This window comes from Martes martes, assembly GCF_963455335.1.
Source record: "Martes martes genome assembly, chromosome: 4".
Classification (NCBI taxonomy): Eukaryota; Metazoa; Chordata; class Mammalia; order Carnivora; family Mustelidae; genus Martes; species Martes martes.
Genome location: NC_137891.1, coordinates 85,461,665 through 85,532,850, shown reverse-complemented (window position 1 = coordinate 85,532,850; position 71,186 = coordinate 85,461,665). Strand labels below are relative to the sequence as shown.

Sequence of the window (71,186 nt, the reverse complement as noted above, 5' to 3'; positions counted from 1 at the left end):
TTGCTTATCCTGTTCTTCAACTCTGACTGCCAGCACCACATCCTCCTCAGTTCTGCTTTCCTCACGCAGTGCTACCTGTTTCTCAGTGTCTGGGTTACCATTGTGACTTCTTTCCACAGACTCTCTGAGAGGGTCTCCTTGATTCTGGGAATCCCCTTGCACAGGCAGGTCATTTGTCTCTGAGTTGTTATCACCATCCTCTGGAGTCAGGCTGTTGGGAATTTCAGAAGAACTCTCATTATTCTGTGTGACTGTAGGCTTGGGATCCTCTTCCTGGTAACCATCATCGTCCGTGACTGGCTTGTCATGAGTCTTGTTGACCCTCTTATTTTCCTCTCCAGACTGGTTCTTGAGTGGTGCTAATTCCTGTGTTCTTTCTCTTGCTCCTGGTGTCCCTTCTGCTGCAGGGAAATTTTTGCTGCTCATAAGTGCTGTTGCTGTGCTTTCCTCAGCATGTCTTGCCTCTTCTTCTGGGGTGACTGTTTTTTCAATTTCAGGATGGTTCTGATCTCCTCCTTCTGAGCTTGACTCTTGTGTTTTAGAACCTGCTTCAGCATCCCTTTTTTTTGATGACTTTTGGAGTTCCTGATACTTTCCATCCTGTGGTTGGTCTTCCAGGGTTAGTAGCTGAATTTCTATCTCATTTTCTTCCTGTTCTGCTGTTCCATGGACCTCAGGGCCTCTCCTCTCTTTCCTTATAGTCCTAACATCAGGTGTTTCTGAAACATTTCTGTTATCACCTTGGATAGGCAGGTCCTTTGTTTCTTGTTCTTTTTCTTGTGCTGGTGATTCTTGGGTTTCAGATTCTCTGCCATCATCCCCAAGTTCGGCTGGATTCTTTGTCTCAGGTGGTGTCCTGTCGGCATCCTCTCCTTGTCCTTGGATCTCGGATGTTCTATCATCATCCTCACGATCAGTTGGTTTCTCTGTCTGCAGTGGTTTCTGGGCAGCAGCTTGTTTTGGCAGGTCAGCAGGCTCTGAATTGGGCTCATAATTTCCTGGCAGTGATAGTTCTTGTGTTTTAGAATGTTCCTTAACACCCTTTTCTGTTGTAACATCCTGATCTTTGGAAGGCCTCTGTGTTGTTTTTTCTGGTGGAGAACTTTGTGTTCTTAGGTTCTCTTCCTGTTCTCCACATTGATCCCTTGTCTTAGTGATACTTTGCTCCCCGACTAGTTTATCTCCCTCCATGGGACTCTTCTTATCCTGTTCCTCCTGCTTTGTGGGACTGTCAGTCTGTTCTGATTCTGCTATTGTCTTATTTGTCTCAAGTTGAGCCCCATTGTCTCCTGTTGCTGACACATCTTGGGCCACCTCCTGGCTCTGTTGATCTCCTTCCAGGTGTTGGTTCTTAGGGTCATTGTGCCAAGGTTCTTCTACTGGCAGTTTGCAAGTCTTGGTGTTTTCAACCCCATTGTGTCCAACTGCTCCCCTTTCTGTAGGGTTGAACTGAGCTGATGATGTCATTCCTGAAGGAGGTACAGCTCTGTCTTGAGTTGGTGGAGTTCGCTCTGTCCACTGGCCAGTGCAACTGGTCACCTGAAGATCCATATCATCAGGTTTCTCCTCTAGATTAGACACTTGTCTTGGTTCTGATTTTAGTAATGATTGTATATCAAGATAGGAGAGGTTCAATAAGCTGAAGATTGCAAGAACAAATTCATCAAAACTGATGGTGCCACTGCTGTCAGTATCCAGAAGGTTCAAGTTTCTTTCCACAGCATGAATGGCACGTGGCTGCATGAAAACACAGTGAGAAATCAGCCTATTTATATGTGGTTAAGCACCCTGAGTGTTTGCATATATCCCAAGAATCCTCTTTTTTTTTTTTTTAAATCTTATTCCTCAGGAACTAGTGAAATTTCCCAAATAGGAAGAAATTGTTGATTCTAGATGCCATTTTTCATCAGAGAGCTATGCTAAGAAGGAGTTTTTATATCACTGTGAGTTGCATTTCGATATATACTGGCTCATGACTCCTCTCAGAACCTACTTTGCTGAAGAATAGCTCCAGTGAGGAAAACCTTTTTCTCCTTTGTAAGACTGATTAAGCAATTGCACAGAGCTGAGACTGAAGAAAGTTGTTCAAGAATAGTGAGTGCCAAGAGTTGATAGCCAAATGTAAAACAGGCAGGGATCACCTATGCCCATCTTGCATAGATTATGGAGAAAGGGTAAGTGGGGGAGAATTTCCACAACTCTCTGAACACCTTACCTGAAGGATGTCCCCAAACTCGCCCTGGATGAGCAGTTTCAGCTCTGTGCAGGTTAGTGTTGCCTTGTCACCATCCTCCTGGGCATACTTGTGGAATGTCTTGATTACGCAGAGGACATCTTTCAGGAGCTGAGCCATCTTTCCCAACTCAGTAGACTGTGAGAAAGAATAAACAAATCTTGTTTCCTAGGAAGAGTCCTTCAGGAAGGAGATACCTAAGTCATCCTTTTTCTGTCTTTCTCCCAGTTCCACTGCCATCATCTGTTCTGTTCTGTCTATCTATCTCTATTAAGATATTGTATCTGCATTACAGTGATTTAGTTTTGTACCAGAGAATGTCGGTGAGATCAGATCTGGCACAGGTGGGTATAGAAGCAACACTTTGTCCCATCCTGTGGAAAACAGTGACACTCGTTTCTTCAGAGAAAGCTTTATTGCAAAAGGAATTGGAAAAAGAGCACAAATGTAAGTACTAAAATGCACAAATGATGTCAACAGAATGGGACCAATCCTTCCAGCCTTAACTGAGAGTGTCTACCTGTTTTTTCCTACCTTGGGTCAGTCTAACTCCTCTTCTTAAGAAAGTACAATTTTTACAGTTAGTAAAGCTTCTGGAGAAAAGAGAAGTAATGCCAAGAAAATCAATCCCTATATATGCAGGCTGAAGCAACATGTTTTTATTATTTATTTATTTTTAAAGATTTTATTTATTTATTTGACAGAAAGATCACAAATAGGCAGAGAGGCAGGCAGAGAGAGAGGGGGAAGCAGGCTCCCTGTTGAGCAGAGAGCCTGATGTGGGGCTCAGTTCGAGGACCCTGAGATCATGACCTGAGCCAAAGGCAGAGGCTTAATCCACTAAGCCACCCAGGCACCCCTGAAGCAACATGTTTTTACCAAGAAGACATGGTTCAGTGAACCCACTGGTAAAACAAATAGAATCTTGACCCCTCAGTCATTACCCATTATTTAAATGACTCTGTATTTTCATTTTAGAATAGCTCTGAGTCCCATGTCTTGTTAAATAGTATTCATGGCTATGTCATATAGTTTATTATTTTTTTAAAAAGATTTTATTTATTTATTTGACAGAGAGAGCAAGAGAGCACAAGCAGGCAGAACAGCAGAGGGAGAGGGAAAAGCAGGCTCCCCACTGAGCAGGGGCTTGATCCAAGGACCTTGGGATCATGACCTGAGCCGAAGGCATTTGCTTAACCAACTGAGCCACCCAGGTGTCCCAGTTTATATTTTTTAAAAAAGACAATGATTAAAGAAGTTCCAAAGCAAAGAATGTATCTGGGGGGCCGGAGCTCCCAGTTTAGTGGAATTAATTGTGGTCAAATTAGACTTGGGGTATGTCCCCTCTGGAATCCTTACACAATCTCACATATAAGCAGAGCAGCAACCGAGATCCCAAGTATGCTCAAGCATATGGTCTATGAGACTTACCTTGTTCACGAATGAGAGCAAGTAGAATAAAATGGGCAGCGGGCTGTGAGCTGACAGCAGGTACTGAAACCTTTTATTGAGTCCCTAATTGCACAGTTAGGAAGGAGACACCCTCCAGGTCTAATGCCCTGATTCATCACAAGCAAACCCAGTCTCCTCTCTTTGTCTACTCTCAGCTTCTCTTATTTTTGTTTCCTTTTTTAGGCAGCTTCAGTTAAGTCTTGGTTTCAGACTCATCCAAAGGAAGGAGAGGGGATATTTTTCTTCATTTGCTGACTTGCAGGTTATAGTTTTGAATGATCTTTGGGGTGGTGTTGGCTTTTTTTTTTTTTTTCAACCTAAGGACACAATTACATTTCTGTTTGACAAATCATAGGGCTGGCAGAGACCTCAGAAGTCATCTGATTCCTTCCTCTGCCCACAGGATGGACTGTATTTGACCCAGCTGGACAGATGGGTGTCAATCATGTGTTTAAAAATAGAGGTGCCATTGAGCCATGTGACAAGAGTGGAGATACCAGTTGATTCAGGTGTTTCAATGCTCTGCTCTCCTTGCCCAGAGGCAGAGTTAGAAAAAAAAAAAATTCTTGCTGGGTGTGAACTTTGCTTACCTAGAATGTGCTATTTTTTTTTTTTTTTAAAGTGATTGATATCTGCTCTTTAAAGGTGCTTTTGTAATTCAAGGAGTGTAGAAACAGGTATCCATATTCTGGTGTTCTTTATGTAAAGGGGAGAGGGAGGCCTAGAAATTACCAATTTGAGGGCAGGTAGGAGAGAGCCTGAGATGCTGAACTAGTAAATGTTTTTATTGCCATCTAGATCTCTGTCCTTTTTTGCAGAGAATATTTAATTAACCAGAGAATTAGATTAGTTGTTTTATTAGATATTAAAAAGAGAACAGGTTTGCGACGACGTGGATGGAACTAGAGGGTAATATGCTTAGCGAAATAAGTCAATCGGAGAAAGACAACTATCATATGATCTCTTTGATATGAGGAAGTGGAGATGCAATGTGGGGGGGTTGGGGGGAGGTAGGAAAAGAAAAAATGAAAGAAGATGGGATTGGGAGGGAGACAAACCATAAAAGACTCAATCTCAAAAAACAGACTGAGGGTTGCTGGGGGGAGGGGGGACGGGAGAGGGTGGTGGGGATATGGTCACTGGGGAGGGTATGTGTTGTGATGAGTGCTGTGAAATGTGTAAACCTGGCGATTCACAGACGTGTACCCCTGGGGATAAAAATACATTATATGTTTATTAAAATAAATAAATTAATTTTTAAAAAAAGGAAAAATGTTCCATGCTCATGGATTGGAAGAACAAATATTGTGAAAATGTCTATTCTACCTAAAGCAATCTACACATTTAATGCAATCCCTATCAAAATCCTATCCATTTTTTTAAAGAAATAGAACAAATAATCCTAAAATTTATATGGAACCAGAAAAGACCTGGAATAGCCAAAGGAATATTGAAAAAGAAAGCCAAAGTTGGTGGCATCACAATTTCAGACTTCAAGCTCTACTACAAAGCTGTCATCATCAAGACAGTATGGTACTGGCACAAAAACAGACATATAGACCAATGGAACAGAATAGAGAGCCCAGAAATAGACCCTCAACTCTATGGTCAACTAATCTTCGACAAAGCAGGAAGGAATGTCCGATGGAAAAAGGACAGCCTCTTCAACAAATGGTGCTGGGAAAATTGGACAGCCACATGCAGAAAAATGAAATTGGACTATTTCCTTACACCACACACGAAAATAGACTCAAAATGGATGAAGGACCTCAATGTGAGAAAGGAATCCATCAAAATCCTTGAGGAGAATGCAGGCAGCAACCTCTTTGACCTCAACCGCAGCAACTTCTTCCTAGGAACACCACCAAAGGCAACAGAAGCAAGGGCAAAAATGAACTATTGGGATTTCATCAAGATCAAAAGCTTTTGCACAGCAAAGGAAACAGTTAACAAAACCAAAAGACAACTGACAGAATGGGAGAAGATATTTGCAAAAGACATATCAGATAAAGGGCTAGTATCCAAAATCTATAAAAAGCTTAGCTTAGCTTAGCAACTCAATACCCAAAGAACAAATAATCCAATCAAGAAATGGGCAGAGGACATGAACAGACATTTCTGCAAAGAAGACATCCAGATGGCCAATAGACACATGAAAAAATGCTCCACATCACTTGGCATCAGGGAAATACAAATCAAAACCACAATGAGATACCACCTCACACCAGTCAGAATGGCTAAAATTAACAAGTCAAGAAATGACAGATGCTCGTGAGGATACGGAGAGAGGGGAACCCTCCTACACCGTTGGTGGGAATGCAAGCTGGTGCAACCACTCTGGAAAACAGTGTGGAGGTTCCTCAAAAAACTGAAAATAGAGCTACCCTATGAGCCAGCGATTGCACTACTGGGTATATATCCTAAAGATACAAACGTGGTGCTCCAAAGGGGCATGTGCACCCGAATGTTTATAGCAGCAATGTGCACAATAGCCAAACTATGGAAAGAACCTAGATGTCCATCAACAGATGAATGGATAAAGATGATGTGGTATATACACACAATGGAATACTATGCAGCTATCAAAAGAAATGAAATCTTGCCATTTGCGACGATGTGGATGGAACTAGAGGGCATTATGCTTAGCGAAATAAGTCAATCGGAGAAAGACAACTATCATATGATCTCCCTGATATGAGGAAGTGGAGATGCAATGTGGGGGGGTTGGGGGGGTAAGAAAAGAAAAAATGAAAGAAGATGGGATTGGGAGGAAGACAAACCATAAAAGACTCAATCTCAAAAAACAGACTGAGGGTTGCTGGGGAGAGGGGGGACGGGAGAGGGTGGTGGGGATATGGTCATTGGGGAGGGTATGGGCTATGATGAGTGCTGTGAAATGTGTAAACCTGGCGATTCACAGACCTGTACCCCTGGGGATAAAAATACATTATATGTTTATTAAAATAAATAAATAAGAAAAAAGAGAACAGGGTAAGTTTTAAAACATTTTTGCCTGCTTATAAAAGCATGTAAGAAATAGACCCATGAAAACAACTATTAAAGGCAAAGACCAAGAGCATGGAGGCATGCAGAGGGGGGTAATTTTACAAGACTGAGGCTAAGGGCAACATCGATATTGAGCAAAACCTTGTTCTGATCTTCCTGATAATCAAAACAAGTACAAGTACAGTGGAACTGAGTGTTGGGGTGGGGGTGGGGAATCTATGTTGATAGTTCCCACCTGTAAAAAATTTTCTCATTACTGTCCTAAAATGCAGAAGCCTCCTCCTGAGAATTGGGATTGGCATGTGAAGGTCATCTTAATTCTGATCAGTCAAAATCTCCTGAGTACCTACTATTTCCCAGCCACTATGCCAGGCACTGGGGTGTTTAAAGTTGAGCAAATTCTGTCTCCCTGTTTTGGAGGTTACAGGACAGTTTCATGAGAAATGGCTGAAGGAAACTGAGTATTTTCAAGGTTGGAGTGGAAAGAAAGACGTAGGGAAAACATAACAGATGTTTTCAAATGTTTGAAGGGTTTTCAGGGAATAAGGAATGGGATCGGAAGAGAAAGGAGCTTACATTCATTGAACACTTAAGACAGGTCAGGTACTTCACATGGGCGGTCTTACTTAATCTTCATAGACCTTTTAGGTAGTTATTATCCTCTCTTAGTAAATAAAGAAGTTAAGGCTCTTACTGGGCACTGTGGCCATGTGCCTAGTAAATGGAAAGCCTGGATTTAGAATTGAAATGCCTCAAGAATATCTCTGAGCTCATGGTATCTCTATTATGTTGAATTCCTTATTCTGTGTAATGCCAGAGAATAGAGCTAGAATCTATGTGATTGACAATTTCTAAAAAGAAGTCTTAAGTTTTTATTAAGAACTCTTTAAGGAACAGTGTTGTCTGTCACTGATGTAGACTGTTCTTAAGGTAACCAGATCCCTGTTCCTGGAACTGTCAAATAGAGGCTGAATCACAATCCATTGGCTAGGTTATGGGGGAGTACTGCCACAGCATGTGGCAAGGCTGGAACGGCTTAGAGGGAAGAACATTGAATTCTTTCAATCCTAAATGTCTATGTTTTTAGGTTATATTTTCTATTTAGAAGGTCAGGGTTGTACCTTGAACAATTAAAGCTCTGGCTCCCCAGCCCTTTTACAGGCATTCTTATTTTTTTCAGCACTTAAGACCATTTATTAATACCCATACTTCTGGGTGGGTGTTGACTTAAGGGATGGCAGAAGCAGGAGAGAGATGGGAAGAGACGATAAGAATGATTTTTTGTTTAAAAAAAAATGCTTTAGACTACTATGCAATAAACTACAAACAATTCTATTACCAAAGAAAAGACCCGGGCTGCCCTTTCTTCTTTTAAAAAGATTATCTCTAATAGTCCTTCCAAGATGCCCTGTCCCTTCTAATTTTGCATAGCGATAATGAAGAAAGGGAGAGAGACAGAGTCAAAAGAAATTGATTAATAAAGAACTATGTCTGGGGTGCCTGGGTGGCTCATTCTGTTAAGCCCTGGACTCTTCACTTGATCTTAGCCAAAAGACTGAGAAACAATAGTGCTGAACTCTTGATTTTACGCTGGTAGTGATCTCAGGGTCCTGGAATGCAGCCTCAGCTTAGCTGGAGTCTGCTTGAGAGTCTCTCTCTGCCCCTCCCCCTCACATGCATGCTATCTCTCTGTCTCTCTTAAACGAATGAATACATACCTATATACACAAATAAATAGAAACATAAAACTATGTTTAAGAGCTTCTTACTTTCAAAGGTCACAATTGAAGTCTTCCATGAAGCTTCAAATAAAACCGATATGATGTCTACTTTGGAAGAGATGGTTAATAAAGCAACTTTAAAAAAGATTTATGTATTTGTGTGAGAGAGAGAGCTATGTGTGAGTGGGGCAGGGGCAGAGAAGGAGTGAGAGAGAGAAGCCAACTCTGCACTGAGTGTGGAGCCCAGATATGGAGTTAGTTCTCATGACCAGAGATCATGATCTGAGCTGAAATTAAATCCTACACTTAACTGAGGGAGCCACACAGGTGCCCTGCTAATAAAGCAATTTATTATTATTATTATTTTTTAAAGATTTTATTTAATTGACAGAGAGAGACACAGAGAGAGAAGGAACACAAGCAGGGGGAATGGGAGAGGGAGAAGCAGATTTCCTGCTGAGCAGGGAGACTGATGTGGGCCTCAGTCCCAGGACCCTGGGATCATGACCTGAGCCAAAGGCAGATGGTTAATGAATGAGCCACCCAGGTGCCCAATAAAGCAATTTTTAATGATTCTCTTTAATACTGGAATATGTGGCAAGCAAAAAAGACTTTAGTTTATATTTATAATTTCATTATCTTTTTTTCTTATTGTAAAAGTGTTCAAGATGATGGTGGACTGAGAAAATGTATATCCTTATGTCTCTCTGGGAATCTTCTAAAATAAAAATATACAGGAAGAAAAAAATAAACCAAAATTATAAGCAGAACTGGAGATTACAGCTTAGATTTAGGAAATTTATGGACGTTGAAAAGTGGATGATTGAATGTTCATAGAACATTTCAATTAAAACAGATGGAGAAAGGCACAGTGCCAAATGTGTTATGAAGGAGGGGCAAAGGTGAAGGTGGGTCCAGCCATCAAAACCTGGAGAAGTTCTGGACTCAGAATTAGCAGGTACAATGGAGGTGGGAGTAGGAAGTGAGGCTTTAAATAGGGAAAGTAATTGAGAGTTTATGTGAGGAACTTCTGTCTCAGTGGCCATACCCATATCCCTCCTCCACTTTAGAGCATGGAACATAGACATTTGAGCATATACTGCCTAACCTTCTTAGCAAAACCCCAAATGGCTCTTCCCTAAAGATATTGAACAAAATTCCTAGAAATGGTTAAGTGTAAACTCCTTGAGGGCAGGATTCCGTATCTTATTTTCCATATTATCCTCAGAAGCTGTATGAGTATCTGGACTACAGTAGGTGCTCTGTCATATTTGTTGACCAATAGATGGACTGAAAGCTAAGGCATCTTGTATAGATATTAATACTCTAGGAAAACCCTTTCCATATGAAATTAGTGGGGTGTGGGGAAAGGGCAGGTCTGCATCCTGACAGCCATTTCTCTGAAAATTGACAGGTTTCTCATCCAGCCTGCTGCAAGTTCCCATCTAGGTAAGAGAATTGGTGTGAAAACAGACCTATTTATTCAAATCAGAAGAAACTCAGATCTTTTAATTGATATAAAGGGGAAACTAAGAATATTTAGGCATATCAGTAAATCAGCAGCATGGAAAAAAAAAAAAAAAAAACAAGATAAACTGAACCCAGAGGAAATACATATAGCTCAGGAAGCAGAAGAGAAATTAAAAAAAAAAAAAACCAAAAACAAAACCCTCAAATATACTCCAAAGAGATTAATTGTGGCAACACCAGAGAAAAAAATCAGAGAATAAAATAGTATTTTTAGATTAAATTAAATAAAAAATGAAGTGAAATAAATAAATGAAATAAAAAAAGAACAATAGAATTAAAAAAGAAAACTTGGGGGGGGGCAAGATGGTGGAGAAGTAGGAGGTGCTGTTTCAACTGGTCCCCTAAAGTGAGCTGATTATCTACCAAAGCACTTTGATCATCCATGAAATCAGCCTGAGGTTAGAATTATACACTTCTGGATCTCTACTGGGGCAAAAGACTCCAGTGGACAGGTAAAGAAGAGTGGGAACATCAGACTGATATTGGAAGATAAACAAAAGAGGGAGGGAGCCACCAGAAGAGACCAATTGGGAAGTAATATCCCAAGACGAGAGTGTCTTGTGATTGGGGACCAGCATTAACTTGGAGTCTGGTTAAAAGCACTCAAAAAGAGCAAAAGATCTTAAGGGGAAATTGGTGGAATCGGGCAGTTAGGGACACGGGCTTAGGCCCATGGACCCAGGACAGCCACAGCTGGCACTGTGCCAGAGAGAGTGCAGCGAAGAAGCCGGGTCTTGGTCCCTGAGCCACTGGGGCCCCCGTGAGAGGTGGTGGCATGTGAGAGAGTCTGATGTGGATGCCAGCTGGCACTCTCTAGAACCACAGTCTGTTGCACTCTGCACTTGCGCTGTGTGACTGGGGTCTGAGTCGCCCTCCATGCCCTCCCTGAGAGAGGTCTGTGAGGGTGCTAGTCGGTGCTCTCTAGGACCGGTGAGAATCTGAACACTCCCAACCCTTGCCAGCCAGCGTGAAAATCTCAGCATGCTCTCTCCAGTTGGGACCTCTCCAGGGGTCTGGACCTGCCCAGACAGCTGTGGCAGAGGCAGCCAAGGAAGCCATCTCTCTGGACTAGTGCCTCTCGTGGTTTTGGTAGCAGCAGGGCACAAGCGGGAGCTCCTGCTACCCCTGAGACTGTGGCTGGGGTCATGCTCTGGGAGGTGACAGAGGAGGAGTTTATGTGCTCTGGAGCACCCAGAAGGGAACAGACTGAGGCTTCTCTCTGAGACAGAGGTCTGGGTGCAGTTTGCTTTCCTCTAAACCTCTGAAGAACTGAAGAACTCTTAGCCAAAAGCTGCCAAGGGGAGGAAAAAGAAAAGGAAAAAAAACAAAACCAAAAACAAACAACCCTCCAGAGAACAAAAAAGAAAAGAAACAAACAAACAAACAAAAAAGCCTCCAGAGAACAAAAGCCTGAAAAACCCGTTTCCTCAGAGCCCAGCCCTTTGATAGGGGGCAAGACTGCCTGAAAATCCACTGGGCAGGCCCCTCCTCCAGAAAGCCAGCCAAAACAAAATAAAACAAAACAAAACAAGAGGACAACCACCACAAGGTCCACATAAAACTGTAAAACCACAATATCAGGGGGAAAGAAGATATTAAGCTCCCGGTATTGCCCTAAAGCCTGTATACTTCATAGATACAACTTTTATTTTTAATTTGTTCCCACTATTCTTGTTCTTTTTGATTTTTTTGATAAGTTTTTAACCTATTTACCATCATAACGAGAGGTTCAGTACAACAAATTCCATAATAACCTTTTAACTTGAACTTTTTTGATACATATACCTGTGTTTTTCATTTGCTTTTCTATTTTTTAAAATATTCATATGGAGATAAACTTCAAGGTAATCCTATTTTTCCAGTCAATACTACCCCTATATATAAACCAGTTTTAATCCCCCTTTATCTAGGGAAAGTTGAGTCCTTTAACAAAGATATCAAGATACACCCAGAAAGACTCAAAATAACCTTCCTTGCCCACACTGAGAATTTACAACCACCCTCCCATCTTTTTCTTCTGTCAGTGTTTCTGTGTATTTGTTTTTGTTCTGATAGTATATAAATCTTATACTTATGGTTCATTTTGGCTGGGTTCATCTTCTTCTTCTTCTTTTTTTCTCTTGTCATTTACTTTTGTCGGTCTTTTTGTTTGTCTGTTTTTGTTTGTATACTTTAAATATCTTACCTTTGGGGCCCATTTGGGCTGGGTCTTCTCTTTTCTTTTTTTCCTGTTTCTCTATTTCTTTTTTTCTTTTTTCTTTCTTTTTGATGGGGACTCCCAATTGCTCAGAAGCATTCCAGGGTGCACCTTGCCTGGACCACGGTTGATATATTCAGCTACACATCCCCTCAGCCATCTCTCACCAAAATGACTAGGAGGAGGAATGCCCAACAGAGGAAAAATTCAGAGACTGTGCCCTCTCCATCGGAGCTATTGGATGTGGACATAAACAGTAGGTCCGAAAGGGAATTCAGGCTAACAATTATCCAGGCAATGGCTAGGATGGAGAAATCCATTAATGACAAAATGGAATTGATTAGGGCAGAAGTGAAAGCCTCCAGGGAAGATGCTAACAATGCTATCAATGAGTTCCAATCTAATCTAAATTCTCTAACAGCTAGGGTAAATGAGGCAGAAGATAGAATTAGTGATCTAGAGGACAAACTGATAGAGAAAAAGGATCAGGAGGAGGCCTGGAATAAATAGCTTAGAAGCCATGAAAACAGAATTAGGGAAATAAATGATGCCATGAAACGTTCCAATGTCTGAATTATTGGAATCCCTGAGGTGGGCGGAGAAAGAAGAAGACTAGCATTCGTGTCCTAGAGGCAGAAAGTTCTCCCCCCAAGATCATAAATCTAGAAAGACCTTGAGACACCTGATTGTGAAAATGATGAATCATAATTTTGGGCAGGAGCTTTTGAAAGCAGCTAGGGGGAAGAGATTCCTTATGTACAGAGGAAGGCCCATCAGAATAACATCAGACCTGTCCACAGAAACCTGGCAAGCCAGAAAGGGCTGGCAAGATGTATTCAGGGCACTAAATGAAAAGAGCATGCAGCCAAGAATACTTAATCCAGCAAGACTGACATTCAAAATGGATGGAGAGATAAAGACCTTCCAGGACCAGCAAGGTTTAAAAGAGTATGTGACCATCAAGATGGCACTATAAGAAATATTAAGGGGGGTTCTATAAAAGAGGAAAAAACCCAAGAATATCATTGAACAGAAATTTACAGAGACAATCTATAGAAACAAGGACTTCACAGGTAACATGATGTCAATAAAAACGTATCTCTCAAAAATGATTCTCAATGTGAATGGCCTAAATGCTCCCATAAAATGGCACAGGGTTGCAGATTGGATAAAACGACAGGACCCATCCATATTCATCTACAAGAGACCCATTTTGAACCTAAGGATACATCCAGGCTGAAAGTGAAGGGATGGAGAAGCATCTTTCATACCAATGGGCCTCAAAAGAAGGCTGGGGTAGTGATTCTCATATCAGATAAATTAGATTTTAAACTAAAGGCTGTAGTCAGAGATACAGAAGGACACTACATCATTCTTAAAGGGACTATCCACCAAGAAGATCTAACAATTGTAAATATTGTAAATATGGGAGCAGCCAACTACATAAGACAATGGTTAATCAAGATAAAGAGTCATATTGCTATGAATCCGTTAATAGTAGGGGATCTTAACATGCCACTCTCAGTAATAGATCATCCAAGCAGAAAATTAATAAAGAAACAAGAGCATTGAATGACACATTGGACCAGATGGACCTCATAGATATATACAGAACATTCCATAAAACAACAGAATACTCGTTCTTCTCGAGTGCACATGGAACTTTCTCCAGAGTAGACCACATACTGGGTCACAAATCAGGACTCAACTGATACCAAAATATTGAGATTATTCCCTTCATATTCTCAGATCACAGTGCTTTGAAACTGGAGCTCAACCACAAGAAAAAGTTCGGAAGGAATTCAAACACCTGGAAGCTAAAGACTACCTTGTTCAAGAATGCTTGGATCAACCAGGAAATCAAAGAAGAACTTAAACAATTAAGGGAAACCAATGAGAATGAAGACACTTAGGTCCAAAACCTGTGGGATACAGCAAAGGCGGTTCAAAGGGGGAAATACATAGCCATCCAAGCCTCCCTCAAAAAAATTGAAAAATCCAAAATAACCAGCTGTCTTTACACCTTAAAGAACTAGAGAATCAACAACGAATTAAGTCAATCGCACACACAAGAAGGGAAATAATCAAGATGAGAGCAGAGATCAATGAGATAGAAACTAGAGATACAGTAGAATGCATCAACGAAACTAGAAGCTGGTTCTTTGAAAGAATCAATAAGATCAATAAACCATTGGCCAAACTAATAAAAAAAAAAGACAGTAGACCCAAATTAATAAAATTATGAATGAAAAGGGAGAGATCACAACTAACACCAAGGAAATAGAAACAATCATCAGAAATTATTATCAACAGTTACATGCCAATAAGTTAAGCAACCTAGATGAAATGGATGCATTCCTGGAAACTATAAACTTCCAAAATGGAATCAGGAAGAAATTGACAACCTGAATAGACCGATATCTAGTAATGAGATTGAAGCAGTGATCAAAAGCCTCCCAAAAAACAAGAGCTCAGGACCTGACAGATTCCCTGGGGAATTCTACCAAACTTTCAAAGAAAAAATAATATCTATTCTCCTGAAGCTGTTTCAAAAAATTGAAGAAGAAGGAAAACTTCCAGACTCTTTTTATGAAGCCAGCATTACCCTAATCCCCAAACCAGACAAAGACCCTACAAAAAAGTAGAATTTCAGACCAATATCCCTGATGAATATGGATGCCAAGATTCTCAACAAAATCCTAGCTAATAGCGTCCAACAGTACATTAAAAAGATTATCCACCAAAACCAGGTGGGATTTATCCCTGGGTTGCAAGGGTGGTTCAACATTTGCAAATCAATCAATGTGATAGAACAAATCAATAAGAGAAGAGAGAAGAACCACATGGTCCTCTCAATTGATGCAGAAAAATCATTTGACAAGATACAGCATCTGTTCCTTATTAAAAGGATTCTAAGTGTAGGGATAGAGGGAACTTCCTCAACTTCATAAAATCTATCTATGAAAAACCCACAGTGAATATCATCCTCAATGGGGAAAAGCTGACAGTCTTCCCCTTGAGATCAGGAACACGACAAGGATGCTAGCTCTCACCACTGTTGTTCAACATAGTAATAGAAGTCCTAGCAATAGCAATCAGACAACAAAGAGAAATAAAGGTATTCAAATTGGCAATGAAGAAGTCAAATTCTTCTCAGATGACATGATACTTTATATGGAGAACCCAAAAGACTCCACCTCCAAACTACTAGAACTCATACAGCAATTCAGTAATGTGGCAGGATACAAAATCAATGTACAGAAATCAGTAGCTTTCTTATACACTAACAATGAAAATATAGAAAGGGAAATTAGAGAATCGATTCCATTTACTATAGCACCAAGAACCATAAGATACCTGGGAATAAACCTAACCAAAGAGGTAAAGGATCTATACTTGAGGAACTATAGAACACTCATGAAAGAAATTGAAGAAGACACAAAAAGATGGAACAGCTTTCCATGCTCACGGATCAGAAGAATCAACATTGTTAAAATGTCTATACTGCCCAGAGCAATCTATACTTCCAATGCCATCCTGATCAGAATTCCACTGGCATTTTTCAAAGTGCTGGAACAAACAACCCTAAAATTTGTATGGAACCAGAAAAGACCCTGAATTGCTAAGAAAATATTAAGAAAGAAAAACAAACCTGGGGGCATCACGTTGCCTGATTTCAAGCTTTACTACAAAGCTGTTATCACCAAGACAGCATGGTACTGGCAAAAAAACAGACACAGAGACCAGTCAACAGAGTAGAGAGCCCAGATATGGACCCGCAACTCTGGTCAACTAATCTTTGACAAAGTAGGAAAAATATCCAGTGGAAAAGAGAAAGTCTCTTCAATAAATGGTGCTGGGGAAGTTGGACAGCTATGTGTAGAAGAATGAAACTCAACCATTCTCTTACACCATACACAAAGATAACTCAAAATGGATATAAGACCTCACCATGAGGCAGGAATCCTTCAAAATCCTAGAGGAGAACATAGGCAGTAACCCCTTTGAGATCAGCCACAGCAACATCTTTCAAGACACGTCTCCAAAGGCAAAGGAAACAAAAGCAAAAATGAACTTTGGGGACTTCATCAAGGTCAAAAGCTTTTGCATAGCAAAGGAAACAGTCAACAAAACAAAGAGTTAACCCATGGATGGCACTACAGACAAAGGGCTGATAACCAAGATTTATAAAGCACTCCTCAACTCAACACTCAAAAAACAGATAATCATATGAAAAAATGGGCAGAAGACATGAACAGACAGTTCTCCAGAGAAGACATAGAAATGGCTAACAGACACATGAAAAAATATTCATCATTACTAGCCATCAAGGAGATTCAAATCAAAACCACCTTGACATACCATCGTACACCAGTGAGAATGGCCAAAATTAACAAGACAGTAAACATCATGTGTTGGAGAGGATGTAGAGAAAGGGGAATTCTCTTATACTGTTGGTGGGAATGCAAGTTGGTGCAGCCACTTTGGAAAATAGTGTGGGGATTCCTTAAGAAATTAAAAATAGAGCTTCCCTATGACCCTGAAAATACACTACTGGGTATTTACCCCAAAGATACAGATGTAGTGAAAAGAAGACCAATGTTCATAGCAGCAATGGCCACAGTCGTCGAACTGTGGAAAGAACCAAGATGCCCTTCAACGGACAAATGGATAAGGAAGATGTGGTCCATATATAATATGGAGTTTTATGCCTCCCTCAGAACGGATGAATAACCAACTTTTGTATCAACATGGATGGGACTGGAAGAGATTATGCTGAGTGAAATAAGTCAAGCAGAGAGAGTCAGTTATCATGGGTTTTGCTTATTTGTGGAGCATGAGAAATAACATGGAGGACATTAGGAGAAGGAAAGGAAAAGTGAATTGGGGAAAATCGGGGGGGAAGAAGAACCATGAAACTGTGGAATCTGAGAAACACACTGAAGGTTTTGGAAGAGAGGGTGGTGGGAGGTTGGGTGATCCTGGTGGTGGGTATTAAGGAGGGCACGTATTGCATGGAGCACTGGGTGTGGTACATAAACAATGAATCTTGGAACACTGAAAAAGTAAAATAAAATAAAATAAAATAAGGTAGGTTTAGCGTCTTCTCCCTCAATGAATAAACTTGGGATAATAGGAAACCACTCTGGAGAAGAATTTGGGAGATAAATGGAAGGAACTTCAGATCTGATTGGCTAGAAAGGCAGGATCTTTGAAGTTAGAAGTAGGCTCTGATAGTCACCATCAGTTAATTCTTTTTCCTGCTTCTTCTTAGCTCAGGGTAGAAGCTGGGGTGAGGCATTATTTGCGTTGCTTTTAGAGTTTCAGTTGAACAAACTGAATGTTTGAATTAATTTTTTTTTCAGTCCTTGGAATAACCTTGGTGATAGGTATTTCAGCCTCATAGTTCATAATACGAAATGAGGCCCAGAAGGCCTGTGACTTGCACAAGGATACACAGATAGTAAAGTGATGGTATGGGTGAGAAGGACTATTTCATTACTGTATGCATAGTGCCTTAGAATGCCTTGCACATAGCAAGGACTCAATAAATATTTGCTGAATGAATGACTGAATGACTGAATGAATGAATCCCAGACTTCTGATTCCTTGTAGCAGTCTTTCCACTGCACCATAGAAACTATGGCAGATTTAGTAAAGTGTCTTTGAGTAACCAGGATCTGCTTGTAAAATGTCAAAGGATAAATAAGATCGTCACATTATAATACAGATATTTCCCAGCATAACCTCACCTTGCGTGGTGTATTAGTTTGCCAGAGTAATCATACAAAGTGTCATGGATTGGGTGGTTCAACCAACATAAATTAATTTTCTTACAGTTCTGGATGTTAGAAGTGTAAGATCAAGATGTTGAAAGGGTTGGTTTCTTCTGAGGGCCATGAGAGAAGGATCTGTTCCAGGGATCTCTGTCTTTGGCTTGTAGATGGCCATTTTCTTCGTGTGTCTTTATATCATCTTCCCTCCCTCCATGTCTGTGTCCAAATTTCCTCTTCTTATAAGGACACCATTTGTATGGCATAATAACCTTTTTAAATTTAATTACCTATTTAAATACTACATCTCCAAATATGACTACATTTTAATGTGCTGAGGGTTAGGACTTCAACATATGAACCTCTAGGGGGAACATAATTCAGCCCATAAGATGGAGACCAGCTTTTCCATCACAGATTATATGTATTAAACTCTCAACCCCATTCCCCAGTAGGAGCCAGTTTATGTTACTAGAGCTCCCAGTTTATAGGTAAGCAGCCAGTTGCCCAACAGCTTCAAGTTTCTGCCCATGCATGTACATTAATCAGGTGGAGCAGGAAGGTTGGCTTGCCAGCACGTTCTTTTGCCAGCAACTAAAAGAGCCATAGGGCATGGACTGGCTGGCATTTTTTTTCCTAACTACATGTTATTATAACTGTGATGAAACAATACTTTCTTCTTTGGAAATTGGCCCTTTCCTCATCTTGTAAAGTGCTATAAGATGTCTGAAGGGCTTTGATTGTTTTTATTATAGTTGAACTGTAGCTTAGATGATGAGTGTAAATTTCAGGAGTATCCTGGGGCTGATATTTATAAGCAGGCTCTGAAATGGTGCCCACTGAGAGGATCTTGGGGAAAGCCAGTCAGGCTCTTCTGGGGTTTCTGTGAAGATTCTTTTTTTTTTTTTTTTTTTAAAGATTTTATTCATTTATTTGATAGAGATCACAAGTAGGCCGAGAAGCAGGCAGAGAGAGAGGAGGAAGCAGGCTCACTGCTGAACAGAGAGCCCAACGCGGGGCTCGATCCTAGGACCCTGGGATCATGACCTGAGCCGAAGGCAGTGGCTTTAACCCACTGAGCCACCCAGGTGCCCCTGTGAAGATTCTTAAGTAAGGAAAAGTTTACACTTGCCTTAAGAGAAAAACAGTTTTTCCAGCTAGAAATCATTTGAAAGAGATGAAGTTCCAAGGTAATATCAGGGGATTCCCAGGTTCTGTCTTTTGTGGGTACCTGCTATTTGTGTTAAAGTAGCAAGAGCCCAGTGCTCCTTGCAGAAAATATCACCTTACTCTATCAGAATGATTCTCAGGAGCTATAGGCTTTGCTTTATTGTCTCTACCATTGATTAAAATGTTAAGTATCTGTAACTTAGAACATCTTCTCGCCATGACCCTCACAATTAGAAATGATCCTTTCCTCGATCAGGGCCTTCCTGGACTTATTCCTAGTTACTAAGGTGTAAATGCTGAATGTAGAGTTCAGCAAGTGGCACAGGGTGGTTTGGATTATTAGATAACAATTTTATACTTTGGCCTGATTAGTATTAAGCATCTTCTGACTGTGTCACCTCATAGATTATGTTGCTTAAGTCAATAGATAATCTATAATTTCTATAATATTGAGCTGAACTTTTAGGCAATTTTTTACTTTGGCTTATCAGACACCAGAGACCAAGAAGCTGCTGTATTATCAGAAGGAAGAATTAACAAACACATTATACAAATAATTTTGTATAAACACATTATTCAAATAACGTATAATGTCATGACTAGTGAGTCACTGCTAGAATAGAAAGCTGTGGGGTCAAGAATAAAAACACTTGGAAAGAGAATTGCAGCTTGGAGATGCAAATAATATAGGGTTCAACCTTACAGGGAAAAATGGTTGGGGAAAATAGGTGGTTTTTTTTTTTTCATTTTTCATATTTAGACATAGACAATGGTAGCCAAATACCCTTATGTGGGATATTACATCAGTTACAGACCATTAGATCTTGAATTATGATTTGATGCATAATCAAAACAGACAAAAATAATTATTTGCCAAACATTTATTATTTTTTACACAGTCCAATCATTTCAATAAGAACATCTCCAATGTAGTATCAATAGGCCTCAAAGGATTGTGGGCTGATGGGTCTCATCTAAGGGCCTCTAGGAACTTGCCCTTCTGTTCACAAATTTTCCCTTTCTCTCCCCCAAAATGCTGTGATTGCTTATTGGCCCTAGAGCTAAATAGGTGTTTACAGGATCCTGAGCAGTTTCCTTCTCAGTTAAAATGAACAAAGGTAGTAAAATTCTCAAACTCATCAAAGACTGGGGGAAAAGAAACTGAGCACTATAGACTACAGTAGAGAGTTTTAAAATTTGAACTCTGGAGTTGTTTGAGAAACACCTTGCTTTTGCTCCATGAGATTTTAAGTGTTTATGAAGTGTGAAAAAAAAATCTAATTCAAATTCTAAGTCTTGAAGCTAAACCTTCTTCATAACAGATATTTCTTCCAGTTAGGGGCTGATTTCAGAGGGAGTTTTTCTGTAGAAGTCACTCCCCCCTGTGCTCTTCAAGGTTGTAAAAATTCAGTCCCCTTGCAGAATCTGTGCTAATTATGTCACAAAAGCCAGTCTATTTGTAGGTAAATATTAATGTCGTTCAGGCTCAAGAAGAAATACCAACTGAATATTAAAAATATTGAAACTCTCCAAACAATGGACCAACCATTAAAAAAAAAGACCCAGTTCTTTTGAATCTTAAATCATATTCTTGCTACCTTTGAAAGCAACAAATTAACGTTCTCCAAACAAAACTCCTTAAACAAATTATTTATGTTTTAAAAAAATGCACACCATATCTGCACCAAAGAGCAAAGACACCCTGCAGTAAAGAATTATTTCAGGAAGAATAAAAGGTAAGAGTAAAAGGTTCATGAAATAAGTGTAGTTTAAGGTTTTGGAAAAAAAAGATTTTGGAACATCAGAGAGTTCTCCCACAACCAGAAACATTTGAGTCATTTGGTATCCAGTGTTCCTCATTTTCTTTTGCTGGAAGCTTTGGTAGGTGTCCGGATATTGGCAGCATCTCCTATGGGCGGTACTGAGATCTCTGCTCTTGGATGTACTCATAGAGAGGGCTGGAGCGCACCGGGACACTGGCAAACTGACGCTTGCCAGGCTCCAGAGACTGCTGACTGCCCATGTCTTCTTTCTCCCAGACTTGGCTACGGCGCCTCTGCGGCTCCTCCTGCTGGCGGCGCCGCTGTTCTTCCCTTTTCTGCAGGAGCTGCTCTTCCTCGCGGAACTTTCTATCGCGCTCCTGGCGGCGCAGCTGTTCCTCCCTTTCCTGCAGTAGCGGCTCCTCCTCGCGGAACTTTCTGTCGCGCTCCTGGCGGAGCTGTTGCTCACGTTCCCTGCGACGCAGCTGCTGTTCTTCCTCCAGGAAGTTTCTGTCACGCTCCTGGCGGCGCAGCTGTTCTCTTTCCTGCAGGAGCTGTTCCTCCTCCCAAAACTTCCTGCCCCACTCCTGGCGGCGTAGCTGTTCTTCCCTTTCCTGCAGGAGCTGTTCCTCCTCGCGGAACTTTCTGTCGCGCTCCTGGCGGCGCAGCTGTTCCTCCCTTTCCTGCAGGAGCTGTTCCTCCTCGCGGAACTTTCTGTCGCGCTCCTGGCGGAGCTGTTGCTCACGTTCCCTGCGGCGCAGCTGCTGTTCCTCCTCGCGGAATTTTCTGTCGCGCTCCTGGTGGCGCAGCTGTTCCTCCCTTTCCTGCAGGAGCTGTTCCTCCTCGCGGAACTTTCTGTCGCGCTCCTGGCGGCGCAGCTGTTCCTCCCTTTCCTGCAGGAGCTGTTCCTCCTCGCGGAACTTTCTGTCGCGCTCCTGGCGGAACTTTCTGTCGCGCTCCTGGCGGAGCTGTTGCTCACGTTCCCTGCGGCGCAGCTGCTGTTCTTCCTCACGGAATTTTCTGTCGCGCTCCTGGCGGCGCAGCTGTTCCTCCCTTTCCTGCAGGAGCTGTTCCTCCTCCCGGAACTTTCTGTCGCGCTCCTGGCGGCGCAGCTGTTCCTCCCTTTCCTGCAGGAGCTGCTCCTCCTCGCGGAACTTTCTGTCGCGCTCCTGGCGGAGCTGTTGTTCACGTTCCCTGCGGCGCAGCTGTTCCTCCCTTTCCTGCAGGAGCTGCTCCTCCTCGCGGAACTTTCTGTCGCGCTCCTGGCGGAGCTGTTGTTCACGTTCCCTGCGGCGCAGCTGCTGTTCTTCCTCGCGGAATTTTCTGTCGCGCTCCTGGTGGCGCAGCTGTTCCTCCCTTTCCTGCAGGAGCTGTTCCTCCTCGCGGAACTTTCTGTCGCGCTCCTGGCGGAGCTGTTGCTCACGTTCCCTGCGGCGCAGCTGCTGTTCTTCCTCACGGAACTTTCTGTCCCGCTCCTGGCGGCGCAGCTGTTCTTCCCTTTCCTGCAGGAGCTGTTCCTCCTCCCGGAACTTTCTGTCGCGCTCCTGGCGGCGCAGCTGTTCCTCCCTTTCCTGCAGGAGCTGTTCCTCCTCGCGGAACTTTCTGTCGCGCTCCTGGCGGCGCAGCTGTTCCTCCCTTTCCTGCAGGAGCTGTTCCTCCTCGCGGAACTTTCTGTCGCGCTCCTGGCGGAGCTGTTGCTCACGTTCCCTGCGGCGCAGCTGCTGTTCTTCCTCACGGAACTTTCTGTCCCGCTCCTGGCGGCGCAGCTGTTCTTCCCTTTCCTGCAGGAGCTGTTCCTCCTCCCGGAACTTTCTGTCGCGCTCCTGGCGGCGCAGCTGTTCCTCCCTTTCCTGCAGGAGCTGTTCCTCCTCGCGGAACTTTCTGTCGCGCTCCTGGCGGAGCTGTTGCTCACGTTCCCTGCGACGCAGCTGCTGTTCTTCCTCCAGGAAGTTTCTGTCACGCTCCTGGCGGCGCAGCTGTTCTTCCCTTTCCTGCAGGAGCTGCTCCTCCTGGCGGAACTTCTTGTCGCCCTCCTGGATCTTTTCTTCATTCTCTCTGCGTTTGGAGTAAACCCTATGATTACGAACTTGATTTTCTTCTTCTGGTTGCCACTGCCATTTCAGATCACCGCGCTGATCGTCATCCTGGAATTGCCGCTTCCCGTCTAGGCGCTGCAGCTCTTCATCCTCCAGATATTGCCTGTCGCGCTGTTCGCGCCTCCTCTCCCTCTGCAGCTGCTCTTCCTCCTGCTGCAGCTGCTCTTCCTCCCGCTGCGGCTGCTCTTCCTCCCGCTGCAGCTGCTCTTCCTCCCGATATTGTCTCTCCCGCTCCTGGCGGCGCCTCTTCTCGCGTTCCTCCCTCTGCAGCTGCTCTTCCTCCTGCTGCAGCTGCGCTTCCTCCCGATATTGTCTCTCCCGCTCCTGGCTGCGCCTCTTCTCACGTTCGTCTCTCTGCAGCTGCTCTTCTTCCCTCAGCTGCTCTCGTTCAGCTGGCTTGGCGTACACTATGTGGCGCCGTCTCTGGCTTTCCTCATCTGGTTGCCACCTCCATTTTTGGTCGTGGCGCTGCTCTTCCTGGTGTAGCTTCCTCTCCCGGTCCTCTTGGAAGCTCTCCTCCAACTGGAGCTGCTTCTCCTCACGGACCTGCTGCTCCTGCTCCCTCTCGAGTCGCTGGCGGCGCTCCTCCTCCTCTTCACAGAACAGTTCCCGCGCCTGCCGCTCCTCCGCTCTTAACTGCTTCTCCCGCAGCTCCTGCGACGCGGGCCTGGCCGACAGCCTCTGGCGGCGCCTCTTGCTCTCTTCCTCAGCCTGCCACTGCCATCTGAAGTCGCGGCGCGGCTCTTCCTCCTCCCTCTGCAGGCGTGCCTGCTCCTCGCGTTGCAGCCGCCGTTTGCGCTCCTCCCGGAGGGGCCGGAACCCGCGCTGCCACTGGCCGTCCTCCTCCTGCTCCTGGAGTTGCTGCTCGCGCTGCTGGCGCCACCTCTTCTCCTCCTGCTCCGGGCAGTGCTTCTGCTCTTGCCCGCGGGGCCTGGAGTAGACTTTGCTTTGACGAGCTTCTGCCTCACTTTCGAGCTGCCACTGCCACCTTGGGGTGCGGCTCTTGCCCCGCTCTTGGGCCTCTTCTTGTTCCACCGCCTCCTCAACCAGCTGCTGCTTGCGCCTGAGCTGCTCTTTCCGCCTCTCCTGTTCCAAGTGGGTCTCCTCGCTCCTCAGCTGCTCGCGTCTTTCCTCCTGCTCGCGCCTCAGCTGTTGCTCGAGTCTCTCTTCCTGCTCACGTCTCAGCTCCTGCTCCAGGCGCGGCTCCTCGCGCTTGAGCTGCTCTTTCCGCCTCTCCTGTTCCAAGCGGGGCTCCTCGCGTCTCAGCTGCTCACATCTTTCCTCCTGCTCGCGCCTCAGCTGCTGCTCGAGTCTTTCCTCTTGCTCGCGCCTCAGCTGTTGCTCGAGTCTCTCTTCCTGCTCGCGCCTCAGTTCCTGCTCCAGGCGTGGCTCCTCGCGCCTGAGCTCCTGCTCGCGCCTGAGCGGCTGCTCCAAGCGCTGCTCCTCGCGCCTGAGCTGCTCTTTCCGCCTCTCCTGTTCCAAGCAGGGCTCCTCGCTCCTCAGCTGCTCGCGTCTTTCCTCCTGCTTGCGCCTCAGCTGTTGCTCGAGTCTCTCTTCCTGCTCGCGTCTCTCCTCCTGCTCCAAGCGCGGCTCCTCGAGCCTCAGCTCCTGCTCGCGCCTGAGCTGCTGCTCCAAGCGCTGCTCCTCGCGCCTCAGCTGCTCGCGTCTCTCCTCCTGCTCCTGTCTCATCTGCTGCTCGCGCCTCAGCTCTTGCTCCAAGTGGGGCTCCTCGCGTCTCAGTTCTTGCTCGCGTCTCTCCTCTTGCTCGCGCCTCAGCTCTTGCTCCAAGCGCTGCTCCTCGCGCCTCAGTTGCTGGCGTCTCTCTTCCTGCTCCCGCCTCAGCTCCTGCTCGAGTCTTTCCTCCTGCTCACGCCTCAGCTGCTGCTCCCGCCTCAGCTCCTGCTCCAAGCGGGGCTCCTCGCGCCTCAGTTTTTGCTCGCGTCTCTCCTGCTCGCGCCTCAGCTCTTGCTCCAAGCGCTGCTCCTCGCGCCTCAGCTGCTGGCGTCTCTCTTCCTGCTCCCGCCTCAGCTCCTGCTCGAGTCTTTCCTCCTGCTGGCGCCTCAGCTGCTGCTCCCGCCTCAGCTCCTGCTCCAAGCGGGGCTCCTCGCGCCTCAGTTCTTGCTCGCGTCTCTCCTGCTCGCGCCTCAGCTCCTGCTCCAAGCGCTGCTCCTCGCGCCTCAGCTGCTGGCGTCTCTCTTCCTGCTCCCGCCTCAGCTCCTGTTTGAGCCTTTCCTCCTGCTCGCGCCTCAGCTCCTGCTCCAAACGGGGCTCCTCGCGCTTCAGTTCTTGCTCACGTCTTTCCTCCTGCTGACGCCTCAGTTCTTGCTCACGTCTTTCCTCCTGCTGGCGCCTCAGTTCTTGCTCTCGTCTTTCCTCCTGCTGGCGCCTCAGTTCTTGCTCATGTCTTTCCTCCTGCTCGAGCCTCAGTTCCTGCTCCAAGCGCTGCTCCTCGCGCCTCAGTTCTTGCTCGCGTCTTTCCTGCTCGCGCCTCAGCTGCTGGCGTCTCTCCTCCTGCTCCCGCCTCAGCTCCTGTTTGCGCCTTTCTTCCTGCTCGCGCCTCAGCTCCTGCTCCAAGCGGGGCTCCTCGCGCCTCAGTTCTTGCTCACGTCTTTCCTCCTGCTGGCGCCTCAGTTCTTGCTCTCGTCTTTCCTCCTGCTGGCGCCTCAGTTCTTGCTCATGTCTTTCCTCCTGCTCGAGCCTCAGTTCCTGCTCCAAGAGCTGCTCCTCGCGCCTCAGTTCTTGCTCGCGTCTCTCCTGCTCGCGCCTCAGCTGCTGGCGTCTCTCCTCCTGCTCCCGCCTCAGCTCCTGTTTGCGCCTTTCTTCCTGCTCGCGCCTCAGCTCCTGCTCCAAGCGGGGCTCCTCGCGCCTCAGTTCTTGCTCACGTCTTTCCTCCTGCTGGTGCCTCAGTTCTTGCTCACGTCTTTCCTCCTGCTGGCGCCTCAGTTCTTGCTCACGTCTTTCCTCCTGCTCGAGCCTCAGTTCCTGCTCCAAGCGCTGCTCCTCGCGCCTCAGTTCTTGCTCGCGTCTCTCTTGCACGCGCCTCAGCTCCTGCAGCAAGCGCGTCTCCTTGCGTCTCTGCGGTTCCAACTGATCCTCTTCCTGGAGCGCCCGCTCCCGTTGCTCTTGGCGCTCTAGCCTTTCCAGCTGCTCTTCCTTCTGGAGTTCTCGCTGCTCCCTTCTTTCTTGGCTTTGCTCTTGGTTAGAAAATTTCTCTAGCTCCCGACCCTTGCGCCCCTGCAGATGCTCTTCCTCCTCAAGGCGCTCTTCCCGTTCTCGCCTCTGCAGCCGCTGCTTCTCTTCCTCAGCGAGCTCCCTCTCCAGTTCTTGCCTTTTCTGCTTGCGTTCTTCTAATTGTCTGTCCTGGGGCTCAAATCTCCTTTGGTCTTCTTGCCTGGGTTCTTGTAATGGGTTCTCCCTTCCCTCACACTTGGCCCTCTTCTCATCTAGCCCGGAGGCCTGACTGAGAGCGTAATAACAAGCTTGAGCTACCTTGAAAACGAACAGGAGGAATTCATTGAAATCGATGAGCCCGTTACAGTCTCGATCTAGAAGTTCCAGGATCAGATCTACTGTCTCAGGGTCATGTGGTCTCTATTAAAAAATGAAAACAAAAATTGTACAATGTACTATTTACAAGTAGTAAACTTTTCCCACGATGAATGGTTTGTGATATGCAGACACTCAAAAGACATTAAGAGCAATTAGAAAAATATCCAATGTGTATTAAGTCTTGTCCTGTGTAAAATGGGAACACTTCATTTTAAAACATCTGTTGAAAATTTTTGTAACTTGTAATTTAATGCTGGTCAAAAGAATCCATCTTCTCTTGAGCTGGGTAAGACTGAACTAATCCTCAAGAGAAATACAATGGAAATTTATGAAGTTTTACAGCAGCCATTTCTGTCTGAAATAGCCAGTACTCCTGATCGATTTTTATCCCATGTTTGAAAACAGAACAAAGCATGCATGTTAACACCATTTTACTAGGGAATAGGCTGATTTTAATTATTTAAATTTGGAAATAAATGTAAGTTCCTTCCAAGTTTAGTTTGATCTGACATCTTTGGTGGTAACTTCCCATGAACAGTTCATTCATTGCCATCAAGTACATGAAATAGTTGCTAACAACTTCCTTAGTTCTCAGACTACAATGCCAGCTGAATACTCAGAAATGAATGGGGGTGGGGGCACCTAAGCAGCTCAGTTAAACACCAGACTGGACACTTGGTTTCTGCTCTGGTCATGATCTCAGGGTTGTGGGATTGAGCCAGCAATGGACTTTGCACTCAGCATAAGTCTACTTGTCCCTCTTCCTCTACCCCCCACACCCCTGCATTTGAGTACATATGGTCTTTCTCTCTCATAAGTAAATAAAATCTTAAAAAAAGATAAGTGAATAGGGAATGTAGTGTAGAGCTGTGATGGTACAAAATGGATATGTTGCCATTCTTTGCAATGATCTCTCCTGAGAAGAAATTTTATAACCCTAAATCAGTAGATTTTCTCTTTGTATTATTTCTTACCCGAAGGACATCTCCAAATTCCCTTTCAAGGAGGTTCTTCAGGTCTTTTTTGCTTAGTGCTGCCCCATCACAATCATGTGAAGCATATTGATTGAACATTTCAGTGATATTGAAGATGCTTCTCAGAAGTGGAGACATTTTTTTTTTCTTTCCTTCAAGTTCAAGTAAATCTAGAAGAATGAAAGAGGATTCAGAATCAGAACTCTGTTTCTGATCTTGGGGAGGCTTCATCCATACTCGTTCAGCCAGATCTCTAAATTTACAACCAGTAGCTATTTTCAATCTGGGCTTTCAAAGCTTTTTATCTTTAAATATTGTACTTAGAAAGGGGAAGACAGATTCTGAGAAATTTCAAGGCAGGGAATAATCCTCAGACTATCTTGTAGTCAGCTTTTGATTGTCCACTCAATCTAGATTATCCATATCCTTTCCTTCTCTTTCTTCTTGCTCCCTAGCATATGTTGGATCAGATAGTGAAGAGAAGGGTGTAGAAATTTAAATTTGATATGTTGTTACTCATAAGTTTCGTACTTTAAAGCTGAATAAAGAGAATAGGTGAGGGACAGCTGGGTGGCTCAGTTGGTTTAGCATCTGCCTTTCACTCAGGTCATGATCCCAGGGTCCTGGGATGGAGTACAGCATTGGGCTCCTTGCTCAGCCGGGAGCCTGCTTCTCCCTCTGCATGCTGCACCCCCTGCTTGTGCTCTCTCTCTCTGACAAATAAATACATAAAATCTTAAAAGAGAGAGAGAGAGAGAATAGGTGAAAGCCAAAGGGTAAAGGAAGATTTGAAAGTAATCTTAAAGTGGATAGAAGCCATGTAAATCTAATTGTGGCAGTAAAACATTTGGTGGTAACCAGAAAAATAAAAATGGAATGTGGATTATTTTCCAACCTTATAGTTCATACATCACATCTATGAGAATAATTTTAAGTCACAAGTTCTAAGATTAAGCACCACTTCTTCCTGTCAAATATGGCATTATAATATTCAGAAACAACTATGCAGAAAACGGAGTACATGTTGTCTGCATTAACCCAGATATGTTGCAAATACACAGTTATTGGCTGGTTTCTTTAATTACTTCTCAACTCCAATACCTCAGATGTCATAACTATATGAAGATGGCCCATATTGAATAGAACGAATACAGAAAGAGTACTGAGGGTTGAAAATCTTTTGAGATGGCAGTTTTTAGGAAGAAGAACCCAGAGCCACACATGACATCCTCCAACACCTGATGTGCAAACAAACTTATAGAATTCAGAAACTTGGAAGAAGAGCTATGTTTCCATTTGAGTGATAGCTTCAGTTATAAGATGGCATGGAGTTAGTGGAAGTTTGATATCGCTGTAAGATACTGATCCTTTCTGGTCTATAGACCCTCCTCTCCCCCACTGAACATCTACTACAGCTGTAAAATGAATTGTACAGAAGAACATGATCCCAATTGACTGGGACTTACCCACTTCACCAAAGGAAGTTGAGCCCTCGCTGACACTGCTGGCAAGTGTACTGGACAGTTGGGAGCTGGGCCTTTTATAGAGGATTTAATTGTGCCCTGAAGAGCAACTTGAGAAGGAGACACCCACTCTGTGGGATGGCCTGATTCATTCCTAACCAAGCCCAGCTCCACCTCTGTCTCCACGAAGGACTTGTTTATCTCACTATTTGCTCACGTAGTTATTTGGCACGAGGTTCACAGACCTTACTCTCTGACAGTTAAGGTACTAGTCCTACCTAACAGGAATGGATAGATTATTTGACAGAATCTATAATTTTCTTAAAGTGCTAAAATTAAGTAAAACAGTGAGATAAAAAAATTAATGTTCAGAATCTTAATTATGACTTTATAAAAAAGTAGAAACTTCTAAGCCATTTACTTTATAAAATATATAAATTCTAGAGTGGGGTTAAACAGAAACTTTAGCATAAACTGATGAGAACAAATTAATATAGCAATTCTAGGGTGATGAGAGAGTGTAAGGAATTGTTTTCAGTTTTTTCTCTAAAAAAGGGAAAAAGTTTGCATTTATATTTTTGGGTCTAATGATGATTTTCCTACAGATTTGGGATTGCTTCCATGGTAAGCAATTTTGCCACCTTAAAATATGTTTTCATTAATTGCTCCTAAGAGAACATGAAATCTATAAAATTTCATTCTTAGGATATTACATCTAAACGAAGTTTGCTGATTTCTTTTCTCATTAACATATCAATGCCCCTGAAGAAAAAGAGCTGGTGTAATGCATTATTGTAGATATAATCATCCTACTCAGCCTAAGTTACTAATGATTATGACACCTAAGCACTTGAGTCTGCTTCTCCTGGAAGCACATTAAGGTAATAGGTCATTCTAGCCCATTATATCTGTCAGGGCTTTCTCAACCCTGGCGATCATTTGCAAATCTCAGTGTTGTTTTATTGTAAGGAACTGGATTTTATCCTTGGTGTCAATGACTTCCACCCTTACATTTCAGAATATATGAAACTTTGGTTCACAATAGATTTATGGAGACTATTAAATGATTCAATGGCTTTCAGCATTTTTATCTTCTCCTTTGTCCAACACATCCAGCTATTGGTTTTCTGGATTTTGAGGAGACTCTGTAGGGCCCTTTAATAGAATGTGAAGATTTAGAACCTAAATCTTGATGGCTAGTACATTATGTGCAGATTGGTCCAAATGATAATGGAGTTGACTTCTGTTTCTCTCCTCACTTGCTGCTATCCCAGAGTTGGGTGGAGAGGAAAGTGGAAGTGATAAGTGGTGAGAAGACAATTGTAAGCCTGGCTCAATTCTGTATCCTTAAGGACTTCAACACTGAAGACTATGATCTAGGAATTTTCCTAGAACTGCCATTATTTCTTGGGATCTGGTAGTAAACTTAATGTAGTAGCTACTTAATGAAAAGTGAACATTTTTCTTCTTTCCTTTCTATTTAGGGGTTTATATAGTTCTTTAATCTTTGGATTCTAGGATAGAACCATCATGATAGAACCTTCATGAGTACTGTGTACAATGTAACCACAGATAATCTCAGAACCTCTATTTCTCACAGAGGGATAGCTTTTTTAATGGTTGTCCTTCAAGGAGTTCCCTGGACAAACTCTGCTTTGTGTCTGATTTTGTTGTCATCCACCAGTGTGTGATCTGTTGGGAACCTCAGCCCAGGTGGTAGGATGCATTTGTCTGATTCCATTATCTTCCTGTAGTTAATACACTCAAAAGGAGACTAATTAGGTTCTATGAGAATAAAGGGAAAATATTAATTATTCTAAAATAATGGTTGAACACGCAAAATTATAAGAAGCAAACTTCCCCCAAAGTACTTCTGAATAGCCTTGAGAAAATGGCTGAAATTGCTTTCATAGTAACAGAAGAACTCCTCCTCCATTATGAATGCAGCTTGATCTTTAATCCAGTGATAGCTCTTTTACCTACTCTTGTTTAAAGTCAACACAACATAAGGCAGAATATATAGAAACCTAAGAGAATTAGCCTGTTTTTCTTGGTGCGCTTTGTCTATCGTCAGAAAGATTATAAGTAGATTCAAATGCTAAATTCTAAAATCAGGTTTGATATTATCCTAATGAAGTGGCCCTCATTATTATATAATGTTCTTTTATTTAAGACGGTATCATTATTTTAAAATCCTGTTTAAAAAGAAGCTTCTGACATAATATTTGGACAGGGAAATAATTTTTATTGTTTTCTATCTCTTTAAAATGTTGGCAAATGCCAAAGAATGTAGAAAATTATTGAGTCCTAACATATTGGTTCAGCCTATTTTTTTTTTTTAAGACCAATATGGAATCCTTAAAATGGAGCAGTGTGCACTCTTCATGGTTCATCAAAACAACAACAACAACAACAACAAAACAAAAACAAAAAACCAAAACCAAACCAAACCAAAACAAAAAAACTAATAATCTGAGGATCCCCATTCTTTTTATATAGACAGAAAATCTCATTATCTTTCTTTTATAAGACTGGAGACCGAGGCACTGAGAGGTCAGAGAATACTAAGTATATTGACTGGCCCAGGAAGGACCCAAGTGCTCCTGCTCCATTCTGCAAGAATCATCCTCCTTTATTAAGGATGAATGCTGCTGGGTCCAGAGCACAGTTACAGTATTATATTGTTACTTGGCTTTGAGGCTTGGGCTCTTCATTATAGAAGCATTGAAAAGAGAAAATAAAATTTATATCACTCAGATGCTTTGATATTATGTCAATCATGAAGACTTGTTCATGCTGAAATCTCTCAGGTTAGAATTCTGCTGGATTAACAGAACTAAGGAAGTATTAGGTATTCCTTGTCTATATCTTATTCAAAAGCTCATGTTCGATTTTCTGTTGTCAAAATCCAGAAGGAGTAAATAATAGATTTGACATTCTGCGGCATTCTACCAGGACTGGCCCTGTCTTGGCTTTACAGGAAAACCACCAAATTGAAAATTTAGGTGAAGCAGAGAAGGTAGCTGTGTGATTGGAAGCCCAATGATCTTATCCAGAGCACAATAGGAGCCATGATGCAGAACTCTGGGAAGATGTCCAAGTAGGGTGATTTTATTTTATTTATTTATTTTTTAGTTTTTTAAAGATTCATTTATTTTAGAGAGAGAGTGGGCACGTGAGAGAGAGTGCCTGTGGGGGGAGGGGCAGAGGGAGAGAATCCTCAAGCAGACTCCCCACTGAGCCCCATGTGGGGCTCCTTCCCATGACCCATGAGGTTATGACCTGATCTGAAACCAAGAGTCCATTGCTTAACTGACTGAGCCACCCAGGCGCCCCCAAATAGGGTGATTTGAGATGGCTTAAAAAATAAGTTTGGTAAGTTCTCTAAACATCTCTCCAATGATGACTTTTTTCTTAAAATTATGTGTTAAACATTTCAAGTTTTCCTATTGTTTCTTCTTATTCACTGATCTACCAGTGGGACCCCACCTCTGACAGTCTAAGACCTAATATATTTTCTCTGAGGCCATGTGCAAGTTCCATCTCTTCCCAAAAACTTCCTTGACCTTTGCATATGGTGATCTCGCAATTAAAAAAAAATTACACAGCATGCGTAGTCAGCATCACACAACCTAGCACTAGTTAATGTGTATTTTCCACATTTTCCCTCTAATTTAGTGAGAGCTTGTTCTGTCTTCTCAGTTGAGTTTTAAGTTCCTTGAAGGCAATGTTGTATCTTTTACTTTGACTAGGTATTTAGTAAAATCCTTGCTGATATGATATAATTTTATTGCATTGCAGCCGTTTAATTGGCCAGCAGGTTAGAATGAGATGAGTTGTTTGATCTGGGATGGATTTCTGTGGGTTTGGGGAGGAGGGCACACATTATAATGGGAGTGAGCCCTTCTGGGGCCTCTTTTTAGTTTCGCCATGTGTGGGACAGATGCTGGGAAAAACATTACTCCATCCCTCTCTGCCTTTCCTCATGCCCATCACTTCACCCCTCTGTTAAGTTAGGAGCTGTAAGATATGAATCCCTTCCTCAGAGGGAGCTGTAATAATTACAGCTTGTAAAGCATTTGTGATTCTTAGATATAAGAGGACTAATTATTATGATCATTAATAATTCTTAATTTTTATCTTCTTTAAGGTAAATTATTCTTACTTTAATTATATCCCCACCCTGCTGGTAATTATACCTCTGAGAGTCAGCAGATGCTTTCATCTTACATCATGCCATGCAGGGTGACGGGGCATGGGTGCCCAGGGAGGGCACTTCTGCTCACTCCCGCTCTAAGAGGGCCCCTGGCTTTCTTTGTCATTAAACTGGTCATAGATTTCAAGTGATTTGATTTCTCTGTTCTATAACTGTATATCCTAACCAGTAGCTCCTCAATTTCACAGAATTTTGGGATTTATCAAAAGACACATTGAATGGGAAGAATGAATTTAATTTTCATAATTTGATGAATACTCTGAATGAAGGAAGCAGGCATTCTTTGGTTTGGTGGTGGAGACTTTATGATGTCTATTATAGAAAGGCTCACAGCTGCCATATGAAAGAAGGGCCATGGGTCCTCAGGAGTCAAGGTGCTGTGTGACATACTCTATTAGACTTAGATGTGCTCTTAGTACAATGGTAAGTCACTCTTTGGGATGAGCTATGAGGATGTGTATCTAAAAAACTAAAAAATATTTTTTTAAAGTGGTTTTACTTCTGATAGTAAGGCATAACATAAAGGAAATTGAGAGCTATGACTTTACACTTAGTAGAAGTTGTGTTGTTGGATAAAAGTCACAGCCTCCCAAAGGTGGAAAAGAGCACTGCCAGCACAGGCAGGCACGCTCCAGTCTGCTTTGGAATGCTTTCTCTAAGCCTAGAAGTTCAGTAGTCACCTGTGTCATGACACAGCTATTAAGCCCCACTCTTAGGTGTTTCAGCACATTGAATCCTACTCCATCCCTGAAGTAAGGATGGAAGTGGGACAAGGAAGAGGCCAATGTCCAGAATTTTTCATAGTTTTCATTCTGACCCTTCCTCTGCAGAGGGGCACATGCTTCCCGGGTCATCCTCTGCCCCTCTCCAACAACTTTCTTTCAGTTGTCTTCCTTTGCTCATTTCTCTTCTTACTGGCCAAGGTTCTTGTCCCTTTGGCTCAAATGAGGATCTGAGTGAGGTCCTAGCATTTTTGGATATGCAGAAGATGGGCTGTGTATTTCTCTATTCTTCCTTCCTATAGATGTCTTTCTGGACCACAAGCATTAAGTTCTTGTTCTGTGCCAAGCGTGGGGCCAGACACCACAACTCTTACTACCAGGGGCTCCATCCACCCTGCTCCCTGATGATTTGGAATGAGACATGTTAATTCCAAAAATAAGGCTATGTGTTAGTACTTGCTTCTATATACAAAGAAGGTTTTTCTAAGAACACACACACACAAAAACTAGTAACAGTGGTTACCTGTAGGGAGAAAGATGGGAAAGTGTCTTTTTTATTGTCTACTTTCTTGTACTTTTTGATATTTGAACAATGTGAATCTGTTATCTATTCAAGAATAAAATACATTAAATGCTAAAAACAAAAGTTTTCAAGTGATTTGATTCCAAGAGGAAAGAGATGACAGAAAGATAAGGTAACTAGCAGAAAATGAGATGGGGAAAATCAACATTTTATTCTAAGACTTGCGTCTTAGAGCAGAACAGAAGAGTTTCTAGGAGTCAATGCTTCTAGAAGTAAGAATGTATCTTATATATTCACTTGGTATTGCACCTGGCAGTGTACTTGGGGGGATATATATATATATATTTAAGTGAAATGAAGTGAAATAGACCTTAAAATATTTGAACCTTAAAAACTCACTGAAGTTGTTGCACACTAAGCATTCATTTTAGCCTTTTAGCAATTCTGTCAGATGTGTAATTGGAACTTTTCAGAAAGTTCTTTGAAGTTTTTCCTTATCTGCAGATGAAGAGTGCTGTGGATATTGCTTCTCTAGGTGTCTAACCAACCCCACCTGGCTTTGGGCTCTCAGTTGGCTTGCTCTCAGCTCTGGTCAGAGTGTCCTTAATGGCTCATGTATAACTGCAGCGTTTGAAAGCATTTCCCAAATTACAAGAAAAAGGGCTTTCTGCAGCAAAAGTTGAGTCTTTGAAGTAAACCATATCCTGTATGGGTGTTTCAAATGGGGAATGATTGCAACTTCTCACAGAGCAAAGTCAGTTTTTCTGACATTAATGTAATCCTTCCTTTCAGGACCAATACATTTCAAAACCAGATTAGGGTGTCCTTTTGTCATGCTTTTCAAGGTGCAGAACTCTTTGAAATTCTCTGAGTGCAAGCTCTAAAATAGTGCTTGTATAACCTTACCTGTCCCATGAATGTCCATAGCACCTTGCTCCTCAGCTAATCAGAAGCTTTCACTAAAAACCTGTTAAATGGAAGGCACTGCACTAGGTGAAAAGAAGACATTTTGGGCATTCAGAGTGTGTGATATAATTGTGAAGTCTGGTTATAATCCAAACATGCTCTTTGGGTTACAGAAGGAAGGCACCACTACTAGCTAAAGAAGTTTGGGAGGCCTTCTGAGAGGAGATGGTGCTTGTTCTGGAGGAGATGAGTGGATTTCAGGGACTCCTGGGTGGCTCAGTTGATTAAGCAGCTGACTTGGTTTTGGCTCAGGTCATGATCTCAGGGTGATGGGAGTAAGCCCTGTCTCTGGCTCTGTGCTCTGTGTGGAGTCTGCTTGGGACTCTTTCCTCTCTGCACTTACCCCTGCTCTCTCTCTCTCCAAAATAAATAAAATGAATAAAACAAAAGATGAGTGGATTTCAGGTAGGCCAAATGGAATGGGAAGGTATTCTAGTCAGTGTGTGGGAAGCTGGGGAATAGGAACGGGCAGTCTATTGTGAGAAATAAAGCTGACCAATCAGACTATATTGGAGAGTTTATCACTCTTTGATAAAGGGCTCTGTCTTCTTGGTGCTATCATGGTTTGGCCTTACAGAAGAGATACTGGTTTCAACCATCCATCCATTCATTTAGGAAGGAATTAAATACAGTATGATATAGGTTCCATGAAAGCAGGTCCCATATCTGTTTTGTTTGCTGTTGTATTCCCAGTACCTGTTACAGAGCAGGCACTCAGGAAATATTTGTTGATGGAAAGAATGAATGAATTGCATTTATGTGTCATATATAAGACCATATACAAGTGCCATGATCAGAAAATAGACCTATAAGAGTTTAGAAGAAGTCACTTTTTAAAAATTATGTATTTTTACTTAAATTTAATTAACATATAGTGTATTGGTTTCAGAGTTAGAATTTACTGATTCATCAATTGCATGTAACATCCAGTGCTCATCACATCATATGCCCTCTTTAATACCCATCACCCAATAATCCTATCCCCCTACCCACCTCCCCTTCAGCAACCCTCAGTTTATTTCCTATAGTTAAGAGTTTCTTATGGTTTGTTTCGCTGACTATTTAGAAGTCACTTTTTAGGACTTTAGATTAGGAGGAAAAGGAGCACATGAGAGAAGTTATGATGAACCATGAGGTAGGAAGGAGGGCACAATTTTATTTTTTAAGTCTTGCTGGGAGTGTGAAATGGGGTGGCTGGATTGTCCAGTACATGAAAGAGTGAGGATGGGGAGGGTAAGAGTAGTGACAATAAAACTGATATCCTAGTTCTTTCTACACTGGCCTAGTCAGTGGTTTCTTTTGGAGAGTTGAAACAAAGGTTGGGAGAAAGAAATTATATTCACCAAGGGGCTAATTTCGCATCTGTAATTTAAAAGCAGTTCCAGGAGTATCACCTGAGACGGTCTGAGTTTCCTCTGCTATTATTATTCAGATGAAAACTTGACTAAGCAGAATTTGCAGCAGTGAGGAAATTGCCTGGGGCCCCAGCCTAGGCATGGCCACATGGACTGGCTTTGCCCATATTTAGACAATGGCTCCTGGAGGAGGCGTCATCTTTCTAATCCAAGCATCTGCTGTATTTCAGCTTGTTCCTCTGTACTCAGCATCATATGATCAGTTAAGTCTAACCAAATTTACTGCGCACTGGGCAAGGTACTGAGAATGAAAAGATGGATGAGAAATACCTCTTTCCTACATCTCCAATTTGGTGGAGGGAGTTTGGCCTATGTGGCATGGTAGTGAAGAGTTTTTTTGTGTTTCTGTGACCATCACCACCACCTTCACCACCATCATCATCATCACTGTGAACCAGACATGACAGTAGCTGTTGTCTCTCATTCTTAGCTGGTCTTGTGTGGTGAGCATGCTTAGACTCATTTTGTAGGTGGAGAGACCAAGAGTTGGAGATGTGAAATGACTTCTCTAGGGTTGAAGAGCTGGCAAGTGGCGAGGCTGAATTTGAATCCAGATCTATCGGAATCTAAAGCCTGTGTTCTTTACCATCTTCAATACTACTAATTTAATTTTTTGCTGCCTATGTGGAGGTGACAACACTTTGATATGTAAAGTACCAGATCTTCCCTTTACAATTCCCCATCATGGTCAGCTGATGCTCTTGTCCCCCCTGTCCCCCCTGCCATGTGCTTAGAACAAACACATACTGTGTAGTGGGGCAGCCTTCTGTAGCAGGAATCAGTTTCATGAAGGCTGTTTCCTCAGCCACAAGTACACAGAAATTCATGGTTTTTGTGGGGAGGCTGTGAGGATCTTGTCTCCCATGAGATGTGATTAGACCAAGACAACTTGACTTCTGTGATGTTTTTCCCCTGACAATTTTGTGTGAAGAAACCAGTGTCAGCCTAGACCAGTTTGTGCAGCTGATGCACTGAGGCTGAGAGTGTCCTGTTATCAGATACCAGCACAGTGACTGCTGAATGTCATGTGTGGACCTTGCAGACTTCTAGCCACAGCTTGATTATAATCATTAAGATTTTACAGGACACTGAATGCATTGCCAAGTGTTTTATGACCTTCTTTTTATTAGTTGTTCCCCATCCAGCCTAGCCTGACAGAAGGGCTGCCGCCTCTGCTTTCCTGATGTGGAAACAGGGCCACGGTGAGGTTAAAGTTTTTGCCAGAGGTCACCCAGCGGCTGAGCTGGTATTCTGACTTGTTGGCTTGGCCAGATGTGGTCTTCTCCTTTGGGCCACTCTGTTGATGTGGGAATCTGGGAAATTTAGAGCTAATGAAATAATACCTTGGAGGCCTGGGAGGTAGTAGGATGCATTGTTTGAAATTTGTCTTCCAGTGTGAATTTTGGTTTTGGTGTCCAGAATTGATAACTCAAAAAATAGAAGAGCTCAGTGATTCCTATTCCCTTTCTGTGGTTCTCCCTTTTTTATGTATTAAGTTTTCCTTTATATTCCAAAGGAAAGGGTTGGTCTTGAGTGAGTGATTTTAAGTTCCTGGCATTTTGAGAGGGGCCCAGGTAGTGGGTGGTATGATCATGCTTGTCACATGAGAATCATGAGATAGCTCTCTTTTGTTTGGAGATAGCATTATGATATCCCCTCATGCTCCATAGAGGGTCTCTAGTTAAAACATTGGTTTCATAGGATCTTCCTAGGGAACCAGGTACTTCAGGCTCTAACATTAACATTAATTGAAAACTCAGGGTTAAACAAATTAAAACACATTATTTATTATCCTTGTACAGAAGGACTTTTCAAAGTCTCTCTGTGTTGAGTCTCTGTTGAGTTTCCAAAGGGGAACTCTAGTGTAAACTATACCTGAAACTCAAAGACCACCAGTTCTATTTTTCCCTTAGCTCTGTCTTCTAACAGTGATTTTCCATGGAATACCCGTGCTGAGATTCTCAAGCCTATTTCACTCAGACAGGTGGTACACAGTCACTTCTTTCTGTGGGTCTTTATGGGACTTCATTGTGCTCTGTGGAGTCATGGGAGGGGAGAAAATGCTCATGGGAAGCATAGGTGAAAGATCTAGGCATGAGCTTGTACCCAAGGCCAGGAGATGAACTACACATCTCCTGAGCTGAACTTTTCATTTCTTCCCTGGCTCATTAAATGAGTATTGATTATGGGGCACATGTTTGGACATAACTTATATAGGTCTTAGGACATAACTTATAGAACCATGCAGGTTGTACTATATGATGAGCGACATTTTGAAATCATTTGTACCAATAATTTTTCAACATAATAAGAATGGCCTTGTGTTGTCCCCACCAAATTTCTTTCCAGAACTGTGTATTTAGATACTTTTGGTACATGGTAGTGTCAGGGGATAAGAATGTATCTTTTTGAGGAACAGTTAATTTTTAAATGGCTTCTGACCTGCCATGTGGTAGATTGGGAGCTGGTGGGGGACAGGGTTCCTGCTGTGGATCCAGCTTAGACATTGGTATTCTCTATGAACTTAGGTGAGTCACTTAAACTCACCCAGTCCCGAGTGTCTATGTATGAAATTAAGATAATGACACCTGCTTCCTTCCTCCCTCTTGGGCGTAGGGGTGCTAGGAGAAATGAGATCATATAAGCTTTGAGCCTAGAGGAAAAAAGCAAGAAGAGAATTTTTTAAGGATTTCCATTTTCCCCTTCCCTTGATGTCTAAATGTAGAATCCTGGGACTAAATCCCTGGAGATCAGATCCCAGGAGAGAAAAATGAGGTCAGAAAGAGATGCCTGCACATGGGAGCTGCTTATGGGCCTTTGCAGACTCTTTCACTAAGTGTCACCCTCTTTGAAATCAAGGTGACTTGGGAGATTTGCCTCTCTGTCATTTATCTATCTATCTTCCTCTCTGTCCTTTATCTTTCTCCTTTATCTATCAGTTGATAGTCATCTTCTGTAATTGTGGGGTGCTCAGTCTGATTATTTTCTGTTTCTGTGTTAAATCTTTTTCCTAATATGTATCAGGATTCTGGCAAAGTTTCTTTATGAAAATTGCCCAAAAAACCCACTTGTTGAAATTGAGACATGTTTGCTGGACATTTGTTCTGCCATTGGCCTTTTCTTACCATGTGTCCAGGACATCTTGGATTGGTGTCTTAGACTATTCTTTATCTCTTATCATCAGGATATGGCATCTCAGAGGCTTTTTGCTCTCAGGAACCTGAACTCTTTCAGTGTTCTGCTATATGTATATTGTTATGATGCCCATTTTCCTGAGGATGAGATGGAGGCAGAGGTGGGATGGACTTGCCTGAGGCTGCAGAGTGACTCATGAACATAAGGGAGAAGGAGGAAGTGAGGGAGGGATTCTTCTTTCCTGACTTCACTTCCAGACCCCACGCTGTCTAGCCCATTCCCTCCCATGAACTTGCTTGCTTGGAAACCCAGTTCCAGAGTTATTTTGTTGCCTCCTCCCATCCATTATTTATCTCAGATGTAATTCATTTATCTAAGACACCATTTAGCCCATTATTTCCTTGTGGTTCTCGCTTGATTGCAAAGAGTTCCCCATCTCTTGTTCTGCTTAAATAATAGTACAAGTCTCAGTAAGTGTAGCTCTCCACCTACCCTCCTTCTCTCTTGGCTCTGGTCTCTGTGTCAGAGGTTTGGGATCATATCTCACAGTGATAAGTGCAGAGTAGTTGCTCAGGAGGGAAGAGAAACTGTAATTTATTGAATGCCTTCCATTTGTCATGGTCTATATTAGATACAAAAATAACATAATAAACCAATGCGTATGGTATTCATATTTGGCAGATGAGGAAAATGAGGCATAGAGAGGCCAAGTGACCTGCCCAGGGTCACATGACATTCAGCCCACATTCTTTTTTAAAATTTTAATTGAGGGGTAATTGACAAACAAAGTTATATTGGTTTCAGGTGTACAACATAGTGATTTGACATTTGTATTCATTGTTAAAATGATCATCACAGTAAGTATAGTTACTGTCACCTTACAAAGTTAACAGAACATTATTGAGTATATTTCCCATGCTATACATTACATCCCCATGACTTACTTGTTTTACAACTGGAAGTTTGTACTTCTTGGTACTTTTTACCCATTCTGCCCCCCTCCCCATCCCTTGCCACTTTGACAGCCACTAATTTGTTCCCTGTATCTGTGAGGCTGGGTTTTGTTTTGTTTTATCTTTTAGATTCCACATATAAGTGAAATCATGAAGTATTTGTCTTTGTCTGACTTATTTCACTTAGAATAATACCCTCTAGGTCCATCCATGTTGTCTTCAATGGCAAGATCTCATTCTTTTTTATGGCTGAGTAGTATTCTGCTGTATGTGTGTGTATAAAAAAAGAAACAAACATATATAAATAAAGTGAACATACACACGCACACATATATGCATATAAACCGTATTCTCTTTATCCTTCATCCACTGATGGATACCAGGTTGTTTCCATGTCTCGGTTATTGTAAGTAATGTTGCAGCAAATATAGGGGTGTAGATATCTTTTTCAAATTAATGTTTTTGTTTTCTTTGGATAGATACCCAGTAGTGGGATTGCTAGATCATATAGCAACTCTACTTTTAAGTTTTTGAAGAACCTCTATACTCTTTTCTATGGTGGCTGTACCAATTTACATTCCCACCAATAATTCATGAGGGTTCCCTTTTCTTTACATCCTTATCAACACTTATTTCTTGTCTTTCTGATACTAGCCATTCCAATATATGTAAGGTGATATCTCATTGTGGTTTTGATTTGCATTTCCCCGATCGTGGGTGATATTGAACATTTTTTTAATTTGGCCAACAGACAACACTTATTTCTTGACTTTTTTGAAAAAAAGTCAATTTCTTTGTCCATGTATAAATCAGATTTTATCTGTTATTGAGTTGTATGTTCTTTATGTATCTTGGATATTAACCCTTTATTGGATGTGTGATGGGTAAATATCTTTTCTCATCCAGTAGGTTGCCTTTGATGATTTTTTCATTCACTGTGCAGAAGCTTTTTAGGCTGATGTTGTCCCATTCAGCCCATTGTCTTTGCCTCTATGTCCTGCTGCTTTATGTTTTACTAAAAGTTCTTTGGTGGCTACATTTCTTGTTACTCACATAGTCTTAATTTCTTACATTTGTACAGTGATTTATGGTTTCAGAAAGTTATTACAAATTTTATTTTATTTTATTCTTGCAACAGCCTTGTGAAACAGGTATCACAGGTAATAATACTCCAGTTTTTTTTTAGGTGAAGAAGGTGCTATTCATAGAGTTTAGTGATTTGCCCAACATCCCACTATCTGGTGTCCAGTCCATACCTTATAATCTATTATCAAAATATTCTTTCTCAAGTACTATTTTTATTACACTACTTTTCTGATTAAGAATCTTACAGTGACTAACTATTGCTAAATATACCATTAACAGTCAGTTGTTCAACTCTCTTTGCCAGCAGGCCTTCCCCATCCATCATTCATTCATTCATTATTCAACAAACCTTAATTAAACACTGTGATGTGTGAAGAACTGGATACAAAGAGGAATAATACCGAGTCCCAACCCTTGAGGAGATTACAGTGTGGTCAGGGAGTCATGCAGGTCAACCCATTATTTTAATCCAGGATAATAAAAGCTATGGTAGAGGGTGTTGTGGGAGTACATGGAAGGGGCACATCATCCAGAGAGTGGGCTCAAGGAGGGCAGCTTAGGGAAGGTTGGGCTTGTACAGAATCCTGTGGGACAAGTTGAGGGTAGGGTGTGAGATAGGGAGGGATAAGGGGTGAGATAGGAAAGCTAAGCAGGAAAGATCATGAAGGATTTTGTGGGCAAAGGTTTAGACTTTATCCTACAGACTATGGAGAACCATTATAGGATTTAAGGCAGGAGAAGACTTGATGACATACTCAGATTTGCATTTTGAAGTGGTCATTCTGGCAGAAACACTGAGAATGGATTAAGGGAAGGCTGGATAGGAGACAGAAGTCACTTAGGTATCCATTGCAATGAAATAGTTAAGAAATGGAGGCTTAAACTATGATATTTACAGTTGGGCTGGAGAAAATAATTTGAATCAGGTTTTAAGAACTAGAAACCCATAACGCCTGCTGACATATTAGATATAGAAGACAAGGAAGAGGAAGGAATCAGGAGGAAGTCTGGGTTTTTCTGGAGCCCCTGGACAGATAGATAGCCGGGAGAGGGACATGAGAAGAAGTGATCCATTTTGAGTATGTTGAGTGCCTGTGAGACACCAGATAAGGAGGCCCAAGAGACAATAGGACACCTAGGTCTGGAAGCCAGGAGTGAAGTCTAGGCTGGAGACGGGGATTTGGAAACCATCAGCAGGAATGAGATGGTTGTAGCCTCAAGAAGAGATGAGATTGAGTGGGCTGTATGTGTGGGTGTGTGTGGGGTACAGTGGTTCTCACTGGGCTGTGCATTAGAACCACAGCAGGGGTGGGGGGACTCTAACAATCCAGATAGCTTGGGTCACATCACAGTAACATTAAAAATTCTGGGAATGGGATCTAGGTGCCCCCCCACGTGTTTTGTTTTGTTTTGTTTTGTTTTTTAGAACTTCCTAGATGATGAAGTGGCAGCCAAGGTGGAGAAGCACTTAACATACAGAAAGACAGAAGGGGAGGACCAGTTTGTGAAGGAGCCTAAGTTTCCTGAGGAGAAGGAGAGCCTGGAGAGAATGGGTGCTAAAGGTGTGAAAGGCCTGGAAGAAAGGAGTGAACACCTTTTACAGTCTTTAGTCACTTCCTAAAATGACCCTTTCCCACAAGCACCCAATCTGTTGGCCATTTCTTGCATTAACTTGGGAGATGGTCCTCTGTATCTCTGCTAAAACTACTCTAGATAGCCAGATTCCTGCCTTTTGCCAGGATACTGGTCCACTTCCCTTCCATGTATAAGACTTGGCTTAAAGCTCCTCCTCCAAAGATCTGATTAATTTTGCCAGATTCTGAGGACTCCTCTTTAGGTAGTCCCTCACACATTTAGTGGTTCATCAGAGATGGCCCAGCTCTGGGGCAATGCCTGGAGCCCCAGACTTGGACTCTGAAGATTTAGGTTCAAATCCTGGCTCTGCTACAAGTTAATTAGCTGAACCTTTTGGGAGAAGTCATTAGAGCTCGCCAGTTTCTTTATCTGTAAGGTATTCATAGCTATAACTACTTTGAAGGGTTCATGTAAGATTTGTGTGTGAGATTATAAGAAAACTATACATGTGGTATAAAATTTTACCCTTGTGAATAAGTTGCTCTACAAGCAAAGCCTCTGTGTGTGTGTGTGTGTGTGTGCGTGTGTGTGTGTGTGTGTATGTGCGTGCGTGCGCACATGCATTCATTTGATTTTCTAACTGGATTATAAACTCCTTAGAGACAGAAACTGTTTTGTTTCTTTTCTGCCTCCCTGGAAGGGGGTTTATCGGGCTATTGTGATTAGCAGCCAATATCTTTTGTGGGATCATGCTGGTTAACGTCAGCATCCCTGAGGATGTTGCTCCCAGGTGACAGGACTTCTGGACCTTTGTGCAGGGACCAAGAGTCAGATGACAGCCTGCACAGGCACAGGATGCTATTTGGGTCAGTATCATCCAGTTTAGGTCTGTGGGCTCCAAACATATAAGGGACAGATCCTAGGTGTGTGCAGGAAGTGAGAAAGAATTGAGCCCAATACCATCTCATGGCTTTCCAACTTGCTCTGAGGAAAATCTAAAATCCTTAAGCCTACTAGACCTTGCATGATTAGTGGTATGCAGAGCGACTTCTCAGGTCTCATTTCCTGGGACTCACCCCTTACTTGTTTTGTATCCACTTGTCTCTTTGCTGTTCCTAAACTCACCTGGCAGGCTGCTGTCTTAGAGCTTTTATAGCTGCTCTTCCTTAGGCTTGGACTGCTCTTCTCCAGGTGTTCATTTACTTTGTTCCCTTCTTCTTTAGGTCTTTGCTCTGATGTTACTTTCTCAGGAGACCCTTCCTGACCATTTTGTTTAAAATCATGACCCTCAACATTCCTTATCTTCCTCCACTGCTTTTTCCCTGTAGCATTTGTCATTATCTGATGTAATATGTATTTTATTTATTTCCAATTGAAATTCAATGAGGACCATGTTTTTTTGTCTATTTTTTCTGTCTGATTTTCAAAACTGCTGTATCCCTGGTACCTAGGTGGTTCTTGAACATAGTAGGCACTCACTATTTGTTGATGAATGAATAAATTAATAAACAAATGAATAAATAAAATTTGCTTATCAATGGGCAAGATATTTTGGTGGAGACCAAGTAGGTCTCCACCAAAGATACTGGTGGAGACCCAGTAGGTCAAGGAGTCTGACTTTTTTCCTTACTCTGATTTCCTGTTTGTTTCTTGGGCAGAGATTTGTGGTGAAAACTCTTATTAATTTCTGTGGGGAAATGGCTCTTCAGCTTCCTGGCTTTGGTAGTTTATTGAATCTTACTTCAAGCTCTTTGCTCTTATATTTCCTGAATGTGGATCCTAGTCATCTGGAAAGTCCTACCTTTCTTTGGAGGGAATTTTCTAAAAAACAGTGGATCACTTCTTTGAACTTCGAAGTCAAATGAAGAGAGAAGAATTAGGACATTGTGGTTTATAAATATGTGGGATTAATTCTCTCATGAGGTTGATAGGGTTGGGAGTGCACATTTTTTTCTAGAAGAGCCTGGACAAATTTGCAGAAGTGAAAGCACAATGAGTTGCTTGTGAACTGTCATCCTAATGTGTGTGGATACTGTTTTCTTGCTCCACCTTTTCCATAGGGAGTGTATAGGCAGTGACTGCATGGACCACTGGTCATGCTCAAGAGAGCCACTGTGGTGTGGTTCAAAGCCCCCAGATGCTCTGCTCAGAAGCATGGAAGGACTAAATGTGAGGTGTGGCTTCTTTCATCTCTCATCTGACTCACCTCTACCTCATCCAGCTACATCATAGGTGGGAGTAAGACACATGAGTGAAAATATCTGAGAGCTTTACTTTTTTTTTAAAACCAGGTTGTGACAGAGTGTGGGAAACAATTTGGCAGGGATGTCAAGGCAGAGATTTCTGGCTTATGTGGGTATGTAAGGTGACACCCTTAGAACAAAGAAGCTTAGAGTTGGATCTAAGTTGGATTCTAAGTTCAACTTAGAAATCATCCAACTCAAGATCCCTCTACTGCAGAAGTGCTTCTGCAGTGACCCTGACTGATGGTCACATAAACTCTTAGACAGGGCTGGTGATGAGTCGATCACTACCTCCTAAAACAGTGGACTCTGTTATAAATGTAAGGATATTTCTCTTTCAATTGGGTAAAATTGCCTTCTTTTTGACTTGTACCTGTTGATTCTAGTCCTACTCTCAAGCAATGTAGAATCACTTTTTATTCTATGGGACCATCTTCAGATACTTGCAAATTCTTAACATCCTTTAAGTCTTCTGAGGAGAGAAATCCTCATCATACTCTTCCGGAAGAAGTCTGTGTTGCTTTGCCTCTTGTGATGTCTGGACTGAGCAGTGCAGGGCAGAGTTCTATTCCTTCCTATCTGGACACTACTTCTGTTAATTTAAACTAAGATTGCTTTACCCTTTTTAATTAAAAATTTTAAAAATTTAATTATGATAAAATATATACAACATAAAAATTACAATCTTAATCATTTTTAGTTGCATGTAGTTAGGTACATTCACATTGTGATGCAACCAATCTCCAGTACTCTTTTCATCTAAAAAAAAAAATGAAATTCTGTACTCTTAAAACTAATTCCCCTAGTACCCTTTATCCCTAACCCCTGGAAATCACAATTCTGCTTTGTGTATCTATGAATTTGACTATTCTGTATTCCTCATATGAATGTAATCATATAATATTTCATTTAGCTTAATGTCCTTGAAGTTCAGCCATGTTGTTGTATACGTTAGAATTTCCTTCCTGGAAATTTTCCTGGATAATATTCTATTGTGTGTATATCACATTTTGCCTATGCATTCATCCATCAATGGACACTTGGGTTATTCTTATCTTTTGGCTGTTGTGAATAGTGTTGCTGTATCAGGAGTGTGCAACTATCTCTTCACGATCCTTTTTTCAGTTCTTCTGGATATAAACCAGAAGTGTACTTGCTGGATCATATGATAATTCTATTTTTAATTTTTTGAGGAATCGTCATACTGTTTTCCATAATGGCTGCACAGTTTTACATACATACTAGCAGTACACAGGGTTCCAGTTTTTCCACATCCTTACCAAAACTTGTTATTTTCTGTTTTTAAAATTTCAAAAAAATTTTTAAATAGTAGCCATCCTACTGGGAGTGAGGTGTTATCTCATTGTGCTTTTGATTTGCATTTCCCTAATGATTAGTGCTATTAAGCATCTATTCATGTGTCTTGTTAGCTGGTCATGTACCGTCTTTGGAGAAATGTCTTTTCAAATCTTTTACAGACTTTTTAATTGGATTGTTTGGGGCTTTTTTTGTTGTTGAGTTTTTGGAGTTTTTTGGTACATTTTGGATTTTGACCCCTTGTTAGGTATACATTTTGCAAATATTTTTTTCCCCATTCTATTGATTGTGTCCTTAGATGCACAGAAGTTTTTAATTCTGATGTAGTCCAATTTATCAATTTTTACTTTTGTTGCTTTTACTTTTGGTGTGATGCTTTAAACTATTTAAGTGTTTTCTTAAAACAATCACAGTTCATTACTTTCCTGTTATGATGATGCTGAGTGAAATAAGTCAAGCAGAGAGAGTCAATTATCATAATGTTTCACTTATTTGTGGAGCATAACGAATAACATGGAGGACAAGGGGAGATGGAGAGGAGAAGGGAGTTGAGGGAAATTGGAAGGGGAGGTGAACCATGAGAGACTATGGACTCTGAAAAACAACCTGAGGGTTTTGAAGGGGCTGGGGGTGGGGGGCTGGGGGAACCAGGTGGTGGGTATTAGGGAGAGCACGGATTGCATGGAGCAGTGGGTGTGGTGCAAAAACAATGAATACTGTTACGCTGAAAAGAAATACAAAATTAAAAAAAAAAAAAAGCCCTAGTCAGATCTGTCATGCCTAGTGCTGTTAAACCTGGTGACCTTCATTCCACCTCCTCACCTACACATCTCTAAAGTCTACTCATCCCTAAAGACCCAGGCCAAATGCTTTTTTCAGCAAGAATCCCACTTGTATTCCCCATTCAGATGTAATTTTTTCTTCCTTTGGAACTTGTGCTTGATTATAAGCCTGTCATAGTATTCTTTGGATTAAATTATTGGTTTATATGTATTACATCCCTCAGTAGACTGTGAGCTCCCTGAGGGCAGGAACAGTTTGGTTTATGGTTGTGTCCCCCACCATCCTAGCATCATGTCTTGTGTGTGGTTGTTTTAGCAAAGACCAGTAGCCTTGGCAGTTATATGCCAGATTCTTCTCCATGAATTACAGTATTCCTTAGATAGGCTCTTTTCACTGGCTTGGAACATAATAAAATAATTAAAAAACATGGACCCCAGAAGTCAGGCCTGGATTTGAATTCTATTTCTGTCACTTTGGGGAAGTCATTTAATCTCTTTAGGCCTTGGCTTTCTCTTCTGTAAAATGGGGATGATAAAAAGCACCTAATTTATGAGGGCTCATAAGAGGATTGCATGGAATAGGCATGTGAGCTCTCAACATTGTATCCAGTGTACACTAAGTCCTCTGTGAAAGTTAGTGGCTATTTTTCACCTGTCTTTGCAAATAATTTGTTCTTTTGGACCCATCACATGGAATTGTGATTATCTTCCTGCACCATAGATTGTGAATTCTTCATAGTGAAGACCCTATCTCTGTAACCCTTCAGTGCCTGCACAGTGTCTAACAAATTATAGTCATTAGTATTTGTTGGATGAATGAATGAATGAATCTGAGACTTTTGAACTGCAGCCCCAGTGTTGAGCGTGTAAATGCTGCTGTTCCACATGTAAATACTGTAGGCATTGCACTGTGGGGTCTTAGAAATGAATACTAGCAATGATTTCCTTGACTTTAGGGAAGTGTGTGGAAGACAGCGTGAAAACCAGACTGGCAGATTATGAACTTTAAATTAAGCAGAGTAAATTAGAATGCCACAATAGTGTAATGAGAAGAGTAGGTGCATACATGTGATATGGAAAGGGTATGACTAAAGTAAGTGTAAGGGGTGGCTTTATGGAGATGAAATTTGAAGTGAGATTTTATTTATTTATTTATTTATTTTTCTTAAAGATTTTATTTATTTATTTGACAGAGAGAGAGAGATCACAAGTACGCAGAGAGGCAGGCACAGAGGTGGGGGAAGCAGGCTCCCTGCTGAGCAGAGAGCCAGATGCGGGGCTCGATCCCAGGACCCTGAGATCATGACTCGAGCTGAAGGCAAAGGCTTAACCCACTGAGCCACCCAGCCGCCCCTGAAGTGAGATTTTAAAGAGGAGTACAATATTGATTGAATAAATCCATCTGCCTGTTTCAATCCTAACCATTCACTAAAGTCCAGGGCAGAGGTTACCTCTACCTTGAGGACATTTATCATGCCCCACCCACATGTGATCCACTCCTTTGCATCTCCATGGTGATTTCTTTCTTATTACATACCACATTCTATTATAGCCCTTGGTGTGTATGAGGTGATCAGAAATGTACGTAGAATCATTATTATTTATATGCTTAGCTTAGCACCTGCCTCTGCTTCTGACTGATTGCAAGCTCTTTTAGAGCATGGTTGTGTTTCCACAGTTCTCTAGTGCCTAGAACATGCCAGGCACTATGCCAGGCACTCCACAGGTCCTTTTAGTCACCCTATGAAGAATATGCTATTATCAGAATTTTAAAGTGAAGAAACTGAGGCTCAAGTCACACAGGAACTCAAGTGGTTGGGACAAGATTGGAATTCACTTCTTTTGGACTCCCAAACTGCTGTTCTTCACTCCATTGCATATTACACAATGTGTATACTCTGCATAGTTAGGGACAGTTGCTGCTGTAGTAGAAACTGATGAGTCCATTTGACAAAAGTCTTACTAGTTTACTGGGTAGACAGCGCCATACTATGACTTGTTCCCTTCTCAACAGTCATTATTTTTTCTAGACATCTCAAGACACAGGGAATCCAGTGATCAGTAGGTGGCGCTAGAACCCCATGTGTTATTTTTTCCAGTTTGGTGTCAAAGTGTTTTTTAGCCTCTGGAGTATTTACTGTCCTTAATCAGTCAGGCTGATTCTCCTAGACATTTAGCTATAAAATCAGAGCAGTACAACTTTAAGGAAATCTACATTTTAAATGGTATTGTGCCAAGTCCTCATTTTAAGGCCGAGAACACTGGCGTACAGTATGGGGACAAAAAGCACCAGTCATATGTGGCATTAGCGGCAGTACCAGGACTAGAACTCAAATTTTCTTTCTCCCAGTTCAACGTGCTTTCTTTCTTAGACTGTTGCTATCTATTTAATAGGTGTTCCTAGTGCCTTTTGCTCTCAAGAATGCAAATTGCTTGTATGCAAAATGTATTTTGACAGTGGGTACTCAATAAATGTTCAATTCTAATTAGGCTCCAGCTGCTTGAGTAAGTCTCCCAGTAAGTTAACCAACACCAGTGGCCACAAATCCATTGTGCTGGGTTTTCAAAGGAGCAGGAGACTCATCAGCTTCTTAATGGCCTCATAGCTTCTGTGGAAAGGACAAATGACATAACTGAAGCAACAGAAGAACATTTGTGTATGCTTCCGTCAGAAAGCAGAGTGCACACAGGGGAGCCTGAGTATATGTAAGTCAACAGAGCACCGAGGGAGTGAGGATTACAGAAGGTGAGTTTGGAACTGGCCTTTTTTTTTTTTTTTTTTTTTTGAAAGATTTTGTTTATCTATTTGAGAGAGAGAGAGCATGAGAGGAGAGAGGTCAGCGGGAGAAGCAGACTCCCTGTGGAGCAGGGAGCCCGATACGGGACTCGATCCTGGTACTCCAGGATCATGACCTGAGCCGAAGGCAGTTGCCCAACCAATTGAGCCACCCAGGCGCCCCTGGAACTGGCCTTTTGAGGAGTTGGGGGATAGGAATTGTTGTGTTTGGATTGCAACGGAAAAGAAGGGGGGAAATAGAGTGAAGAGTAAGAAAATAGAATGGCCACAGTCTGGGATCCTGCAAGTCATGGAAAGTGTTGGTGTTGAAGGGAGATTACACACCCCTCAGGAGTTCTGTTTCAATGGGACTGTGCGGGGGGAGGTGGGTGGGGGTTGGCAAAATGGCTGAAGGGGGTGAAGAAGTACAAACTTCCAGTTATACAATAAATAAGTCACAGAGATAAAAAGTTTAGCCTAGGGAATATTGTTAGTACTATTGTAATAATGTATAGTGACAGATGATGACAGATGTGGTAAGCATTGTGTAAGGGATAAAATTGTCAAATCACTATGTTATACACCTGAAACTAATATAACATTTGTATTTCAACTATATTTCAATAAAAAAGAATAAGAAAATAATAAAGGGGGCTTGACCAGGGAGGCACAGAAAGTCTGAGAGAGAGAGATGCTGGTCCTGGGTTGTGAGGGAAAGTGGGAGGGATGAAAGCACACTAATGGTAGAATAGAACAAAGGGGACAGAGTGGTGGTGCCAGGCATGGAGGGAAAGAGCCTGATGTAATGGAGAGTCCATTCAGTTGAATTTGATTCAACGAGCACCCACCAAATACTTATTCTGAATGTTCTGGGTGCTAACAATGATGTAAAGAACAATGTGTGGACCTTTTTCTGAAGGAATTTCTAATATAGTCAGGGAACGAGAATGTTCACCAATACCTACAATAATGTAGAGGGTGATGATGATCACAGAAGCTTTCCAAAGATTCTTCTTGAAGACAAAGAAGTAGTTACTATTGTTTAGGAAGAAGGGGGATTAAGGAAGGCTTCTTGGAGGAGCTGGAACATAAGCTGGGCTTTTCAATAATATGGCAAACATTTATTAAGCTTCTATTAAAAATAATGCCAAAGGGGAGAAGATGCTAAACACTAACTAAATAAGCATTCTTGCTTATCAGATATCAGATTATTAACTACTTTATGTATGTCATCTCAATTTATTTTTAAGCAACGATTGGAATTTTTAATCCTATTTTATAGATGAGAGAACTGAGATTAAAGAGATAAAGAAGTTTTTCTAAGTTTTCTAAGATTGTAAAACAGTAAGTGGTAGAGCCAGGTCTCAAATACAGGTCTTTTTATTCTAAATCTCAGTGTCTCTTTTTTAAAGATTTATTTATTAATTTTAGAGAGAGAGAGGGGGTGGCGGTGGTGGGGAGGGCAGAGGGAGAGGGAAAGAAAGTCTTAAGCAGACTTTGTGCTGAGCATGGAGCCTGATCTGCAGGGCTTGATCTCATGACTCTGAGATCAGGATCTGAGCTGAAATTAAGAGTCAGACACTTAACGGACTGCACCACTTGGTTGCCCCTAAAATCTCAGTCCCTTTACATATAGTTGGTCAGTCACCATGTTTGGTGGCAAAGATTCAACTGAATAAGATGCAGGATCTGCTTGCTAGGATCTTGCAGCTTGGTGTGGGAAACAGATGGATATGGAATCATTTCAGTGCAATATGATAAATTCTGTACTGGTACAGGTTTGAGAGCTGCTGCTAATTAATAGAATAGATAGGATTTTGCCAGGTGAAGTTTAGGAGAGGGCTCCAGTGGAGGAAATGGTAAAAGCAGAGGTGTGGAGGTTGGGCAGTTGTCCAGTTAGGCTGGAGTCTAGGTGGCATGTGGGGGTATAGTGGGCAACCAAGCTGGAAATGTAGACTGAAACCCGATACCAAAGCCCTTTTGTGAGTGTTCAGTGGACACACTCATTGGGCTTGCACCTTGAATGCATACTCTTTTTGATGCAGAGGGTACAGTAGTAAACAAGACAAACAAAATCTGTGTCCTTATGGGTCTCAAGTTCCAGTAGGGAGAAAAAGACAAAAACAGGTAACATAAAACCAAGATAACCGATATGAAAAATTTTGGGAACAACAAGAGAAAGAACGGGGTGTGATTGGGAGTGACTGGGGACTACTTTTGTAGACTAAATGTCAAGAAAGCTTCTCCTGGGAGGTGACTCTTTAGCTGAGACTTGAATGAATTAAGGAGCCAGTCACACAAAGCTGGGGAGAGGACTCTTCCAAGCCAAAGCAATAGCTGGTTCAGAGGCTTTGAGGTGGGAACCAGCTTGTCCTGCTGGAATCACCAGAGGAAGGCCAGCATGGTTGGAAAACAGTGAGTGCAGAGTGGAGTGGTGCATGAGGGGGTGTGGCAGGGCCCCATACTAGGAAGGTTCTGGGAGAATGCTGGATTTTATTTTGTGTGGTGAGAAACCACTGAGCCTCTTACCCAGGGGAGTGATCCGATGCGGCTTCCATTTCACAGAGGATTAAGGAGTTCCGTCAGGAAGCTGTTGCTGGGTTCTAGGAGAAAGACAGTGGAGAGAGGGTTGATGACATGGGAGATGACAAGAATGGTGGGATCAGGGCTACATTGTATTTTGAGATAAAAACAAAGGGACTGCTGATGAATTTGATTTGGGAGAGGGAATGATTACAATAAAGAATGTCTCTCCTGTGCTTTCCTTTGAGAAATGTGGATGGTCCTACCAACTTACTGAACTGGGGAAAATTGAGGGAGAAACAAGTTAAGTCAAGACTCCTGTTTGGGAATGCTAAGACAGAGATGCTATTTGATGTCCCAGTGGAAACGCCAGGAGATGATTGAATATAGGAGTCTGGGATTTAGGAAGGAGGTAGGGCTGGAGATGAAGACTTGAGAGTCTTAGAAACAGTTGTGTTATTTGGAGCTATAGGACTGGACAAGATAACCTTCTCAAAAGAGAAGGTGGCTGAGGAGTTAGTCCCATGGGGGAAGATGACTTTTACAAAGGGAATGGTATCTTTCTGGTGTGGGTTGATTTGGACGACCTATTGTGAATTAACTTCATGGTGTGCATGATTGTCTCAGAGTTTGAGAGTAGAGACAGTGCTTAAAGGGGTGATCTGCTGTTTGGTTATTCCAGTTGAGGACATTTGGTTGGTTGCTCTCTGGTTTAGATACAGAGAGCTGCTTTTTTGACCCCTGAGGAGCAGTGCAGGGCAGTAGGACATCTTTTCTCCATGCTTTCACACCCTTTTAGGGTAGACCCCTTTCCGGTCTTTTGGCCTTAGAGCCTGGATAGCCTCCCAGTCTGTGCTTATGTTGTACCTGTGATGGGGAGTTACCCTTACAGTAGCATTCTCTTTACCCCAAACATCTCTCCTGCTGGTTTCCTCTTTTCCTTTCATTTTCTGCTCAGAAAACTTTTGTGGATCCTACTATTAACAGAAAATATTCCAAACTCTTCATGGTGGGTTTTGAAGTTCTCCATGATCTGGCTTTATTTGTCCTTCCAGCTTTCTTTAGTATTCCCTTGGAACTTCCTTTACCATGCAGCACTCATGCTGTCCCCCCTGCCTAGAATGCCTAAATCCCTCCCACACTTCACTGCCCAGCTGCCCCACTGAAAGCCCCTCAAGAACTCTTAGCAGCTTATAGATTTTGAGATCTCTCAGCTTTGGGTTTATTTTCCACCATCTAGTTTAGCTCTCTGGGGAGTGTCTAAGTTACAGAGAACATTTGTGAAGAAGACCCACCTTACTCCTGAACAATCATGCCATTTAAATAGCAGCCAACATATGGGACATCCCCATCGAGCTTAAGGTCCAGGACAAGCCATGACCCTTCTCATGCCCACTCCCCCAGCCAGGATCATAACCCTAGCTTTGATGCTTTCCTCTGTGCAAGCTTATCTCAGTCCTTCCACACAGTTACTTACTCCCTTCTTGGTGTTATGGCAGCGATTTTCTTTTTTTTTTTTTAATATTCTTTTTTCCCTCTTTTTAAAAAAACTTAAGCTCATTTAGTTAACATATAGTATATTATTAGTTTCAGAGGTAGAGTTCAGTGATTCATCAGTCTTATGTAACACCCAGTGCTTATTACGTTCCATGCCCTCCTTAATGTCCATCACCCAGTTACCCCATCCCTCAACTCCCCTCCCTTCCAGCAACCCTGTTTGTTTACCAGGATTAAGAATCTCTTATGGTTTATTTCTCTCTCTGATTTCATCTTGCTTTATTTTTATCTCCTTTCCCCTATGCTCCTCTGATTTGTTTCTTAAATTCTACATATGAGTGAAATCATAGGATAATTGTCTTTCTCTGATTGACTTATTTCACTTAGCATAATACTCTCTAGTTCTATCCATATCATTGCAAATGGCAAGATTTCATTTTTTTTTTAAAAAGATTTTATTTATTTATTTGACAGACAGAGATCACAAGTAGGCAGAGAGGCAGGCAGAGAGAGAGGGAAGCAGGCTCCCTGCTGAGCAGAGAGCCCGATGCGGGGCTCGATTCCAGGACCCTGGGACCATGACCTGAGCCGAAAGCAGAGGCTTTAACCCACTGAGCCACCCAGGCACCCCAAGATTTCATTTTTTTGATGGCTGAATAGTATTCCATTGTATATGTATACTACATCTTCTTTATCCATTCATCTGTTAATGGTCAACTTGGCTCTTTCCATAGTTTGGCTATTGTGGCTATTGCTATAATGACAGCAATTTTCTTGTACTTAGGACATCTTGCTTTATTTAATGGTTGTGTGCTGTATACATATTTCTTACTAGATTGTAATCTTGAGGAAAGGAGGGGCTGTTATGAGTCTATATATCCTTCCTATGGTGAATCCAATGGCCCTTAACATCCCTTCTTATCTCTTTGTATATTTCCTAGACTCCTTTGTAGCTAGGGTTCTGGATATGAATTATGTTTTTCCATTAGATGTGTTTACATAATATTTGGAAGATACTGTGATTTTTGCTATTTCTTTTGGTAAACAGGGTTATGGAATATGGTTGTTGATAGGCAGATTTGGGAGCAATGCCAGCAGCTCCTGGATTCCAGCTTTCTGATTGCTGGGTTACAGTTCTATGGATGTCTTGACCTCAATAGTTCCAGGCTTCACTTCCTGATTTCTAATAATTCAACTCTTATAATTCTAGGCATTAAATGTTCTATTGCTTAAAATATCAAAAAAGATTGTTGTTTCATTCAACTTCATCCTTGACTGAATAAGGGTCAAGTTTAGCCTCTTTTGTCTGTTACTATGTAAATATTACTATGTATTTGTTTAGCTGAATTTTTCCTGAAGCCAAACTAATTTTCTCCATCTGCCCACTTATTCAGCAAATAATCATGCGTGCCCCTGGACACTGGGGGCTGCACTAAATACTGAGGAGTACATAGTTGAGTAAGATACAGTCTTATTCCCAGTTTGGTAAGGGCAATAATCACAATAGTGTGTGTGACAAATGTTATAAGAGAAATGAGTGGGAATAAAGGAAGGAGTGCTTGGAGTGTCCAGGAAGGCTGCCCAGAAGATGTGATGTTTTAGTTGGGACACAGACACAGAGGATGCCCAGGTTTTTTACCTGGCAGAAGCAAGGGGAAGTACTCTAGGCTATGGAATGGTATACTCAAAGATATGAGTTAATGAATGACCATGATAAACTTAAAAAAGGCTAAGCCCTTGGTATGGCTGGAGCATTTGGTGCTCCTGGGAGGGGCCTTTCATGGGACTAAGCTGGGTGGGTCATCTGGGTCAGATGGTGAAGGGCTTAGGTGTCATGCTAAGGAGTGTGAACTTCATCTTAAAGTCACTGGTAGCCCCTGAAGAGGAGGGAAATTCAAGGCAGTAGAAATGGAGAAGTGGGAAGAGATCCAAGAGGTATGAAGGATGTAAAGTTGGCAAGACTTAATGACCATGGAATGTGGAGGTGAATGAGGGCAAAGGTCAATGTTGACTCCTCTGTGGTGGAAGGAGCTGAAAATATTTAGATAAATTCCTTTTGACCTTCTGTTATTTGTTTCATATTAATTCCTCTTCTTCCTCTTCCTTCTCCTTTCTCTTCCATTCTTCCCCTTCTTCTCCTCTTTCTTCTTCTCCTTTTCCTTCTTCAGTGCTCAGGAACTCAAAGAACAGAAGCATCTTAGAAGTCAAGAAATGAGGCCTTATTTTTTGGAAAACTTCACCCAGGTGAAGATAGGATAGCATGTCCCCACCATGAAAAAGGAAAAGAGTCATTGAGATCATTGCTCACCAATCATTTATTGGGTATTTTAATACAATTCCATAGATTTTCTTTGAGGGGTTTTCAGGAGCTATGGATGGACAGTTTTGGCTTGTTGGAATCTGCAAGCAGATGACATATTCTTTCTCTGTGTTTTATATGATCAGAAACTGGATACATATGAAGCTAGAACCTGTCCAGTCAGCTGTAGTGATAGCAGCTCAGGGGATAGTCCCTCTGGTGAAGGGTGGGAGCCTGGGCATGGTATTGTGGACTTCAGAGAGGACTTTCCTAGAAGCCTCTCATCATGTTCCATTTTAGTGTAGGCTATGAGGTTTGCAATTCCTGGTGTTTTGTCCGTAGGAGCCCAAGGCTACCAAAACTCAGCTGTCCTGTCCTCAGGCTGATATGCATCTTCAGAATACCTTTCCTGTTTCTGAATTATTGGGAGAAGTTTCTACCTTTCAGTGATCCAGCCACGTCCCACCTACACAGATGGAAAACCAGGAAATGATTTAAATCCCCAAAGTAATAAAAATTGGGATCTGATTGTGTCACCCAACTTACCACTCAGATTTAACCCAACTAGAAAAACCTAGAATAGAAATGCCCTAAAAGTGAATACTAGTTCTCAAAAGCATCCTTGCAAGTAGATAGAAGCGAGAAGGAGGACAAACATTTTCAATCTCTTAAACAGAAGTAAGGATAAACTTGGATTTCTTCCTTGCTTTAGCTCTGGTGTGTGCACAGCCTAGTGCTGATTCCTTTTCTGCTCTTGTACATAGTCATAGAGGGGGTTGGGAGTAGGAGCTGCTTTGTTAGGGTGACTTCTACCTTGTTCTCTCCTTGGGGGCCTCCCACCACTCTGGGTGGGATGGAAGGTCAGGTTACTGTGTCTTCCCTGGGAACCTTGCCTCTGGCTATTCTCACTCACGTGGAATTTTTCTCTATTACCACAGCCTTGCTGGTTCTCATAAGATTGTTGATCCTGGGATCCTTGATATCTTTTTTCCTCCTCAAGGGTTTGCCTATCCCATTGTTGCTGACAGTTTTGACCCTCTTCATGGGTTTGCCTGTCTCGTCGCCGACGGGTCTGCTCATCTTCATGAGTTTGCCTGTCTCGTCGCTGACGGGTCTGTTCTTCTTCATGGGTTTGCCTGTCTTGTCGCTGACAGGTCTGCTTATCTTCATGGATTTGCCTCTTTTGTCGCTGGCAGGTCTGCTCATCTTCATGGGTCTGCCTGTCCCATCTCTGATGGGTCTGCTCATCCTGATAGGTTTGCCTGTCCTGTCTCTGATGGGTCTGCTCACTTTCATGGGTTTGCCTGTCCTGTCTCTGATGGTTTTGTTTTTCTTCATGGGTTTGCCTGGCCTGCATCTCCCATGGAGTTTCCTGACTCTCACAACCATGTCTGCCCCAGGTTTGGTGGCCCTGCTCTTCCGCCTGGTGGCTCTGCCCCTCTCCATGACTTTGCCTGGCCTGGGACTGTCTGTGGTCCTGCTCGCCACTAACTGATTGCCAGTCACCCCCTTTGTAATTGCGTGAGCATTCTTGCTGGATTTCTGCTATGAGTTTGTGTTGGTGGTATTGGCTATCCTCCTCAGGCTCCCATGCCCGATGGCTGTTCTGTTGGCCTTCCCTAGACTGGAATCTCTGTCCTTGATTTTGAATTACTTCCTGTCCTTGAGTCTTTTGACTTAGTCTCCCTGACCTTCCTGATTGCTCAACATAAGAGTCTCTGGTTGTTCCCTCACTGCCTTGGAGGTAACTATTTTGCCCTGTTACCCCAATCTCTGACTGACCATAGTAAGAGCTCAGGCTCTGTCTGTCTGTCTGACCATAATGATAACCCTGGCCTTGTCTGTCTGTCCAGCCATAACGAGAGCTCAGGCCTTGTCTATCTGGCTGGCTATAATGATAACCTTGGTCTTGTCTGTCCACCTGACCATAGTGAGAGCTGAGGTCTTGTCTCTCTGTCTGGCCATAACGGCAACTCTGGCCTTGCCTGTCTGTTTGACCATAGTGGGAACTCTGACCTTGTCTATCTGTCTGACTGCACTGAGAACCTAGGCCTTGTCTCTCTGTCTGACCATAGAAAGAATTCTGACCTTGTCTGTCTGTCTGGACATAGTGAGAACTCTGGCCTTGTTCGTCTGTCTGGCTACACCGAGAACCTAGGGCTTGTCTCTCTCTCTGGCCATACTGGAAACTCTGGCCTTGTCTGTCTGTCTGACTACACTGAGAACTCTGGCCTTGTCTGTCTGTCTGGCCATAGTGAGAACTCTGGCCTTCTCTGTCTGTCTGGCCATAGTGAGATCGCTGGCCTTGTCTGTCTGTCTGGCCATAATAGAAACTCTGGCCTTGTCTGTCTGTCTGGCTACACTGAGAACCTGGGGCTTGTCTGTCCCTCTGGCCATACTGGAAACTCTGGCCGTGTCTGTCTGTCTGGCTACACTGAGAACTCTGGCCTTGTCTGTCTGCCTGGCCATAGTGAGAACTCTGTCCTTGTCTGTCTGACTGACCATCGTGGGAACTCTGGCCTTGTCTGTCTGCCTGGCCATAGTGAGAACGCTGGCCTTGTCTGTCTGTCTGGCCATAGTGAGCACACTGGCCTTGTCTGTCTGTCTGGCCATATTGAAAGTACAATTCTTGTCTATCTCTCTGACCATAGCCTGATTCCTGATCCAGCCTCTGAGACTGTCCATGATAAGAGCCTGATTGCTGTTGGTTTTTCTGGCCATAACGAGAATTGTGAACTTGTTTGTCATACTGACTTAAGGCAAAAATATATCCTTGTCTTTTAGGCTGGCTACTGCTAGATTTATGTCTCCATCTTTGACCATAGCTGGAGTCCCTATCCTGTCTCTCAGACTGACCACAGTGGGAGTCCCTATCCTGTCTCTCAGACTGAGCATAGTGGGAGTCCCTAGCCTGTCTCTCAGCCTGAGCATAGTGGGAGTCCCTATCCTGTCTCTCAGACTGAGCATAGTGGGAGTCCCTATCCTGTCTCTCAGAGTGACCATAGCAGGAGTCCCTATCCTGTCTCTCAGACTGACCATAGCGGGAGTCCCTATCCTGTCTCTCCAACTGAGCATAGTGGGAGTCCCTATCCTGTCTCTCAGACTGACCATAGTGGGAGTCCCTATCCTGTCTCTCAGACTGACCATAGTGGGAGTCCCTATCCTGTCTCTCAGACTGACCATAGCGGGAGTCCCTATCCTGTCTCTCCGACTGATCATAGTGGGAGTCCCTATCCTGTCTCTCAGACTGACCATAGTGGGAATCCCTATCCTGTCTCTCAGACTGACCATAGTGGGAATCCCTATCCTGTCTCTCTGACTGATCCTGGTGGGCATCCTGGTTTTGTCTCTCAGACTGAGGGCAGTGGGAGACCTGATTTTCTCCCTCATGCCTCTGCCTGTGTTGCCTGCCTATATTTTCTGGAAACCTATGGTCTTGTGTTCCCTCCTGCTCCACTTCTTGCTGGGAGATTCTATCTCCACATGACTTACTATCCAGTTTATGATAGCAAGCTTGAGCCAATTGGAACACCAACAAGAGATATTCATGAAAATCAACATGTCCATTTCTGTCTTTATCCAAGAGGCTCAGGATGGTTTCCACTGTGTCTGGGTCATTTGGTCTCTGTGAGAAGATAAAACAAAGAGCAAAATCAGCTGTTCTCCTGTGGATACAGTGTGTTCCAGTGTCTATGCCCCAGCCTCTTCACTCCTGTATGAGCCTTCTTTGGTTGGAAACCATTAATCTGAAATGGCTTGGGCTTGGTTCTAGTCTTTGATCAGCTGGTCCTCAGAACTGCATCTCTTGCTAGACCAATGTGGGCATGATTATTCCATCCCATCACATGTTATATTGTAATTATTTTTTTAACCTACTTTCCAACTACACTGTGAGATCCTAGAGGAAGGAGAAGCTGGTTTTATTCATGTTTGCATTCCCAGTGCTGGGATGGTGCTGGAATGGAATAGGTGTTCAATCACTCTTTATTGAATGAATGAATGAGTGAATGAGAAAATGTGTGGACAGAAATCAAGATACAAATCTAGAATTTCTTCTGAGAAATTATTTCTGGTTTGAAGTTGTGCTCCCTTCTGTCATGTCCAGCTATAAGAAGGGGTGTGTGTTTGTGTTTGTGTGTGTGTGTGCATGTCTGTGAGTATGTGTGTCTGCTGGGAGAGAAATACTGAGGAGCTTCCTGAAAATCTTTACTTATAGGGTGGATGGAGCATGACCAGATCAAATTAAAAACATCAAGCCCTGGATGCAGGTGTCAGAGTCACTCACACTTGACTTCATGGGGCCAGAGTCTATGCATCTTTCCCGGAGGATATCTCCAAACTCAGCCAAGAGCAGCTGCTTCAACTCCTTCTTGCAAAGCAAGGTACATTTCCCATTCTCTTTGGCATATTTCTGGAACACCTTGATCACAGTGAGTATGCTGTTCAGGAGCTGAGCCATTTTAACAAAAATTGGTAAACCTAAAAGAAGAAAGAAGATTTTTCCTGTGTTTAGGATGAAGACCAGGAGATAGCATTTCCAGAGGGCAAGTGGCCCTTTTTGGTCACTGGCCTTTGGTCAGGGAAAGAAGTTTAAGAATTGATAGAGCCCCTTCTTAGCCATACACCTCACTCTCTTTGACCCACATTTAGGCTCCAAATATCATTTACTACAGTGGGAGATGGGCACAAACTATGTGTCTCTGACTAGGAAAAGTGACAACGTCCTAAGAAACAAAGAACATATGGCAGGTGGTTTACATGCCCCATCCCCTACTCCAGGTGGAACTTGCTTGATTGAAACTCTTTTATTAGAACAAAAAGGAAGGAAGGTCAGGAGGCCAACAGAAGTCAGTATAGTAAGACATAATTTTCCACCAACTAAATAGACCCCACTGAATAGGCCTTAGTCCTCAAACAGCCCTTGCTCAAGTGGGGAAGAAGGCTAGAGTCTTGCCATGGGCCAAGCAAACTTTCTGCGATGTCAAATTCCAGCATGTACTTCTGGCTTGGATGGTCATTTGGGGCATGCTTATAAAGTAGAACCAATTAATATAAAAACTATTACTGATAAAAATAGCAAGCCAAATTAACTGCACAGATGAGAGGAAGTGTATATAAACATCTAGATTCACACTGGCCATGTTGGAAAACTAAGGTCTTTTGGGATCTGGATCTCAATGATATTTCTTCCTGTGCTGTAAAAATTCTGATTATTGGGTTTATAAGCCTCCAAGAAGCCCTAACTGCAAAACACATTGGACTTCCAAAAGCATACAGTGATGCCTATAAGGATGCATGGCACAATGAATTGTATGGGACATGATAAGTTCCTTAGGGCATTTCACTGCAATGAGACATAGGTGTTACTGTGGCCCTGTGGTTTAGGGCCTTGGTCCCAATGAGCTTTAAACTTTTCGGTCTTGCCTTACTTGCATGAAAGGTCAATACTCCACTATGGGAGACTAAGCTATCTACCAACAGTCCTAGCCCTCAGTTTTGGGATTCCCAGGACATGCTGAAACAAAGGCATGTATATTTTAAAGTCTTGGAAGTGGGCCACCCCAGCTATCATCATATTCTCAGATAGAGCCAAAAAGAAAGCAGGATTCTACCCAGGCATGTCATGCACAGGGAGCAGTCTCAGACCTCCCCAGCCCAGCACATTATAGCTGATACCAAGAGCTTTGTATATACTGCCATAACCCACCCCCCTCTTCACTCCCCCTTCCCATGCATGCCTTACCTGCTTAAGGAGGAAAGGGTAGAAGATTCAGAAGCCAGAGAGGATACTGGAGACTTGAAAACCCATCCTATTTATAGGGGTTTTAATTGTCCTGCTAGGCCATCCCAGGAGACACCCATTCTGCGGTGGAGTCTGAATCACTCTGGGCCCAGCCCAGCTCAGCCCAGCTTGACCTCTCCCTCTGCAGACCGTTTGGTTTATTTATTTCCCCCACTTACTCACGAACCTGTTTGTCATTAGACAGATGCTCAAGTCCCAGCCCCATTTAATTAGGAGAGCGTGTGTGTATGTGTGCATGCTGCGGGGGTCCCAAAAGAGAGGTGTAGGTTTCATTCATCCTTAATATGTGCCACTTACCAAGACTAATGGAGGACAACCGTTAAATCATACCAAAGAAAGATATTGATATGCTCACTTTATAAATACCTGTCAGAGTAGGGACTAGTGATTCTAGGTAAATAGCTAGGATATAGTTCCTGGAAGAGATTTATTTTAGGCTATCTTGCTTATGTAGGTAGATATGTATATTTTAATCTATTGACCTGTTTTAATTTTAACTTTTTTTTTTTCATTTAACAGGTCTACCTACTAGAGGGAGAATTAGATACATGACCAATTTGGGGAGGGAAGGGCGTGATGATGGTGGAGCTGCCACCTTTTAAGGTCTTCCTAAAATGTTACAAGTTGATGGACAGTGTGGATGCTATGACATCTGTGAGTAGAGCTGCTGTTGGAGTCACTGCTTATTCCTCACTTCTGCACCTGTGACAGGTCAGCAATCTCTTAAACACAAGAAATTCTCAGTAACTTTTTGTGGAGTAAGTCAATTACTGATTTTTGGAAGCATTTTGGAATCTTGTGTAAAGTGCAAAAAATTCTAGATTTACCTCTACTTTCCACTTTTGCCTCATATCTAGATGTGAGTTAGTGATGATGCTTGCTATTATTGACTGTGTGTTCAGCATTCTGAAGGCAATCACAGAAGTGCAGAGATTTTAGTTCAGTTGGAATAAAGAAGCTTCATATAGAAAAGATCTTGAACAAAAAGAGCAGGACATGAGAAATGCTGACAGTCAGGCAACCTCGGTACATGTGGAGTCTTTGTGGGGTAGGCCCAGGCTCCCCTCAGCAGGGAGGATTTGTGTCATTCCTCATGGAATTCAGGTCGGCAGAAAAGAAAGGAAAGAAATCCTGGTAGAGAGAAAGGAAAGACCAAAGGTACAAGGCAAGAATTTACAGGATGTGTTTGGATTGCAGTAAGCTGGTGAGTCTGGCTGGAATGGAGGGTATGTAGAAGAATTGAATTAGACAATTTTAGAGCAGCAAAGGAAATCTAGTTTTAGCCTCTTAATTTTACAGATGAGGAAACTGAGGTCCAGATAGATGGAGTGACTTGCCAAGGGTCTCACACTATTATGACAAAAGCCAGGCTCAGAATCTTTGTTTTCTTACCTCAAGCCAAAGTGTTCTTTTTTTTTTTTACTTGACAGAGAGAAAGAGAGATCACAAGTAGGCAAAGAGACAGGCAGAGAGAGGAGGAAGCAGGCTCCCCGCTGAGCAGAGAACCCAATGCGGGGCTTGATCCCAGGACCTTGAGATCATAACCTGAGCCGAAGGCAGAGACTTAACACACTGAGCCACCCAGGGGTCCCCCAAAGTGTTCCTATACATTCTCTGAGACAGATTTGGGGACTGCTTTGGGCTAGTTTTTTTTTTTTTAAGATTTTATTTATTAATTTGAGAGAGAAAGAGAATGAGCTGTGGGGAGGGTGGAGGGAGAAGGAGAAGCAGATGCCTTGCTGAGCAGGGACCCTGCTGATATGAGGCTCAATCCCAGGACCCTGGGATCATGACCTAAGTTGAAGGCTGATATTCAACCAACAGAGCCACCAAGGCATCCCTTTAAGGTTAGTTTAAAGAGAAATGGGGAACAGGGTACATTTTGGTCAGGAAAATGACATGATCAAAGCATTGCCTGGGGGAAGATTTTAATCTGACCGCAGTAAGGTGGCCAGCTGTCTCAATTTGTCTGGGACTAATGGGTTTCCCAGGACATGAGACTTTCAGTGCTAAAATGGGGAGAGTTCTGGCTAGCCTGGGACGAGTCTGTCACCAGAGACTGCAGTACACAGGATGAATTGGAAAGAGGAATGTCTGAGCAGGGAGATCATTTGGGTATCATGGCACACATGAGAAATGATGAGAGCTTTAGGGGCTAGATTAGATGAAGGGCAGGGAAGGTGGAGAAGTCAGGGGAGACTCAAGACTTTAGGCCTGGATAGCTCAGAGAACTGTGGTGTGCTGAAAGAGCCCCAAAGGGGTTTCAGATTTGGCACTCCTTCCAGCATCCCACAGGCTTTCTGCCTCTGGGATCCTGCCATCCTTCCTCCTGCTTGCATCCTCTGCTCTTCGGGGTCTTCTGGCACTGTCAGGACTTGCTTCAGTCTGCTTGTAAATCCTGAAATCTCTTTCTGCTTTTGAATCTTGACTTGTGAGTGCTATTCAGTTATGACTCTTCTTACCCATTAAAAGCAAAAACCAAGAGAAGGTTTGGTGACCCCAGAGGCAAATAAGGAGAATGGCAGTCGGAAGGGTAGAGGGTAAAGACAACAGCCATTGCCATAGAGTGGCAAAGCTGTGACCCCCAAGATGTTGGCATCTTCCAGGGCTCCCTAGAAATTCTTTCTTTTGTTTAGATGGGCAGTTCTCTGCAGTGGAGAGAAAGATGATATTCTCCACAGTAGGGTCTGCTATGTATGCATACATTCAATGCTTAGTAAGTTCCTACAGGAAGGACAGAGAACTGTGTGCCACCCAGTCATCCCATCAGAGGGGATGTGTGAGCACATGGAAGGCTCTTTTGTAGGCACTGAGACACAAGCACAGCCTTTGTTTTCAAGGAACTTTCAATCTTACTGGAGCATGGGGTATACAGGCTCCTTCTCTGCAGTTGAAATTGCTACTGTCATTGACAAGGCATTGGGAGACTTTGGTTAGAGGAAAAAAGGGGAGGATGGAGAGGCTAGAAATAACACATATTTGAAGAAATCATGGAACATACTGGGCAATTTTGGGCAAATCACTTAACCTCTTGGTCTTTCATTTCTTCATCTGTAAAAGGAAAGATTTGGACTGATCTCCAAGTGTTTTTTCCCCCCACCCTGGCATTAACATTTTTAAGATTCTGTGACTGATCTAAGGGTTAGCTTTAGAGATTATGTTTTAACTTTGCTCTATTCATGAATGTGTTAAAGGCCTCAGAACCTTTGCTTCATAGTCTTCCTCCATGGAAAATGTGGAGGGAAATTGTGAACGTTTGGTCACTTAGTTAACATTTGTAATTTGCACGAGGATTTCCACTGTTTTTGTTCATTGTTTTTCAGTATGTTTTTTACTTTATTTTATTTTTATTTAAAACAAATTTTTAAAAAAATTTTTTTTTTAAAGATTTTATTTATTTATTTGACAGAGAGAGATCACAAGTAGGCAGAGAGGCAGACACAGAGAGAGAGGGGGAAGCAGGCTCCCTGCTGAGCAGAGAGCCTGATGTGGGATTCGATCCCAGGACCCTGAGATCATGACCTGAGCCAAAGGCAGCGGCTTAACCCACTGAGCCACCCGGCCACCCCTTTCAGTGTGTTTTTGCATTCATGTTGGAATGTGGTCTTGTGTTTTCAAAGGCAAGATTTTTTAAGCTACACTTTATTGAGGTCTTATTGTATGCTAGGCTCTATGTTAAGATTTTATATGTGTTACCTTGCTTAATTTCTACAACTTTGTGAGGCAGGGAATATTATCATCAGTTTTCAAACAGAGAAACTGAGGGTCAGAGAAAGATAAATAACTTGCCCAGTTGATTCCACAACTTCCTGGCTCCAAAGCCCTTGTTCACAACCCCTATGTTTATATCACCTTTTGTAACAGGACTGGTGATTGCCTGCTCCACAATGAGAGAAATAGTTTTCGCAAAAGCTAAAGTAAAAAAACCAAACTTCCTAACGACCTACTTTGATGGAATCCAACTTTGAACTGAGAACCTTCTGATGCTTAGCCAGTCAAATATTTATTATTTTCTAGTGCTTCTTGTGTACCTAAAGGTTCCAACACTGAAGGAGCTTGTAATCTATTTGGAGAGATTAACAAATGCTTATTCTTAAAATTTTTTTAAACATGCATACAAGAAGTATCCTCTGTTTTTACAGTTGACAGAATGAGATGGAAGAAGTTCCATGTATTGCCCATTCCTTTCAGGTCTTGACCCTATTAAAGCCCTTACTGTTCATTTCCCATGGGATGCAGATGTGCCTGGTGGGTGTGACGGGTACTATTTTGAGCTAATAGAATTTTCAGGAAGTCTTCTTGCATATTTTGACCAAATCATTAAGGATAATTATCACGGAACTCTTAGACTTCCTTTTTCCTTCTGTTGAGAAGTTGGGTGCCTATTTAGAGATGAAATCCTCAGGACCCAGAGCATGGCTATTTGTATGACAAAGGGAGGCCCTTGTGTAATCCTGAGGCAGGCTCTCCATTCCTGCTTAGCTTTCGGAATTAAGCACTTGGATAAACTGGAGATGGGGGGAAAATGACCACCTTCTCCTGGAGAGGAGTGGGACTAATTAATAGGCATAAAAGTCTTTGAGATTTCTTGATATTGAAGGGTCATTTATTATCATCTGCACAAATAAGTTCTCATTTTAAAAATCTTTCCTTGCAGATGAATGCCCCTCCTGTTAATTATAGGCCATCTCCCCATTAATGACATCTGTGAGAGTCAGTGGTTTTTGAAGGTAACACTGGCCTCAGCGATATTTTAACTTTGTTGGAAAATGTGTTTTGAGCCGAAGGAAAAGGATGTTGATTTCTTGAGAGTCTGGTGCACAGGTTTGCATCTGGAGCTGGGCTTCCTACAGCCAGTGTGTAGCCCAGCTTTTTCTTCTGTCGTAGCTTTTGTTTTAGAATAAAAGATTGCATCATCCCCCACCTCCCCAGTGTTTCAGACCATGTTCCCCCCGCCACCCCATGAAACAAGCAAGAAAGTGTCAGAGTTATTGCTGAGCACAGTCCATGGGGTTTTAGATAATTCCCTACAGACCGAAACATATGTCCTCAAAGTCCACCACGTGTGACTGAAATTGGATCATTCAGCTTAGGTTTCTGAGTTTTTTCCTACTTTTTATTAAAGAGCATCTTTATAAAAGATTTTATAAAAGATGTAATTCATATGCCATACAACACACCCATTTAAATTGTACCATTCAGTATTTTTTAGTATTGTGCAACCATCATTAAAATCTCATTTTTAGAACATTTTCTTCTCTCCCTCCCCACCCCCAAGAAACCCTATGCCCATTCACAGTCATTTCTTATTTTGCCCTCTTCCATCCCATGGCAACTGCTGATCAACTTTGTTCTTTAGATTTGCTTATTCTGAAAATTTCTTGTAAATGGAATCATATAATATGTGGCTTTTTGGACTGGCTTTGTGCACCTGGCATAATATTTTCAAGGTAGCATGGGAGCTATGTGCCTCCTGGGGTGGGGGGGAGGGCTTGTACAACACTTGCAACCCAGTAGCAACCAAAGAACCCACAATAGTAGGCACCTAATAAAGGTTTGTTGACCAAAAGAATGGATATGTCCTGAGCTAAAGTGGGAGTGGAGGAAATGGGGCAAGGGAGACAAATAAATATACTTTGTAATCTGTGAAGTTTCAATTGTATTTTGGGTATTATTAGCAAGTCACTTGGGGTTCCATCAGTGTTTTCCATTCTCTGGCCTCCACCCTTCTACCCGCCATGTCAGCTCCTTCAGAATGGGAAGAGGTGAATTTGGGGAGTCTGGGTATGTGGAAATCAGTGCTCAGGCATCTGCCTGTTCCCTTGTACAAATGGTTGGATCTCTTCCTGCTTTTCCCTGCAGCTTCTCCTGGCCCCTCACCTTGGTGCCCCAAAGAGCCCTCAGAGTGAGAACTGGAGGCCCTGGCTTCTCCTCAGGGCCCAGCTTTCACTGTGAGATTGGAAAGGATATTGCTACTTTGTGACTATCTTTAAATGAGAGATGGCTTTGAAGACATGACTGGTTGAGCTGGGTACCTTCCTACTTCTGCCTGTCTGTGCTCCCTGAGGTCTCCTGGCTCTGAGATTCTGTCCTAACTCATTTCTTGTCACTCCTGGCCTCAGCTTTGCTCCAGCTACTGCTCAGGGAGGGATTTGTTTCTGTTTGCCATGACTGTTAGGCAGCTAGCAACATACCTCCCTGCCTCCAGTCTTCCTTTCTAATTTATTCTTCACACTAACCCGAGAGTAATTGTCTTTTCTCAAGGAGGGTTATAGTTTCCTATAAGAATAAAGGGTTTTCACTTTTCCATAAGAATCAAGTTCAAAATTCTTTTTTAAAAGATTATTTATTTATTCATTTGAGAGAGAGAGAGAGAGGGTGAGAGAGAGAGCATGAGTAGGGGGAAAGGAGCAGAAGGAGTGGGGAGAACCAGACTCCTTGCTGAGCAGGAAGACTGACACAGGGCTTGATCCTGAGATTTTGGGGTTAAAGACCTGAGCTAAAGGCAGAAGATTAACTGACCGAGTCACTCAGGTGCCCCAAGTTCAAAATTCTTCTTCTTCTTTTTTTTTTTAAGATTTTATTTATTTATTTGAGAGAGAAAGAGAGAGAGAGATAGCGAGAGACAGAGCACCAGCAGGGTGAGAGCTAGAAGCAGGCTAAGCAGGGAGCTTGATGTGGGGCTCGATCCCAGGACTCTGAGATCATGACCTGAGCCGAAGGCAGGTGCTTAACCCACTGAACCTCCCAGGTCAATTTCAAAATTCTTAACATGCTCTTTGAGGCCCTCCACAACAAGCAGATCTATGTTTTCATGTACTTTAACTTCTTCCTGACCACTGTGGACTTCTTCAGTTTCTCTTACTAAATCCTGCAGTGTCCTTTCTATTTTTATTCACAGCACTTTTCCCCCTGGACCCACTCCTCTCCATTTCTATAAAAATTCTAGCCATTTTATTATTTTTAAATTTTTTTAAAAAAATTTTTTTAAATTTTAAAGCTCTATGCCAAATGTAGGGCTTGAACTCATGAGTTGCGTACTCTATTGACTGAGCCAGCCAGGTGCCCCCAAATTCTTCCCATTTTAAACACATTTAAATAGTTAGGTTTTCTATAACAGCATCTCCAGCTCTTCTTCACCAGAACTATCTCCTCTCTGCTCTGCCCTACCCCATACTCTGTAGCCTTCACTCTCAGTGTTTGCGATGCTCTCTTCTGTGTTCTGTAGATGGCTGTGTCTGTGTTTGCCTAGCTCACGAGACTTTGAGCTGTATAAGGGAAAAGACAGTCTCTTAATTCATCTGCCTGTCTCCTACCAGCTCTGCTTTGCCATTCCCAGTTTTTTTTTAGGGCTTCTGCTTTTTTTCAAAATATATATTTTTTAAGATTTTATTTATTCATGAGAGACAGACAGAGAGAGAGAGAGTGGGGGAAGAGAGAAAGAGAGAGAGAGAGGCAAAGGGAGAGGGAGAACCCAGTTTTTAAAAAATTGACACTGAGTGGCTTTCTTTAGGTCCTGTGTCCCCTGTAGAGTGGGAGTTAGAAACACACAGCTAAGCTCTCATTTCATGTGGTCTCTTGGTTGTGTGCTGTTTCTATGTATACTTCTTATTTCTGAATGAGATGATGAGTTCCCTGTGGGCAGGGACCTAGACTTCCCTTGTTTTGCTCCCCGCATGTCCCCTGCCACAGTGCTAGGGCCCCAGTGGGTGGCTGAACCAGACGTGTCTGGACAAGTCTGTGCTCTGCAAGTCTGTGCTCTGCAAGTCTGTGCTCCATGGGGAGTTCTGTGTGGGATTTAGGGCTCGTTTGTGGTTTGACTCTTGGGAATAAAGAGAATACTCTATCAAAATGATAGCTCCATACAGGGCGTGGAGCAGGAAGATGGGTTTGTAAGCTGGACCGGTGGTGGGCTATGATAATTTCAGGAGGCCTGGGGAATGGCTGCTAGTATCTTGAAGGATTTGCATGGATAAAGAACGGAGAAACAGTTTTAGTTTCCCCAGAATTAGCTGGGTGCTGCGGACCCCAGGCCCAGCTGATAGGGTGGGATCTGGGCATAGCCTGGTAGCTGCAGCTCTTGCCAGTAGCTGAGTGTATCTGTAACACTGGTCAGCTTGTGCACATTGAGTTCTGGAGTGGGCAGGCTGAGAGCAGTTTTGGGTGAGCCTTGGACCCATTGGGCCTCTGGAGGTCATCTTGCCCTGCCTGGTCCCAGATGGTCAGTGCCCAGGTCATCCTCAGCAGGTGTCCATCCCGAGGGTCCCCCAGAGGAGCAGACTACCCACTGGTCCCGAGAAGCTCATGCCTGTTTTTCATTCCCTTAGCTGTCAGGTGCAGTAGGATGCTGGATCCAGGGTCCTGAGAGAGCAGGGAGAGAAAAGCAGGTAATCATGGGGATTTACTGCAAAGGCTTCAGTAAGGGGAATA

General features: G+C 42.7%; 3 protein-coding genes across 3 annotated transcripts in view; all 3 read right to left on the bottom strand.

Annotated features, from left to right (window-relative positions):
• The window catches only part of TCHHL1 (trichohyalin like 1), a 5,498-nt gene extending 1,793 nt beyond the window's left edge, over window positions 1-3,705 (bottom strand). The window contains exons 1-3 of the mRNA XM_080802246.1: window positions 3,665-3,705; window positions 2,216-2,371; window positions 1-1,737 (exon numbers count right to left, since the gene is read on the bottom strand). The exon at window positions 1-1,737 is cut by the window's left edge and continues 1,793 nt beyond it. Of these exons, the coding sequence (XP_080658372.1) occupies window positions 1-1,737; window positions 2,216-2,353 (1,875 nt within the window). The 5' untranslated portion in view covers window positions 2,354-2,371; window positions 3,665-3,705. The remainder of the gene's footprint in view (window positions 1,738-2,215; window positions 2,372-3,664) is intronic.
• Window positions 3,706-18,834: 15,129 nt separating this feature from the next.
• Window positions 18,835-28,974, bottom strand: TCHH (trichohyalin). Its single transcript, XM_080800668.1, has 3 exons — window positions 28,929-28,974; window positions 27,463-27,632; window positions 18,835-26,530 (listed from the first exon to the last, which is right to left on the bottom strand). Exons 2-3 carry the CDS (start codon window positions 27,598-27,600, stop codon window positions 20,993-20,995), a joined length of 5,676 nt encoding a protein of 1,891 aa, XP_080656794.1. The 5' UTR covers window positions 27,601-27,632; window positions 28,929-28,974; the 3' UTR covers window positions 18,835-20,992.
• A 27,976-nt stretch (window positions 28,975-56,950) lies between these two features.
• RPTN (repetin) lies at window positions 56,951-62,741 on the bottom strand. Its single transcript, XM_080802578.1, has 3 exons — window positions 62,697-62,741; window positions 61,239-61,432; window positions 56,951-60,578 (listed from the first exon to the last, which is right to left on the bottom strand). Exons 2-3 carry the CDS (start codon window positions 61,410-61,412, stop codon window positions 57,684-57,686), a joined length of 3,069 nt encoding a protein of 1,022 aa, XP_080658704.1. The 5' UTR covers window positions 61,413-61,432; window positions 62,697-62,741; the 3' UTR covers window positions 56,951-57,683.
• Between the last annotated feature and the right edge of the window lie 8,445 nt (window positions 62,742-71,186).

Coding starts and splice junctions, on each gene's coding strand:
- TCHH (XM_080800668.1), bottom strand. CDS start 27,600: ATGTCTCCACTTCTGAGAAGCATCTTCAATATCACTGAAATGTTCAAT. Junction 26,531..27,462: donor AATTTGGAGATGTCCTTCGG/GTAAGAAATAAT, acceptor ATTTTTTAATAG/AGACCACATGACCCTGAGAC.
- RPTN (XM_080802578.1), bottom strand. CDS start 61,412: ATGGCTCAGCTCCTGAACAGCATACTCACTGTGATCAAGGTGTTCCAG. Junction 60,579..61,238: donor CTGGCCCCATGAAGTCAAGT/GTGAGTGACTCT, acceptor ATCTTCTCACAG/AGACCAAATGACCCAGACAC.